This window comes from Hippocampus bargibanti, linkage group LG02 (assembly GCF_051943395.1).
Source record: "Hippocampus bargibanti isolate YZ-2025 linkage group LG02, ASM5194339v1, whole genome shotgun sequence".
Classification (NCBI taxonomy): domain Eukaryota; kingdom Metazoa; phylum Chordata; class Actinopteri; order Syngnathiformes; family Syngnathidae; genus Hippocampus; species Hippocampus bargibanti.
Genome location: NC_142735.1, coordinates 37,114,244 through 37,186,332, shown reverse-complemented (window position 1 = coordinate 37,186,332; position 72,089 = coordinate 37,114,244). Strand labels below are relative to the sequence as shown.

The 72,089-nt window shown below is 42.4% G+C and overlaps 3 protein-coding genes and 1 long non-coding RNA gene across 5 annotated transcripts; 3 read left to right on the top strand and 1 right to left on the bottom strand.

The window, feature by feature from the left end:
- Positions 1-19,825: 19,825 nt before the first annotated feature.
- On the top strand, positions 19,826-25,309 carry nanos1 (nanos homolog 1). The gene has a single exon (XM_088991242.1). The coding sequence runs from the start codon at positions 19,885-19,887 to the stop codon at positions 20,551-20,553; it is 669 nt and encodes a 222-aa protein (XP_088847368.1). The 5' UTR covers positions 19,826-19,884; the 3' UTR covers positions 20,554-25,309.
- A 5,908-nt stretch (positions 25,310-31,217) lies between these two features.
- On the bottom strand, positions 31,218-36,436 carry LOC148902595 (uncharacterized). The gene is made up of 3 exons (XM_089016409.1): positions 35,581-36,436; positions 31,644-35,515; positions 31,218-31,544 (listed from the first exon to the last, which is right to left on the bottom strand). Exons 1-3 carry the CDS (start codon positions 36,434-36,436, stop codon positions 31,218-31,220), a joined length of 5,055 nt encoding a protein of 1,684 aa, XP_088872535.1.
- Positions 36,437-36,604: 168 nt separating this feature from the next.
- On the top strand, positions 36,605-45,059 carry LOC148902594 (tubulin alpha chain-like). The gene is made up of 4 exons (XM_088991241.1): positions 36,605-36,817; positions 42,640-42,856; positions 42,921-43,069; positions 43,729-45,059. The coding sequence occupies exons 1-4, from the start codon at positions 36,692-36,694 to the stop codon at positions 44,704-44,706; spliced, it is 1,470 nt and encodes a 489-aa protein (XP_088847367.1). The 5' UTR covers positions 36,605-36,691; the 3' UTR covers positions 44,707-45,059.
- An 18,573-nt stretch (positions 45,060-63,632) lies between these two features.
- On the top strand, positions 63,633-66,709 carry LOC148902593 (uncharacterized). 2 transcript variants are annotated; one of them, XR_016118075.1, is made up of 3 exons: positions 63,633-63,914; positions 65,632-65,711; positions 65,813-66,116. It is a non-coding gene; the product is annotated as an uncharacterized LOC148902593 (long non-coding RNA). The 2 variants fall into 2 exon arrangements; XR_016118074.1 differs by lacking the exon at positions 63,633-63,914 and adding an exon at positions 66,636-66,709 and having other exon boundaries at positions 65,518-65,711; positions 65,813-65,944.
- The last annotated feature ends 5,380 nt before the right edge of the window (positions 66,710-72,089 follow it).

Below are 72,089 nucleotides of genomic sequence, written 5' to 3'. Positions count from 1 at the left end.
TCAAATAACTTTGTGATAATATTCACCATTAGTATGAATGGTTTCTGTTCCTCATGATTGGTAAAATCCAGCCAAACAATCGGAATGAAAGTCAACTTGCCGCGTCCATAGGCAAAGTTACTGCTAGCTAGCTACCTGCACACGGCTCATTAGCTTCCACACTTGCTTTCTGCCGTCTCTCGCAGAAGTATATTGATGCTAACGTTAGCAATCCCCGTGCTAACGTTAAAGTGCCACACTGACATTCGACTGTTTCATTGCAAATTAAAATAGGAACCTTTTTCTCTCAACAGGTGAATCCTTCGGTCCATTCAACTTGAAGTGTACGATACTCAGCTTTTTTTTCCTCGTCGGGCTTATTTAAAAGGGGCGTCTACCTGTTTCAACATCAACGGCCACCAAGGTCAGTATCATCCAATCAAAATTGCACTTTCCGCCAACTGCAGCCCAAACAGGAAATGAACAGCGAAAAAGTGAGAACATGTATTTAGTTTTAGTTGTATTAAGTTCATCCTGTCTGAAGTATACGCCGAAACATGCCAGGTATTTGAACACCTACAATACATCTGTTTTACCTACAATGAATCTGTTTGATATTAAAATTGCATTTAGTTTTATCGGCAAGCCAGATGGAAGCAGCTCATGTATTTCGTTTTTCTACTTTCATTCCTTTCATCACTTTGCTGCTGTGAAATGTAAATTTCTCCACTGTGAGACAAATAAAGGCATATCCAATCCAATCCAATCCAAAAGAGCCAGATATGGCTTGTGAGCCATAGGTTTCTGACCCCTTTCAAAACGCTCAGGGTCACTATACAGTCACAGGAAAAGTTGTTTCAGGAAAAGTCACTCACATTGTCCCCTGCTTGCTGCTTTTCGGTCATCCAAATCAATAGAAGTTTTTCAACCTCTTCTATTGCTTGAGACCATTGCTTAGACAACACAGAAACACACTTAGCCACACGTAGCAATGGTCGACTTAGCGTACTGGTACTGGGACGCTAAATCACACAAACCCATACCTCGGTATTTTTCGATGATCTCCTTTTTCTGCTTGAATGTCATTTTCTTTTGTGTCCTCTTCTGTTTAACACTACCCTGTGGCGGGTTCTTTTTCTGTCCCATAAAAGCTAAAGTACTCCACGTCTGTACTCAAAGAAAGGGGGTGACGAAAACTAGTCCGCCAGCCACCGTGGTGCTTTTCGACCATGTGGTTTGGTGTTCATCCTCCAAAGACAAGTCCGCCAGCCACCATGGCACCGTGTAGTTTGGTTTGTCCGCTGAAAACTAGTTCGTCAGCCGAGACTATATGCTTGCGATTCTAATGTTTGTGAGGCAAAACGTTTGTGAACTGAAGCGTTCGTAAGCTGAGGTATCACTGTACTTCACTTCCATGAACATTCAGATAACAAAGGCTTTGCATTCATCTAAAACCGGTCAATCTGTGAGTAAATTGTGACAAGATCATCATGAATCCATTATATATGTTGATTTTGGTGACAAAGTATTTGCTTGAGTCTTATGTGAGTTTTAAAATAAAAAAAACAAAACGCGGACTGGCTTTGTAATAAGAGTGCACTGGTGTGGTCATGACTGTGGTCATTTCTGGAAATAACTTCAGCATTCACTTGTCAAATATGGCACAGCCTGGAATGATCCAGGCTGAATCAGACCACGTCCACTCCGGGTAGCACGGAAAGTATTTGATCTCAACACACATCCGGATGCATAGGGCTACAATGGGTCACGGTCGGATTGGCCTTCTGTGAATACTCTCATGGTTAGTTGAACACAAAGTGAGCTTTTGGTTGGGTCCATGCGGGCTGTGAAATAAGGACAAGGGGGCGGGGGGGGGGGGGGGTAAAAAATGTGTCTTGCTCATAGCCTTCGGTGTGGGACAATATTAGGAAAGGTCGGCAGATTTACCGTTCAAGCCATTTTCAAGACGGACTTTTCAAGAAAAAAATCTGCAAGCCGAGTGATGAAATCTACAGCTCTCCACTGCTTGATACTAAAGACCATCAGAAATGTTCATTCAAATATTTACAATGCGTGATTTGGGTCATGCTCTCAAAGATGGTCTGGAGTTCACTTTATGATTTCAGTAGGGCTGAACTGAAATGCAGTCATACCTCAGCTTACCAAGGCTTTAGCTCACCAACCTTTCGCCTCACAAACATTAAATTCGCGAGAATATAGTCTCGGCTGACAAACTAGTTTTCGACGGACGAACCAAACCACAAGACTGGTGGCTGGCAGACTAGTTTTCGTCACCCCCGTTCTTTGAGTGCGGACGTGGTTTGTTATCAAGGATACTTTTGTTATGATGGGACAGAAAAAGACCCCACCACAGGCTAGTGTTAAACCAAAAAGGACACAAAAGAAAATGACGGTCGAGCTGAAGGAGGAGATCATCAAAAAACACCAACGAGGTGTGCGTTTGTGTGACTTAGCGTCCCAGTACCAGTACGCTAAGTCGACCATTGCTACGTGTGGCTAAGGGTGTTTCTGTGTTGTCTCAGGCAATAGAAGAGTTTGAAAATCTTCTGTTGATTTGGATGAATGAAAAGCAGCCAGCAGGGGACAGTGTGAGTGAGGGTATTATCACCGAGAAAGCACGGCAACTTCACTCGTATCGCATCAAGACACAACCTGGAAGTTCATCATCCATTGACATCTACCATCACAAAGGTAAATAAAACCACTTGATTACACAGTACAGTTTATTTCTTTAATTACAATACAATAGCACATGTATTAAACATAAAATAAGGTCTATTGTGTGTAGTTTTAAAGCTTATTTGGTAGAAAATGATGTTTTATGTGGACCTGGGAAAGGATTACTCTCATTGTTAATGGTTTCTTATGGGAAATACATGTTTGGAAGATGAACTTTTGGCCTGACGCACACTTTCTGGGAACATATTAAGTTGGTAAAGGGAGGTATCAGTGTTTTATTTTCCTGGTATGTTACATCACATCACACATTTCTCCTCTTGATAGATGATGAAGAGAAGTGACAATAACCATGTCACCCTCATCCAGTGGCCACACTACTAAAGCAAACAATGGCCGGCAGGAGTAGAGGCGCCATTATTGTGGTGCTCATACATTTCTCCTGTAAAGACCCTTGCCCCCGACCCTCCTCTTCCCCCTATCCCTGGTTTCATTCTTAAACTTGAATAAGGTCCAGACAAGAGGAGCTGTCAGTGGTCTGGGGAAGAAATGAAGACCTGTCGGAGAGCTTCAGCCAAATGGAATCCAGAAGGTGGCAGGCGGCCACGTTTCTTTCAACCAGGCCTTTTCATGACTTCTAATTAAATATCCGAGGAGTTGCCGAAGCATTAAATCAGCACTCAAAAAGAACACGGCAAGATGGAGATGAAATGAGAGATCTTTGGGTATTCATATCAAGTCTTAAAGGACAAACGACACCATTTTTTTTGTTTCCTAACTGACATCAGAAAAACGTTTTATAGCAGCTAGAATACCCACAACACGCAAGCTGATATTTTGAGTCAAATGCAGAACACCAATAAAAATGACTAAGTGTCCCAAAACTGCCACAAAATGAGGTCGGAACTGGGCAGATTCAGAAAGTCCCGCCTCCTTGTTCGTGATGTCACTGCTTTGCTCCAGAATCCAAACAATGGCTTCAGAGAGTTCAGATTGGGAGATGTTTTCTTGTTACTCATCCAGTTATAAATATGATTAAAATCGTTCTGAAGAGGAAAGCATACATGTTTGCAATATATTAAAGAAGTCCTTCCGTATATATTCGAGCCGTCTGGACTCCAATGTATCGCCCAGAAAATGCACCAGATGGCGCCCAACCTCCGTTGGAAATGGGCTGATTTGTCCGCTGGCAATTTGTGTCAACTCACATCGTCTTTATGCGCGTCTTTATGCGTAATTGACTGCGACACACGATTCCCCATCGCGTTATTTATGTAGATTTCCTGCTAATGTCACGATCAACACTGTATTTTCAGACGGAAAAAAGTACCCAGAATGTATTGTGTGTCGCATTGTCGGTCACGGGCGTTCCCTCCGTGACATCATCATCAACTCGAAAACCAGACTTCCTGAAAAATCAGCACGAGTCTTAAAAGGTCAAATATGCCGTGGAATCTTTGTCAAATGCGCTCAGTCAGTCATTTGAAGTGATTTGACAAATTCTGGACGCACACTTGTCCGGTGGTGTCGGTTGTCCTTTAAATGGAACGTATCAGAGAAAATGGCGCCACCATTTCGGGTTTGGACTGACTATAAAATTTGATTGAAAGGAATAACCATGGCTTGCCTTCATGACTTCATTTCCCATTGACCACAATCTAGTTGTTGCAGCCTTAATCACGTATGACTTCATGACTTTCATGTTAATTGGAACATGAGATATTACAACAGTGGTTCAATATGAAGCAAGCTGAACGTGGACTGATCGATACAAAAGACAAATGACCGCATGCGATGATATGATGCTAATCAAGACGTGATGTGACATGATTCAGTTGCTTTCATACAATACACCAGTGGTGGCCCATCAGGGCCTGCAAGGTCTTCGCTGCTGGCCTAAAAATATCTGAATCACAGACTAATGTGGGTTCTACTTTGTTCATGAATTCTTTTGAAATAATTCCAAATTGTCTTTCAGCTTCCTTTCATGACTTTTTCCCCTGTTGTGCTGCCTCCAGATGTGTTATTGTATTGAAGCATTGCAGGCAGTTATTAGTTATCTATTACTGATTAGCTGATTAGTTATCTATTAGCTAGCAAGCTGACTTGATCTTGCGCGTCGTCTCGGAAAAAAACGGGTCACTGTTGCTGGCTACCTAGCTCGCTATCTATTTGCTACACATATTAGCTGTCTATTAGTTATCTATTAGCTAGCTAACTTGATCTTATGTGTCGTCACTGGAAAAAAAGGGTCTCAGACCCAGAGCCTAATAACACAAGCAATAACATGTGTTATTGTATTGAAGCATTGAACCAAACTAGCTAGCAGGCCTGCTAGCGTGTTGCGATGCCAGGCGTAGAATTATTTTTTTTTTAAAATAGGGTGTGGAGGTCGTGGTCGTAAGTCGGGTGTTACCTGTACTTGATGATTGCTAGAAATATGTCGTCACTTTTTAAAAGTATTAATAGCTAATAGATGGCTAATAGCTATCTAGATAGGTAAACTTCCTGGACAAAATATAATTCACAATCGTCTGTGATTCTGATATGTTTAGGCCAGCAGAGAAGGCCTTGCAGGCCATGACGGGCCACCATTGACTTTATGGGAGGCAGACAGTATGTTGGTCACATGGCAGGGTCTGCTTGGCTTGTTGCTAATCCTCCAAATGGAATGCGGTGAAGGTCAGCCGAGTCTCGGGTGAGAGGGGACAGAGGAAGGCTTTCACTCCCTCCCTCACTTGCCCCATTTGAAATTCCTCGGGGGCATTGATATGTCGCCAGGTGATTTCCCAGCTCGCCTGTCCTCCCCGGGGAAGGCAAAGTGTTTATCTTGCCTGTTGGTTTGAACCGGATAAAGGGGGGGGGGGGGTTCAAAGGGGTGCTGTTGCCTGCTCACTCGCAAAGTGAAGGAAAAGGGGAAAGGGGGGCAAGCAAATCCGTATATGACGAAGATCCGGGAGACGGCCATCACGTTTCAACATTGGACAAGAGTGAAGGAATAGCTCATCATGTACGGGAGGCTCACTCAATGCACTGACATTAACTACTGGAAGAAAATAGTGACTGTATCTATCAGCTATATAGCTAGCTATTCGCTCACTATTAGCTATCTGTTCACTAGCTATCAGCTATCTATTCGCTAGCTAGCTAGCTTTCCATCTGAAGGAAAGCCGCCCCCACTTGCCCCTCATATTACTCCAGGCCCATATGGAAGGAAGTTCTTGTCATTTTCACTCAAATTGCAGAACCCACAGAATATTGAGTTTTGGGATCACATCAACATTCAATATAGCATTAGAAACCTTCGACTCTCTTCTTTCATCCAAAAAAAAGAGCTATTTCCTAAATGGTATTATGGACTGGAGTTAGATGAGCTTGAAGTGTGTCGCGGTTCGCAAAGTGGTGATGGTGGTTGTGGATCCCCAAAAAGCAGACAGGGGGGAACAGCAGGATGTATTTGACAAATTGTATTAAAATAAAGTCAGCCAGAACAAAATCAAAAACATCAAAGTCATCTGAACAGAAAAGTACAAAGTATTCAAGAAAACCATGAGTAAAAATCTGCCAAAATGAAACAAATATGACAGGATGAAGCCAACACATACAGTGCAATACAATACACTGCAGTACAATGCAATGACCCGACCCCGAATGGTCGTGCTGGGAGTCTTTTTAACTGCCACTGATGAGGATGACCAACACCTGTGCAATTGAGGGCGTGGCCGTCAGCACTATCCTTTGGTCGGCAACCAGATTTTGACAAAATGAGGGCGGATATTCAAAATACAAAGCGCTAACATGGGAAAAAGAGGGAAATGCTACCCTTTGTGGAAGTGAAAAAACATTGCCAGAGGCCATGGCCAGCGCTTTATCGGCACCCAAACATGAGAAAACAAAACCCCCAAAAAATGGGGAATGGCGCTCGACTTCATATTTTGTGTGAATGGCAGTGAATGAGTTGATATGTGCAGGCTTTGTCAATGAGGAACAAAAGCAACAAGCAGCATCTCGGCTTTGTGTGCGTCCTCGCGATGCCGAGTGAGGGAGCCCCTCCTTAACATATTGCCCCCCCCCCTTTCACACACCACCCATCACTTCCACCCCTTTGTTTGATTTGCTGCAGTTACCATGGCGACTGAGCACCGAGGCCCCCATAACGAAGACCCACAGAAATGACAAGAAGAAATTGCAGGTGGTTTTACGATGAGCTGGCTGGCTAAATGGCTAGCTATCTAGCTAGTTAACTATTAGCTGTCTGGCTGGCTATTTGGCTAGCTATCTAATGTTTATCCAATAGCTATCTATTAGCTGTCTAGCTATCTAGTTGGCTATCTATTAGCTATATAGCTAGCTAGCTGTTTATCTATTTGAGTTACTTCCGGGTTGAGTGAACGCTGACGCGTGTGGCTGCCACTGTTCCCCCACAGAAAAACTTATCCTGTGACTGTAAAGTGACCTTGAGAGTTTTGAAAGGCGCTTAGAAATGAAATGCATTATTATTATATTATTCTTATTATTATTATGATTATGATTATTATAAGAAAAGGTAATGGCCGGGTTCCAATTCGTCCGCCGTAAATCGAGCAACGGTGTCAAAACGTCCTTGGACATGGAACATCTGCCAAATTGTTCTTGATGTGCTGCTGGCATTTATATGTGTAATTTTTTTAAATGTTGTAGGGGACGGGCTGTGATTGGTTCTGAGCCTCATTAACTCATTCACTGCCAAACGTGTAAAAATGTGTCCACTCCAGTGCCAGGGTTTTTGTCATTGTCACTCGAATTGCAGGACCCACAGAATATTGACTTTTAGGACGACATAAATATTCAATAAAGCGTTAAAAACCTTAGAATCTCTTTTTTCATGAGGAAAAAAAGAGGTCACGTTATATTGGCTTGCGTGGCTCCAGGCCCATATCATTTGGGCATTAACAATAGCTGGCTATGTAGCGAGCTATCTCGTTGCTCTCTAGCTATCTATCCATTTGCTATCTATTAGCTAACTAGTGGGCTAGCTGGCTATCTATGTAGCTATTTATTAGCTGGCTGGCTATCTAGCTAGCTAGCTATTAGGTCTATATTAGCTATCTATTAGCTATCTAGCTAGCTTTCCACATATTTAAAAAAACTAGACTATTGTACTGTAAATATGTGTTGATGCAATACAGCTACATATATCAATATACATTTTCTTGATAATGGCACTATGTTGTTTTTTTATGAAACGGTTTTGCACATTTACGGTATATATCTCGATCTTCTGACATTTTTTACTGTGCTTATAATATCTTGTTTTTCTATCCTTTCAGCCCCCCCCCTTTAAATTGCTGCTGTGGACTGCAAATTTCTGATTTTGATGTGATTTATTCCGGGTTGAGTGAAAGCTGGCGCGTGTGGCTGCCGCTGCTGACCCACAGAAAAACTAATCCTGTGACTGTAAAGTGACCTTGTGAATTTTGAAAGGCTTTGGGTCTGAAGTTATGAGTTGGAAATTGGGGGAGCTGTCCAAAACACAATGCAATACATCCATATCGGTTTGTATAGAGAGCTTTAACAACAGCTGAAGCTGGAACAAAGCGCTAACATGGAATAAAGGGAAAGGCTGCCCCCTTGTGGAAGGGAAAAAAACATTACCAGAGGTCTGAAAAAAAAATAAAACCCGAAAAAAAACTCGGGAATGGCGCTCTACGTTATATTTTTAAGTCCTGAATAAATGCAGTGAATGAGTTAAGCAAGGTCTCTCTCTCTCTCTCTCTCTCTCTCTCTCTCTCTCTCTCTCTCTCTCTCTCTCTCTCTCTCTCTCTCTCTCTCTCTCTCTCTCTCTCTCTCTCTCTCTCTCTCTCTCTCTCTCTCTCTCTCTCTCTCTCTCTCTCTCTCTCTCTCTCTCTCTCTCTCAGTCCATTTGTAGCCACAATGCTAACATCAAACGAAGACCAAAAAAGGTGACAGTGTGCTCAATGGCCTAAAGTTCATTCATCCTCCAGGAAATCAGTGGGCTCCTACTTCTGCCTCCAAAAAGAGGCTCAGAGGTTTTTTTGGGGGGGCTGAAGAATTTCAAGTGGCTTTTGAGGAGGGCTGCTGCAGTAATAATACCAAAAAAAAGCCAGGATTAGCGGTTGTGGTGTGAAAGAGGCACACACACCACTTTCCTACCATGTCCCAACCGCCCACAAGCTAAAAGAACTCAAAACAAAACTCTTTCAAGCGCACAAACATGCCATTTTTTTTTTCAAAACAAACTGTCAAATGTGTAAATTTTAATCTGTGCACTAATATTAGAAAATCCTGATAAATGTGGTGGGCAGGGTGCAAAGGGTACAGTAGGATTTTCCTGTGTGATTTTTATTTGCTCACGAACATTGAACATTTCGGTTGGTCAAAGTGAAAAAAATCTGAAAACCAATTCAGGTAACATCCGAGTTACGACCGGGTTCCGTTCTGACAAAACGGTTGTAAATCAAATGGTCGTAAGGCGTAATCCATTCAAAATGGCTGACGTGACGTTTACACGACAGGATAGTACACGATGTACACGATATTTTCTATTGAATACTACCAAACGGTTTACAGTTCATTGATACGTTTTATAACTTTAAGTGTCATTTTTATCATTTTATATTTCGTATTATTCATTTTTATGACTGTATAACTGTACCTGTAATGTATACAAAACTGTTTAATATAGAGTTCATTTACATATGTTACACTTATCTTTTAGTGTTGTTTTTATATTTAATATTATCGGTTTTTATTAATGTATGTCACGGTTTGCAAGGTGGCCGTGCATGTGTGTGACAAGCTGGCTGGCCAAAATTGTAGTACGCTTTGCCGGCTGCTTGCGTTGTGGTGCCAAGCGTAGAATAAAAAAAGGGTCTAGTGGTTGTGGTTGTAAGTACGGGTAGTCGTAACTCGTGCCTGTCATAACTCGGATGTTACTTGTATTTATATATTATATTCAGATTTTTTTTTTTTCATTCATTGATCGCGCGTCTTATAGTCAGGTGTGCCTTGTATATGGAACAAGTTTGAAACTACACCATTCATTGGGGGTGCGCCTTATACTCCAGTGTGCCTTATACACCAGATAAGTAATTTTTCATTTTCCACTGTTTTTCTGCTTTAGCTGCTTTAGCTGTATTTGATTGAAAAAATAAAACTGCTTTTGAAATGAAAAAATGATCAATCACACCTGTTTAGGCAATGCCCTTTTTCTAGCTTTCCTTCATATGACAAAAATATTCATTTTTATGGATTTATGTATGGGGTTGCCGCTCTGAGGAAAGTGGGTCATTTTCATCTTCAAGCACAAAAGCCAACGGTCCACCGTCACCTCTGATTAATCCACTAATGTACGCATGCAAATGATCCAAACGGGCCTCCCCGGATAGTTGAGTCGAACTCGCCATGCATATGAATGAGGCCCCTATATTTACTTACTTCTCATCAGGGTGCAAAGAATGAGAGTTGTTGGGAGAGTTTGGCTTGATTGGCACCATTTCCACACTGAACACAAATAACAGATGGAACAACTGAGCCTCAACACTTCAACTCAAATGCTAAAGCCGTCAAATGTTTCATTATCGGAGGCTTTCACAGTTAAAGTAGAGGGCTTTTCAAACATTTTGGCTCAAAGGCTGACAGAGTAGACAGTTTTCCAGTGGTGGATGGACAAGGCCTGCAAAGCCTTCTCTGCTGGCCTAAAAATATCCGAGTTACGGACTGATGTTTATGATATTTTGTCTATGAATTTTAATTGAAATCATTCCAAATTGTGCTCCAGCTTCCTTTCGTTGCTTTTCACCCTGTTGTGCTGCTTCCAGATGTGTGGTTTTGTATTGAAGCATTGAACCAATCACCTTTCAGTCTACATTTGTGACCAGGGTCAGAAATCTGAAATACTGACGCCTTCACATTCAGTTCATCAAATGCGCCGATCAAACTGTTGCTCTAACCAAAGAGTGGGCACTCCTAGTCCTGGAGGGCTACCCTCCTGCATGTTTTCCAAGTCTCCTTGTTGCAACACACCTGATTCAAATGCTCAGATAATCACCAAGCTCTGCGGAAGCCTGACATTGAACCTGTTCATTTGAATCAGGTGTGTTGCAACAAGGAGACTTGGAAAACATGCAGGAGGGTGGCCCCCCAGGACTGTGATTACCCACCCCTGAACCAACCATTCAGATTTCAAGTTGGCAACCCAAGGCCTGCTGGAAGGCGCTGGAAACGTCAGAGTTTTCACACACTAACTGTGCCCTGCTAGCTGCTTTTCGTTAATCCAAATCAAAAGAAGTTTTTCAACCTCTTCTATTGCCTGAGACCGTGGCTAACACAGAAACATCCTTAGCCACACACGCACCCTTATTAGCTTCTTCGGATGGTAGCAACGGCCGACTTAGCGAATTGGTACTGGGACACTAAGTCTTACAAACGCATAGCTCGTTGGTGTCTTTCAATGATCTCCATCTTCTGCTCGACCGTCATTTTCTTTTGAAAACTAGTGCGCCAGCCACTATGGCGCTGTTCGACCGTGTGGTTTGATGTTCTTCCGCCGGAAACTATTCCGCCAGTCACCGTAGCGCTCTGTGCGGTTTGGTTCATCCGGCGAAAACTGTACTTGTGATAGCTTGCGAACGGTTTAGCTCACAAACCTTTTGCCATGGTTTGTGAGCTAAACCGTTCGCAAGCTATCACAAGTACAGTGATACCTTGGCTTACGAATTTAATTGGTTCCCAGACAGAGTTTGTAGAGTGAAAAGTGTGTATCCCAAATATTGATTTCCCGTAGGAAACCATTAAAATTTGAATAATCCTTATCCAGGTCCCCATAAAACAATTTTCTACTTTATAATTTTCTAAGCCTTTACAACTACACACAATAGACTTTAATTGTAGGTATAATAAATGTGCTATGGTACTGTAATTAAAGAAATTAATTTAACTGTATAATAAAGTCATGTTATTTGCCTTTTTGATAGTCGATGGCTTGATGGAATGGAGTGGCCATCTTGAGGAATGTTTCCTTGTAAGCTTTGGCAGCTTTATCGTCAGAACTGGCTACCTCACCATGACGAATGACACTATAAATCCCTGTACGACACTTAAAGTTCTTGAACCATCCGTGGCTAGCCTTGAAATCATCAATGGATGACGAACTTCCAGTTTGCCTCTTGACGATAGCCGAGTGAAGTTGCCGTAATAATTAATAATAATTAATAATAATAATAATTGACGTCTGCAATAATTTTAACGAGTTCCTCGTCAATTGTGTTCTATTTAGCTGGGTTGATGTCTTTTTGCATCAAGTGTACAGATGGCTTGTGCGGGTTATTTGTGAAGTTTGATTGATGGAATATTTTAACCTTGCAGTCTACACTCTGCCTTTGAAATATCAATAAAGTTGAAACGAGTTCAAATGTCACTGTGTTTTCTATCCATTTTATCACTCTCTCTCTGCCTATCTATTTTTATTTGCTTTATTTTGCTTATTTTGCCTTATTTGTATTTGTTTTATTTGCTCTGTTTCTGTAAACCCCCTCCTGCCCCCACTGCTGCGTTCTTGACCAATCACATGTGGCTTTAAGACTGGGGGCGGGGAATAGAGGACAAAAAATTGTTAACTGCCATTTCCTTGTTAGGAGAACAGCCTCGTTGGCGAACCACACATCACTCATTGTGGCGCTCTGTGTGTATCCCGAAAAATAGTTTGTGTGCCAAGACTAAATTATTGTGACTTTAAGGTTCATAAGCCAAAGAGTTCATTAGCCAAGGCGTTCGTAAGCCTAGGTATCACTGTATTTTGGAATAATTCAAGAATGCCAAATTGGACAGAATCAATAAACTTGTCAGAACACGAAGATGGACTTGTGCAATATTGTTAGGTGGTGATCAATTCCAATTCAAGACTTTTGAATGATCTGCTGACAACCTGCTTATGGCGCTCAGGCAGGAAAAAGCTCCAATTAGTCTCTGTGGAAGTTGAATAAGTAATGTCCAGAAGAAGAGCTTCTGCCGCATGGGGTCCGACTCTCGGTGGGTCACCTTTTACCTCTGGACAGGGAGGAGGGGAAGCCTTTTGTTGAGAACTCTGGCATTCCGTTTGTAACCGTTTTAATGGCGTCTCGTGGAGAGGTGCTCACTGAAGGCACTAATGGACGGGATTATTCCGCTGGGGCGCTCAAACAAACCTAACTTGACTGTGCAGAATAATCTGTGCATTGGCCAAGTATACAAGGACTCCATAGGAGAGCAAAGGCATACGGGATGAGGATGGTGGTGTAGAAGGGAAAGGGGGAAGTGAGGGCCTGTCCATCAACAGATTAGCGGGGATCAAGCATTCAGGCGTGCATTTAGACTTTGAAAGCTTCTCCAAACAACAGTCAGTCCTCAGAAGGGGCGATTGATAGCAGCCAAGGATGAAAAGGTATGGGAAGGAAAGCTTAGCAAAAGCATCATGTTGACCATGTTGGAAGAAAGTCCAACTGCGCTCCACAGATGACTGCGTATGGAACTCATATGTGTTTCAGGAATGCACTCATTCACTGCCAGACATGGGCAAGAATGTGTCCGCTCCAGTGCTAGGGTTTTTGTCATTGTCACAGGTGCCATAGAATATTGAGTGTTTGGACTACATAAACATTCAAGGCAGCATAATGCCTTTCTGATTTCGATTCTAATAAGAAACCTTAGACTATCTTCTTTCATCAGAAAAAAAAGTTAATTCCTAATTCATATGGGTCTGGGGTTATATGAGCTTGAAATGAGGGTGGCTGTCCAAAATACAATGCAAAACATATTGCTAACAGCTGAAGCTGGAACAAAGTGCTAACATGAAAAAAAAAAGGGAAATGCTGACCCTTGTGGAAAGGAATACACGTTGCCAGAGGTCTGGCCAGGCCTTCATCGGAACCCTAGCAAGAAAAACCAAAACCCAAATTCAGAAGGCGCTGTACGCCATATTTTCAATTCTTGGATAAATTTAAAAATGGCAGTCAAAGACTTAATGTTTTCGTTGTGTTACTTGATTCAAATGAAGTGGCTCAGGCATCTGATTGGCATGCCTCACCTACGCCTCCCCAGTCAAGTTTTCTGGTCATGTCTCAATGGGAGGCGGGCTTGGGAGTGACCCGAGGACTAAAGATCACCTTGGAAACGTAGGATGAAGTGACCAAGGAGAAAGTCAACTTGAGCGTGGATGATGCTTTTGACCTTCTGTTTGACCTTTGAATTATTGAATACAGACGCTTCCCTACTTACGAACATTCAATTTACGAACAATGGTAGATACAAACATTTTTGGAGTAACATATGTTAGTATTCTCTCCAGTTGTACATGTACATATCTTTATCGAGCATATACTTTATCACATATTTATTTTTCAGTACAAACCAATACAGGTTACTTATACAAGCCTTAACCATACTTATATAAACCTTGAACATACTTATATAAGCCTTAAACATAAATTCCATAGAAATGATAGCACTGCAGCAACTTATGAACAAATTCAACTTACAAACAACTTTCGGAACATGTCTCGTTCGTAATTTGGAGAGTGTCTGTCTATATTTTTTAAAGCCTACCTGAGTACCAAACTCGTATGATGGCTAATTTGTGTCGTCAGGCAAAGAAACCCCGCTGTGTTGAATACTCATTAACAAAGGAGGTTGGTAATTCCCTTGATAATCTATTATTCACAAGATGGAGGTGTGTGTTGAACCATTGCAGAAAATGAAACTCCATTGATTGAAAGGAATCGTATTTAATTTCTTATTGACCCCCCCCCCCCCACTGCTGCTTTACACACATGACTTCTCCGATCGGATGCAAGAGGGTGTAAATACCAACAGACCAATCGATAAACAAGGTCAGATCCCTGGTGGTGTTGCATTTCAAAACAAAATGGCGGATGATGAAGAGCATTAGCAGCATGAAAGGACAGCCGATACTTGTGGCAATATGTGTGCATTGCCAATTACAAAAGACCAAATGCGCTCACGTCCTTGCAGGATTAAACACTCATTAGCATGAAAGATGTCTTCTTTACTGTGGAGGCATCTCGTTTAAAACACAAGATGCGACTCCACATCAAATTTATCTGGGTGACTGTTTATGTACAGTGATACCTCGGCTTCAAACGCTTTAGCTCACCAACTTTTTGCCTCGCAAACATTAAATTGGCGAGCATATAGTCTTGGCTAACAAACTAGTTTTCGGCGGTCGAACCAAACCACTGGCGGACTAATTATCGGCGGATGAACACCAAACCCAAACCCCCCCAGGTGTCGCCAGAGCGAATCAGTGTCCTCCATCTAACCCGGCCGGCTCGCCAATGTAATGTTTGTGAGGCGAAAGGTTGGTGAGCTAAAGTGTTCGTAAACTGAGGTATCACTGTACAGTGAAAATGCTAATGGTTGATCCGGGAACTAGGATCAAGAAATACCCGCACATACGTGCACATTGCGCATTTCAGCCAGTTGAGCATGACTGTAAACTTTTGAATCCAAAGCAATAAACAGGGCCAAGTAAGGGCCTCCACTCTCCCAGGAAGATGTGTGCTTGTGCCCACTGGGATTTGCTTGGCCTGCGATGTCTGCTAAAGCTCCAGCTGTCCCACCGCCGCTCTTCCAGCTCATTGCATGTGCCGCAAGATGAGGTCCAAGATCGCTACGGGCCACTTAGCTTCTTCACAATCAAAGAGCAAGCAAACAAAACACCCCAAGAAGCCCGACTTGCGTTCAATCTCAGGAAGTGATTGAACATGTGATATATTTGTTTCATCTCTTTTTTTCTGCTACTACCAAGCCAAACATGAAAGACGTCAAGCGCCCTGGAAGCAATGAACCCAAACATACAGAATGTATTGAAATGAAATGTCAGCCAGGGGCGGGTAAACAGTATGGCTTGTGGTTACCATGGTGAAACTAACTGCCTTTATACCAGATAGCAAGTTTTAGGCGATAAACAAACACGTTTCATGATTCAAATCAATCAAATTCATGATTCAAATCAATCAAAACACGACTTCAAAACATGATTTCCATTGACAACAAACTGCCATAGACACAAAAGACATTTTGTCTGCCAACAAAGCTTGGCCTGAAAAAAACTGATTGGTAAAAATCAAATAACATTCTTACCTGAAAATGGTCCCTTGCGATTGCAGATGTTGGCCAGCCACGTCCTTTTCAGTTTTGAATAGTCCGGCAAGAATCCTGTGACGGCAATCAAAAAGGTTAGAGACCGACATTCAAATAATAAATAAGAATAAGAATAAGACATTTAATTTATAAGCACCTTTCAAAACCCTTAAGGTCACTCTACAGTCACTGTGTTTGGTCAATTTAGGTTTCCACGTTTTCCCAGCGAAAGAGATCGCAGAGTGCGCACACTCATACGACTCAACTCACTCTCGTTATTTATTGTTGATTGAGTTTTGAATACATTGGTTCTTTTTTGTTTGGTAGACGAGTAGTGAAGTAGGTCAGAAAGCTACAAATGGAAACACAGAATATGAATGCAACTCATTCACAATCATTTCTTATCACTACTTCGGCATGATTTTAGTTGTAATCAACAGAAAGGTAGAAGTTGGAAATGCAACATGTGGGCTCACCAGCGGGGGGTGTGCGCGCGTGCTCTACTTCAGCTAACGAGAGCCACCTGGTTCAACCACAGCCACACCCACTCACCGGCTGAGCCGATTAACCCTTTCAAGTCTGTACTGCATCATAAGCCAAGTTTTACATGTGATTGCCTATTCGCACAACACCAACAACAACAACAACAATAATAATAATAATCAGAATCAGAATCAGAATCAGAATCAGAATACCTTTATTCGTCCCGCAATGGGGAAATTTGCAGTCCACAGCAGCAATTGAAGAGGGATGGGGTTGGGGTGGGAGTGAAAGGATAGAAAACAAGATATTCTAAGCATAACAAAATAAAAAATATTAATAATAATAATAATAATAATAATAATAATAATACATTTCATTTATAAGCACCTTTCAAAACTCTCAAGGTCACTTTACAGTCAAAGGAGAAGCTTTTCTGTGGGTGAGTAGGGGCAGCCACACGTGCCAGTGTTCACTCAAACCCAGAAGTAACTCAAATAGATAGAAAGCTAGCGAGCTATCTGATACAATAATAATACTAATAATAATACATTTCATTTATAAGCACCTTTCAAAACCCTCAGGTCACTCTACAGTCACAGGATACAGTAGGTAATAGATAGCTACCTAGCCAGCTTGATAGCTAGACAGCTAAATGATAGCTAGCTAGAGAGCTAAACGATAGCTAGCTAGATAGCTAGCAAGCCAGTTAGACGGCTAAAAGATAGCTAATAGAAAGTTAAGTAGCTAGCTTTCTAGCTAGCTATACTAACATGAGTCTTCTCTCATAAGGAATTCTGTCAAACGGAAATTCCTTAATCCGGAAAAAAATTGTAAGTATAAACGTTTTTACTTTTTTGAGATTGAGGACTACATAAACATTAACTGCTGTAAGAAACCTTAAATTCTCTTGTTACATCAGGCAAAAAGGGTTAATTCCTCAATGATATGGGTCCAGAGTTATATGAGCTTGAAATGAGGGTGGATGTCTAAAATACAATGCAATGCATACATATTGTTTGATATAGTGCTTCAACAACAGCTGATGCCGGAAAAAAACGTTATCATGGAAAAATGGGAAAAAAGGGAAATGCTGCTGACATCAGACTTACGACCGGGTTCCATTCCGACAAAACGGTCGGAAGTCGAAATCCATTCAAAATGGCCGATGTGACGTTCACACGACATGATAGTATACGATGTCAATCTGTTGTTTTTAAGCAATGAATACTATTGAATACTATTATAGACAACAATTCATTTATCAATTTTATAAATAATAAAAACCTAACCTACCTAAAATCTAACCTTTAGTGTCATCTTGGACATTTCATATTATCGATTTTTATGACTGAATAACTGGACCTGTAATGTATATAAAACTGTTTAGTGTACAGTTCATTTATAAATGTTACACTTACCTTTTTGTCATTTTATATTTAGATTCTATATAGTGGGTTAAAAAAAAAATTATATATATATATATATATATATAGGGCGGCCCGGTAGCCGAGTGGTTAGCACACCGGCTTCACAGTGCAGAGGTCGCCGGTCCGCGTCCCGGTCCGGCCTCCCTGTGTGGAGTTTGCATGTTCTTTTTCCTTTATTTTCCTTTATCTTATTCCTTTATTTTTCCCTTATTCAGGGTGTCCCCGCCTTGTGCCCGAAGACAGCTGAGATAGGCCCAGCAACCCCCGCGACCCTAATGAGGAAGAAGCGGTACAGAAAATTATATATATATATATATATATATATATATATATATATATATATATATATATATATATATATATATATATGTATATATATATATATATATATATATATATATATATATATATATATACACACAATTGGATTAATGGAATATTCCTCAGATGAATTTGCAACCTAACATCCTAAAAAAAAAACAAGATCCACCTGAGTTGGGCTCCATATTGTGGCATGAGAAGGAGTTACAGACGGCACAAAAGAAAAGGAAATTGTGAGATTAGCTGTGGATGTGTTCTTCACAAATAAAATGCAAAAAGGTGGAATTTATGAATAGTAAATCCTGGGGCATTATTGTGCTATATAGCATTCCGCGCTATTATGCTGCTTCTTCATTCCAATATAGTTCCAGGGACTCCAGGGTACAGCCCACAGAATTATTCTACCACTTTTATTAATCCTTCGTAGTCTCAACAATTACAGGAATAATAAGGACCTTGAATATTTCAGACAAAGCCCAATCGACTTGCACGCTTACACACACACATGAGAGGAAAAGCAATCCATGCAATTTTAATGTTTCATCATCAAGTTTGTGCCCATATGAGCAGGAGTGAAAAGAAGTCAATACTTCACAGGGAGAAAATCCAATGAAGCGTGCTTGCGTGTCTTATTCGATCACAGATGAGAAGTCAGTGAGTTCCTTCCTGGGAGTTTTAATTACAACACCAGTCACTCCACTTGATCTTTGTTTAAGGGGAAAAGGGGGTTGGGGTTGGTCTTTCAGCATTCCTTAGCAAGAAGAGAGCAGCCTGATTCCACCTGCCATGACCACTGGATTCTCCTGCAAGAGACATCCATGCTGATCAAAAATGGAAGGCCTGTGAACAAACCTAACAAGATTGACTTGAAAGGATCAACCTGAACACACACGTGCAATGAGATGATGGGGTCCTTTGAAAAAAATGGCTTTTTCTTGAGACTGGAAAGAAGTGTGCCGAGGAAGCTCACTTTCACTTTTGACGCCATTCGGAACAGTCTCGCGCTCCCTTTGTTTACATTCACTGGGGATTCCGCACTCTGCTGCCCCCTGTTGAAAGCCGCCTCAACTCAATTGTTTTCAGTATGGATGTGAAGCTTATTTCAGGTAACATCCGACATACAACCGCCCATACTTACGACCACGACCTCCATTTTTAAAATGTTAATTCTACACCTGGCATCGCAACGCGCTAGCGGGTCGGCAACGTATTCGACAATTTTGGCCAGCCAGCCGGCATCGCACTCTCGCACAGCAATCGACCGTGTGATGGCACCGGAGGGGGAAGTTTGCCAGTCATTTAGCCTCTGAGTCTCTATTCAACATTTTCAATGGATTTCGACTTACGACCGTTTGGTCGGAATGCAACTCGTTCGTAAGTTGGATGTTCAGAATCAGAATCAGAAAACCTTTATTCGTCCCACAATGGGGAAATTCGCAGTCGACAGCAGCAATTTGAAAGGGGACGGGGTGGGGGGTGAAAGGTTGCAGTCTTGTCATGCTCTGGTTTTCCTTTCTTGAAAATTGGAATTCACCACATACAACCAAGTATTGTATCCCATTTCAGAGTCAAATGACATTGCCAACGCGACTACAGTATTTCACTTTCATTTCATTTGAAGATTCCTCCTAAAAATATCGAGCGTAGGTCTGTGAGTGTCTGGGGAATGAAATGATTATGAAGCAGTCGTGAAGCGAGCACGCCCCGCCCACCTAACTTCCTCCGCCCCCTCCTTATAAAGCCCGGAGCGAGCGTTTGAAGCTCAGAAGAGACCACCAAATTGGAGATAGCGATCGTTCCGAGAGGATTTTTTTTCAATTCTTTTCGTTTCTCTGCCAGCATGGATTTTCTCAATCACAACTACTTGAGCGCCAGGGGGCCCTGCGACTACACATTTAATTTCTGGAACGACTACCTGGGCCTCAGCACGCTGGTCACCAAGAACCCGAAGCTGGGCCTGCCCCACATCAGCCCCAACTCGATCACCGAGTCCCTGAAGGCAACGCTGGGGCTGGAGGACGCGCCCGAGTGCGCCTGCGCTTCCGAGGGCGGCGGCGGCGGCGGCTGCTGCTGCTGGCTCGGCTGCCCGCCCGGCACGCCCCCGCCGCCGGCATGCGCCGCGGACCTGAAGGAGCGCTTCCGCATCCTCGGCCCTTTCCGGAGCCACTCGGCGGAGCGGGAGCGGGAGACTCGCGCCTGCATCCCCGCCTTCGAACGCCTGACGACCCGCAGTAAGCCGGCGTCCGCGCGGGCCAAGCCGGAGCCCAAAATCTGCGTGTTCTGCCGGAACAACGGCGCCCCGGAGGAAGTGTACGGCTCGCACGTCCTCAAGACGCCCGACGGCCGGGTGCTGTGCCCCATTTTGCGGGCGTACACCTGCCCGCTGTGCAGCGCCAGCGGGGACAAGGCGCACACCATCAAGTATTGCCCGTTGTCCAAGGAGCTGCCCCCGCACAGGCCGCTCAAAGGCGGCCGGCCTGTGGGGGGGAAGAGGATGAAAATATTCTAAACAGACAAGAGAAATCAGAGGGGGGCAGGAAAAAATTGCACTCAACAATTTGCAGATGACTGTTCATTTGAATTCCACTTTGATTCCAAAAAGTTGACTATCCAACAACAAAATACGCACATGAAATATTGTCTTTTGGCCAAGCCAATAGGTCGAAATATTTTTAGCAGTTCAACATATATTTTTTTAAATAGAATGTATATTTTGTGTTCTAAACAAGCAGCTTTTTAAAAATAACATTTTTAGTTGTCATTTTTATGCTTAAACCATGAAATACGCTATTTGTTTTTCCTTTAACTATTAGTGTGTATGTTTGTGTGTGTGTGTATGTAGCTAATGTTTATTTTTCAAATTTTAGCATGGCCCTAAATCTAATTTGCAGTTTTTCATTTGATTCCTTAGAAATTAATACATTTGTAATTTTGTAATCATATTATATATTTTGTTCTCCTTTAAAAACGTTTTTTCATCTTAACTCTCATGCGTTATGTTCATTTTTATTATTCCATTCCACATTTTAATTTTCTTCCTATTAAGGCTTACAGTGCAAATTTGAATTATTCAGACTTTTTTTCCTCCTTTTTTTTGTATTTGGGAATATTTTTTCTTTTAGTTTTTGGTTTGGCAGTAGGCTTCCTTTGTAAAGCAGTTTTTTCTGATGACATAATGTTATGTTTTTCATTGTTATATTCTTTTATTTTCTTTCATCGGGCCCATCAATAACTATTCGACCTCGTGCTGCACTTTGGACACCTCTGATGTATCCAGATCTATTTTTCTAGTCTAGACACCTTCTACATTGGATTTTCATTTTGTTCTTTTTGAATGTGTAGTAATCAGCGAGCAAATATGTGTGTATATAAACACACCGATGTACAGTAATCACACAGAGAAATACATCTGTGTAAGCTCTCAGTCGTACAGGAGCGTTCCATCGATGAAAAGGACACACAGAGAAATGAACAAAAGGGGGCAGTGGGAATTGAAATGTTCTGATTGTATAACGTGTATTTTTGTACACATGGCAGCAAAGATGACCACTTTGATTATGGTCATTTTAGAAAACCAAAGTTTTGTTGGCTTTTAAAAACCTTCGTGTTATGTTGCCGGTCGCTCATCTTGAAACTTGAATTTATTTATTTGTTTTAATCATTTCAATGAAGTGGTTAGGGGACGAGTTGATAATGACACTTCAACAATGCTTAGCTTTGATTCAAAGGAAAGCTTTTTAATAAGAGTTATGAATAACATTTAAATAATGATTGTCCAGAAATGTCCTCTCATTTGAACAGTTTTAGATCATTTAAACAAAGCTCAAGTCAAATCAACGCGTAAGAACATTCATTCTTTCATTTGGATTGGATGTACCTTTATTCGTCTCGCAATGGAGAATTTGACATTTCACAGCAGCAAAGTTATGAAAGGAAGAGGAAAGGAAAGAAAGAAGGAGAAAACAAAATACAGGAGCTGCTGGAAATTTCAGATATCTTCAATGAAATGGTTAGTTGCCAAGTTAACTCATTCACTGCCATTCACAAATGTATTCGAGAATTGAAAATTTGACGTCGAGCGCCATTCCTGAATTTTCTCAGGTTTCATTTTTTTCATGCTTGGGTGCCGATAAAGCACTGGTCATGGCCTCTGTTGATAGTTTTTTTTGTTTTCCACAAGGGGGCAGCATTTCCCTTTTTTCCATGTTAGCGCTCTGCTCCTCCAGTTTAAGCTGTTGTTAAAGCGCTATATCAACCAATGTGTATGTACTGCATTGTATTTTGGACATCTGCCCTCATTTCAAGCTCATATAACTCCAGAACCATATCATTTAGGAATTAACCCCTTTTTTCTGATCAAAGAAGAGAGTTTAAGGTTTCTAACAGTGTAGTGAATGTTTATGTAGTCGAAAAAGTCAATATTGTGTGGGTCCTGGAATTGGAGTGACAATGACAAAAACCCTGGCACTGGAGTGGACACATTTTTGCACACGGTCTGGCAGTCAATGAGTTAAGGGAGCCTTCTTTTCCTTCAAGGAAAGTCATTCACTCCAAGCCCCTTCCGCCTCAAGTTTTTTTGTGTTTTTTTTTTTTCCCCCCCAAGCCAAAGGCCTTGGTTTTCGTTGACGTTGCCAAATAAGGGCATCCACACACTGGATTTTGAGCTCCTTCCCACTAGGAGACAAGCAAATGAATGTCAACCATACGCCTGTTTTACAGCATTCTCAAATCATCAACAAAGCCAAACTGTCGCGAATGTATGCAGGAGTGCGCTTGTCATGACAGTTTACCAAAGGAATCAACGGTGAAGGCTAGCACGCTAGAATGCGTGCGTGCGAGCGTGTGTGTGCCGTGTGATGTCGGTACAGTACCTCAGCTTACGAACACTTTAGCTCACAAACTTTTCGCCTCACGAACATTACATTTGCGAGCCTTGCGAGTCTTGGCTGACGACCTCGTTTTCGGCGGACGAGTTTTTCACACCCCCTTTCTGTGAGTCCAGACGTAGTTTGTTATCGAGTGGAGTAATTTTGCTATTATGGGACTGAAAAAGACCCCGCCACAGGCTAGTGTTAAGCCAAAGAGGACACAAAAGAAAATCATTTTCTTTTGCGTTTTCTTCGGTTTAACACATCACAAAGGTCAATAAAACCACTTTATTATATAGTACACTTTATTTATTTCATCACAATTCAATAGCACATTTTTTATACATAAAATAAGGTACGTATTGTGATGTTTTAAGGCTTATTTAGTCAAAAATTATGTTTTATGGGGACCTGGGTACGGATTATTCTCATTTGAATGGTTTCTTATGGGAAATAAATGTTCGGCAGACAAACTTGTCGCCTTACACTTTCTGGGAACCAATTAAGTTCGTAAACTAAGGTATCATATATTTGAACAGAGAATGACCACAAGAGGGCGCTACCTCAACCAGATTTTTGTATTTTGAAGAAGAAAATCAACATGCACGTCTAAGGCAGTTTATTGATAGAGTGCCATTTATAATCATGGGTTTCATAGGATTTTGGATCTTTGTATAACAATTGTATTTCTGTTGCATTGAACACAAGAGAGTGTTACACAAAGCCTTCTTGTGTAAATACTAATGAATATACATTTTAGGAAATATACGTTGTTGTTGTCATTGTTGATGTTTGGATTAAATGAAGAAGTGATGATGATGATGATCAAAACACTGTTGTTATTAATATTGGACCACGTTTCTTTTGGGGGTTGACGCTGCTGCTCAGAAGAACCAATATATCAATTCACAAACTCGAAATAATCAACGGGTGAACTCTTAATGTGAGACAATAGAATGATGACCGGATTTTGTGGTGTATAAGGCGCACCCGCAATGAATGGTGTATTTTCAAACTTTCCATTACAGGTAACATCCGAGTTACGACCGGGTTCCGTTACGACAAAACGGTCCGAAGTCAAACGGCCGTAAGTCGAAATCCATTCAAAATGGCCGACGTGGCCAATCTGTTGTTTTTTTATTAAATACTATTATATACACCAAACTGTTTACACTTCATTGATAAATTTGATTACTTTTAGTGTGATTTTTATCATTTTATATTATCGATTTTTATGACTGTAATTTTGTTTTTCATAAGATTTGTATGACCTGTAATGTATACAAAACAGTTTACTGTACAGTTAATTTACAAATGTTATACTTACCGTTTAGTGTCGTTTTTATCATTTTATATTTCGTATGATCGATTTATATGTTATATTTAGATTTTATATAATGGGTTAAAGAAAACATGTATAATAATAACAATACTGTACATTACATTTTAAGCGCCTATCAAAGCTCTCAAGGACACTTTACAGTCACAGACAAGCATAGGTACTATGATAAAGAAAATATACCGCACCGCTGACGTGTGTATGCCTTTGAAGTGCGCCTTTCAACCCTTTGAGGTCTTTCATGTCAGCCTGATGCATTCCCACGCAGGCAAAGGGTATATAAGGACAGAGAGATGGGGAGAATCACATGGACTCGGACTCACACGCACGCACAGACACGAAGACCCGCACAGCGTCGGACGGAGTTCACAGCACGACCTGCTGGACTCCACGCCACCATCAAGCTCTGGGACACATTACACAGCGTGTCACTTGCCTGGGAGATCTGACAACCAACCTACTTACGCTCTCCTTGCTGACGGCCCCACACACACGCTCGGACTCAGGCGGACATCGAAGGAAAAAGGCAGTGGAGTACTACAGGAGATTTTGCGGTATGTGCACTGTATAACTACTGTATTGAGTGTAGTCACGCAGTAGAGTGTGTGACATGCTGACTGGCCAAAATTGTAGCACGCTTGCGCGTTGCGGTGCCAAGCGTAGAATAAAAAAAAAGGTCTGGTGGTCGTAACTCGCACCGGTCGTAACTCGGATGTTACCTTGTATTTGAAATGATTTAAAAAAAATAAAAAAACAAAACATAAAATACGGGGAAAACGCAAGTCCTAGTTTGTGAATATAATCAAAAGCAAGGAGCATTTGCTGGAACTTTAACCCCACCATGAAATATGCATGAGGAGTAAGCGCGACTAGATTGGCTTGGCTGATGTTGCAGGCTCGCCGTGATATTCCCTCCAGGCCACCTCTTCCATTAGTGCAGCGCATGCCGGACTCCGGAAAGTGTCAATCAGTCTGCTTTGAGGATCTATCGAAAACTGGTCTTGTGCACCCGTGGTTTAGACAAAATTAATCTCCATATCTCGTGTCACCAAATTTGTAAAACAGTACTCCACCTAACAAAGTGATTGATCCCAGTGCCTAGTTAGGTCACGTCTCTTATTTGTCAGGTCATATTTAGCCATCTGACCCACAAGACTCATGGTGACGCTGGTAATGAGTAACAGATCGGTAGTTACGGTGTATGGGACCCATCCCGCGGGCAATAAGGACATCTCTGTCGCCTAGCAACAACTCCCAGAGATAAAATTGGACTGCACCAAGCATGAAAGTCATTCCACAGACCAGGCACGAGAGCAAGGTGAAAAGGGATAGCAGGGATAGCGTCTTGTAGAGCCGGGGATGGATGAGGCGGGGCGGACCTCGGGAGTCCTTTGGCAATGCTGGATGTTATGCAACAGGTCATTTAAAGGACAACAGACACCATTTTTTTTTGTTTCCTAACTGACATCAGAACAACGTTCTATAGCATCTAAAATAGCCAAAACATCCAGGCTGATATTTTTAGTCAAATGCAAAACAACAATAAAAATGACTTCACGTGTGCCAAGACTGCCACAAATGAGCTCGAAACTGGGGAGATTCAGAAAGTCCCGCCCCCTAGTTCGTGACATCACTTTGGGTCACAAACTGCCTTGCTCCAGAATCAAAACAATGGCTTCATCAATTTCAGATTCGAAGAAGATGCATGTTCGTGTTACTCATCCAGTTATGAATATGATTCAAATAGTTTTAAAGAGGAAAGCATAAATGTTTGCAATCGTTTAAAGAAGTTCTTCCGTATCAATTCGAGCCATAGGAAAGCGACGAAACCGGTGAAGGACACGACATATGAAGCATATATGAAGCTCCGTGAATACCGCATCAACTTGTGGGATATGTGGCATGTAAGGACACAAGTCAAAGTCAGCTTTATTGTCAAATATGCTAATATGTATGACATACAGCACAGATGAAATTACTGTCCTCTCGGACCCAGCATGCAAGGCACTTATTACTAATTACTTTAACAAACATAATAAACATGAAAACGCCAATTTGCCGGGAGAGGGGAGCCGCTGCGTGTTCACGCATCTTTCCCATCTTGGGAAAAACAAAAAAAACAAAAATAACAAATATGACAACACAAAGACACAGAGTCATTCATTCTTCAGGACTTGCTGTACCCTCTTTGTGATGACATGAAGCAGTTCTAGTTGAAAGCGGAGAGGATCAAAGCATCCATGTCAGCAGTGGATCAGGGACGTCATGGTGGAATTTGCACGTCGACTACAAGCTAAATGTTGAAAGCAAACACGAAGCTGTAGCATCCATTGACGAAAAGAGATTGTCTCACATCTCCTGTCCCACATAAATCCGCTTCAATTCCAAGCCGCGACAGTTCCACATACGCATCGGCGCTCTGCGCTGACGCTGCTTTCTTCTTATCGCGGGCTCCTCAAGCCATGCATCCATCCAACCTTCCCACGCAGGCAAAGGGTATATAAGGACAGAGAGATGGGGAGAATCACATGGACTCGGACTCACACGCACGCACAGACACGAAGACCCGCACAGCGTCGGACGGAGTTCACAGCACGACCTGCTGGACTCCACGCCACCATCAAGCTCTGGGACACATTACACAGCGTGTCACTTGCCTGGGAGATCTGACAACCAACCTACTTACGCTCTCCTTGCTGACGGCCCCACACACACGCTCGGACTCAGGCGGACATCGAAGGAAAAAGGCAGTGGAGTACTACAGGAGATTTTGCGGTATGTGCACTGTATAACTACTGTATTGAGTGTAGTCACGCAGTAGAGTGTGTGACATGCTGACTGGCCAAAATTGTAGCACGCTTGCGCGTTGCGGTGCCAAGCGTAGAATAAAAAAAAAGGTCTGGTGGTCGTAACTCGCACCGGTCGTAACTCGGATGTTACCTTGTATTTGAAATGATTTAAAAAAAATAAAAAAACAAAACATAAAATACGGGGAAAACGCAAGTCCTAGTTTGTGAATATAATCAAAAGCAAGGAGCATTTGCTGGAACTTTAACCCCACCATGAAATATGCATGAGGAGTAAGCGCGACTAGATTGGCTTGGCTGATGTTGCAGGCTCGCCGTGATATTCCCTCCAGGCCACCTCTTCCATTAGTGCAGCGCATGCCGGACTCCGGAAAGTGTCAATCAGTCTGCTTTGAGGATCTATCGAAAACTGGTCTTGTGCACCCGTGGTTTAGACAAAATTAATCTCCATATCTCGTGTCACCAAATTTGTAAAACAGTACTCCACCTAACAAAGTGATTGATCCCAGTGCCTAGTTAGGTCACATCTCTTATTTGTCAGGTCATATTTAGCCATCTGACCCACAAGACTCATGGTGACGCTGGTAATGAGTAACAGATCGGTAGTTACGGTGTATGGGACCCATCCCGCGGGCAATAAGGACATCTCTGTCGCCTAGCAACAACTCCCAGAGATAAAATTGGACTGCACCAAGCATGAAAGTCATTCCACAGACCAGGCACGAGAGCAAGGTGAAAAGGGATAGCAGGGATAGCGTCTTGTAGAGCCGGGGATGGATGAGGCGGGGCGGACCTCGGGAGTCCTTTGGCAATGCTGGATGTTATGCAACAGGTCATTTAAAAGGACAACAGACACTATTTTTTTTGTTTCCTAACTGACATCAGAAAAACGTTCTATAGCATCTAAAATAGCCAAAACATCCAGGCTGATATTTTTAGTCAAATGCAAAACAACAATAAAAATGACTTCACGTGTGCCAAGACTGCCACAAATGAGCTCGAAACTGGGGAGATTCAGAAAGTCCCGCCCCCTAGTTCGTGACATCACTTTGGGTCACAAACTGCCTTGCTCCAGAATCAAAACAATGGCTTCATCAATTTCAGATTCGAAGAAGATGCATGTTCGTGTTACTCATCCAGTTATGAATATGATTCAAATAGTTTTAAAGAGGAAAGCATAAATGTTTGCAATCGATTAAGGAAGTTCTTCCGTATCAATTCGAGCCATAGGAAAGCGACGAAACCGGTGAAGGACACGACATATGAAGCATATATGAAGCTCCGTGAATACCGCATCAACTTGTGGGATATGTGGCATGTAAGGACACAAGTCAAAGTCAGCTTTATTGTCAAATATGCTAATATGTATGACATACAGCACAGATGAAATTACTGTCCTCTCGGACCCAGCATGCAAGGCACTTATTACTAATTACTTTAACAAACATAATAAACATGAAAAGGCCAATTTGCCGGGAGAGGGGAGCCGCTGCGTGTTCACGCATCTTTCCCATCTTGGGAAAAACAAAAAAAACAAAAATAACAAATATGACAACACAAAGACACAGAGTCATTCATTCTTCAGGACTTGCTGTACCCTCTTTGTGATGACATGAAGCAGTTCTAGTTGAAAGCGGAGAGGATCAAAGCATCCATGTCAGCAGTGGATCAGGGACGTCATGGTGGAATTTGCACGTCGACTACAAGCTAAATGTTGAAAGCAAACACGAAGCTGTAGCATCCATTGACGAAAAGAGATTGTCTCACATCTCCTGTCCCACATAAATCCGCTTCAATTCCAAGCCGCGACAGTTCCACATACGCATCGGCGCTCTGCGCTGACGCTGCTTTCTTCTTATCGCGGGCTCCTCAAGCCATGCATCCATCCAACCGCAGACTGACCAACAGCACCGACCTTTCCGCTGAACAAAGCGGGGCTGTGAAGATGCTGCCCATTACAGGCGCAAAAAAGCACAATGGCCCCTTTGGTGTCCAGCGATGGCAGTCAAATGGCTCCGACATTCCTCCCATTCAAAAACAGTACTGGCATATTCATGCTGCCGAAAGGCGCGACCGCTCAGCAGTCTCCTCCTTGATTGTCGTGGCCGAAAATGCTGAAAAACAATCCGTATCCGTTCCACGTGACGCACAACAACATAAAGTGACAAAAGAAAACACAATAACAAGACAAAAACAACAAAAAAGCAAGGCTCGTGAGAGCACTTGCTGATGGCTGCCTACTCAGGCGCCATCTTGGAAAAAAAAACCAAATAACAAATAAGCTACAAGATGTCAACATCAATGTCGATTGTTTAACGGTTGTGCATGCAAAAAGTTGTTTCACCTTTCAAGATGAAAAGTGACAAACTTAGTTATGAATGGCATTCTATACAATGGAGTTCATCAGAAGAAAATGGGAAATGTCAAATCGAGAATGTAATCATGGTCCTGGAATCGCGATTTTATTGAATAGGACATGAATCTAGCAGTGCCACTTTTCAACAAAATGTCAGAATGTGTTATTTAAAATAACCGTGATAATACTCAACATGAACATGAATGGTTTTCCTTTTTCGTCGTGATTGGTAAAAAAACAGCCAAACGATCGGAATGAAAGTCAACTTGCCGGGTCCATACGCGAAGTTACTGCTAGCTAGCCTGCACACGACTTAGCTTGCAGGTTTGCTTTCTGTTGTCTCTCACGGAAGTATATTAATATTAATAATGAAATGTAAATTTCTCCACTGTGAGACTAATAAAGGCATATCCAATCCAATCCAATCCAATAATAACATTTAATTTCTAAGCGCCTTTCAAAACTCTCAAGGACACTTTACAGTCATGGGATTTTTTTTATGCTAACGTTAGCATGGGGCATGCTAAAGTGCCACTGACATTCGACTGTTTCATCAATGGTATTGTTTCATTGCCCAAATGGCTGGTTTGTCCGCTGGGAATTTGTGTAACTTTACACTTCTTTTATGCGTGTTTGTTGCTCTAGTCATTCTGGCAGCAGTCCTAGCTTTTTAACAGTAACCAAAATGGTAGCTTTTCGTGGCGATTGCAAATACTCACGAGAGAATAATGATGCACAGCCGTGTCAATCAGTGGTCTGGGAACTCGACAAACATTTTATTCTGCGCATGCTCGGAAAAAGGCTTTACAATTTCCGGGTATCACATGATCAGCTCGTTTCGCAGGTGACATCGATCAGTGAAATTTCCCCAATCAGGTCTTTGCCTCACAGGCACACCCAACAGTGTTACCGCAATTGGGTGCCACACCGCCGATTCACCATCGTTATTGATGTAGTTTTTCTTCTAGTTTCACGCTCAACAAAGTACCAAAAATGTGTATCGCTTTCTCGCTCAATTCACAATGTCAACAACTCAGGGGGTTCCGAAGTGTACGTCACTTCCGGAAGCGTCATCCACTCGAAAACAAGACATCATGAATATTCAGCACGAATTTTAAAAAGTAAAATATAGCTATATACGCCGTGGAATCTTTGTGTGATGCGCTCAGTAGAAGTCATTTGAAGTCATTTGAAATTATGGACGCAACTATGTCAGGGGGCGTCTGTTGTCCTTTAAACTGGCGCCATCTTTTGACAAATGACGGGAGTTCAGTTTTCATTCAAGCAACAATGCTTTTATTCACAATCTGCCATTTCAACTTTTGACAAATGACGGGAGTTCAGTTTTCATTCAAGCAACAATGCGTTTATTCACAATCAGCCATTTCATTTATGACACTTTTCATTGTGAAAAGCTTACAAACTATATCATTTTGTGACTGCTACTGGGACTTACTTTGGTTGCTGTGCTGATGACCATTTTGTGTTTGGGAGCCTTTTACTGAGCGAGTTGCTTGTTCTGTAGCCACAAAGGGACACAAGTCTTCTTGTGCCGGTCCCAAGCTCGGATAAATAGAGGGTTGTGTGAGGAAGGGCATCCGACGTAAAAGCTAGGCCAAAACAAACATGCGTATCATACCTCTGAAGATGGAGGTTACTGATTCGCTGTGGCGACCCCCTGAAGGGAAAAGCCGAAAGGAAAAGAAGAAGAAGACTGGGGCTTACTTTGGTTTATTCTCTACTCTTGCATATGAACTTCTCTTTGATTAAATTAAAGTGCCCATATACAAGACTTAACAAAATCTACCAATGTGTTATCAGGTAGTCAGATGATGTCATGTCGAGTTGATTAAGACAAATTAGATGGTGGAATTTTGCTCTCGTTCCAAAGCCAGAATCCCCACAACGTTGTCTGTTCTGGTGTAGCATGAGATGAATCATGGGTGACTTGGAGCAACTACTCATTAAAAACAATGATTTATGATCTGGATCACTAGGTAGGATCTGGTTCCAGACTCTTCCATCTTGACAACCATCTTTTGATGAAGTTTTCAGATTTGGAAAGATATTTCTGAAACTTTTAAGATCAGGATAATTGTCTGGATAAACTGTATTGTCCAGTTCAGTCCCCTAAAGATCTGTGCTATGTAGTTCCTCAGAATCTATCATAAGCAAAGGAAGTTCATTCTCTCAGAATTTCCCGTGACCCACATGTTGGGCATTTTCTACCAAATCCCCAGAAATCTCATGTTTAATTTCAACCTCCATTTCTTCAATGAGATATTTTGCTTTGGACCCCTCAACACACGGCATTCTTTGACTTGGGGAATAAACCTCAGAGATCTCCGGCGTGTACTTCAAAAGGTTGTGGAAGTTCTCAGAAGGTTGTTCCGCATCTTCAAGAAAAATGTCATCAATGCAAAGCGCAGCAGAATCCTCTGATTCAGGCCCAAGTGTACACGGAGGTTGTGGTTCTTTAACAAAATCTGCAATTACTGAAAGAAGCTGGTGTTCCCAGTGCACAGAATTCACAATCGGTGTGGCTTGTCTTCCCACTTCATCAAAGAGAACCTGTTCCACTTTTCTGTCAGTTTTCTGAGCTTCTCCTTCAAACAGCTCTTCTCTTATGCCCTCCAAACATTCATGGATGTGCTTTGCTTCAAAGTCTTGATTGTTTTCTTCGTTTTCAACAGACTGAGATGTTGTTTCTGTTTGTGGTAGTAACTCCTCCTGGGCCTCCACGAATGTGTCCTTCACAAAATCTTGAATGGTTTCACCCGATGTTCGCATGTCCCCAAACAGAATCTCATTAATGGACAAAGGCTCTGCATCCTGCCACCCGTCAGAAGATTCTATCCACACAGTAGAAATCCGGTTATCTTCGTGCTCGGGTTGCTCAATGCGTCTTTCTACTTCATTAAAAAGATCTCCTTCACTCACCAACAACTGGACCTCAGTTTCATCTTTCTCTAAAATGTCATCATTGTTCTTGGCCTCCCAACCTTCATTCCGTCTTTCCTGGTTTTCAGCAGATGTCTGTACTGTTTGACTTTGAAGAAACTCCTCATGGGTATGGGTGTTCTCAGAAAGGGGCGATCGATTCTCAAACTTCAGACGATCATAGATGTGCAATGAGACTGCTTTCTTCACTCGGGTCCAGAGGGGTGCATCAAGAAGTTGTACCTTCGGTGGAAGCTGCTGGTCCTGATGGGTAAACATTGGAAAAGGCTCTACTGTTGCTGCTTCATGAAAAATACTATTGCTCTCTGCATGAGCTTCACGAGCTTGTTCTTCCCATTCAGTTCTGATCTCTAATCCTTCATCAGGCTTTATGGACTTTGTCGCAAGACACGTGTACACATTTTCATTGGATTCATGTGTCATTTCACTTTGTCCAAACTCATCATGAGTCTCCACTGGGTCTTGCACAAGTCTTTCGATGTTTTCAGCAACTGTTTCAACATCCTCAAGGTCAGGATGATCATCAATGTGCAACGGCACGGCACTTGGTTTCACAGTCCCCTGTTGACAAGAATCTTGTGGCGTTTCAAGGAATTCTTCCACAAGTGAAGAAAGTGCTATGTTCTTATGCTCATTGTTGACAAAAGTAGGCACTATTAATACTTGATCACCAAGAACATCATCTTTTGCTTCATCGGTTTGTTGAACCTCGTCTTTCTGTTCTTCAGACAAATTCTCTCCAGCCTTTGATCCCTTTTTAAGCTGATCTGATTTGGCGTCTTCAGCTCTGTCCGAATGTTTATTAGTTGGTTCAGTTTGACCTAGGAGACATTCTTTTTGATCCTCGATTTCATCCTGCGCATCATTTTGAATGTACTCTGTAGATGTTTTGACATCCTCAAGAACATAAAGATCAAAATGCAGTTCTCCATCCTGAAGTCCTTGGAGAGAATCTGCCCTCGCCCCAGGATGTTGATTCCCGCTGTGGGGGTTTACAATTTTTATAAGTTTACTTCCTGCTTCATCAGCAATAACCTGAACTTCATCAACACCCTGCCGAGCTTGTTCATCTTCTTCAGATTTCTCCACACCTTCCTCAAGAACATCAAGATAAACATGCAGCAGTTCTCCATCCTGAAGTCCTTGGGGAGAATCTGCCCTCGCCCCAAGATTTGGATACCCGTTGTAGGGGTTCACAATTTTTATAAGTTTACTTTCTGCTTCATCAGCAATAACCTGAACTTCATCAACACCCTGTTGAGCTTGTTCATCTTCTTCAGATCTCTCCACGCCTTCCTCAAGAACATAAGGATCAACTTGCAGCAGTTCTCCATCCTGAAGTCGTTGGAGAGAATCTGCACTCGCCTCTGGATTTAGATACCCGGTGTGAGGGTTTACAATTTTTATACATTGTCTTCCTTCTTCCACAGCATTAACCTGAACCTCATTAAGACCTTGTTCATCTTCTTCAGATCTCTCCACGTGTTCATCAAAGTGCTCCAATTTGGAGTATTTGCATTCATTCTGGTTTTCAACAGATGGTTGTGTTGTTTTACTTGGGTCCTCATTGTCCTCCAGGGTGTCCTGCACACGTCTATGAATGTTGTCATCAGTTGTTTCCAGATCCTCAAGAAGGTAACGGTCATCAGTGTGCAAGACTGCATCCTGCAGACCAGTCCTTTGTAGACTGGAATCTTGTGGCTCTGGAAGGGAATCTATTATCAAAGGATGCTGGCTGTCCTGGGGCTCTGGGTTGAGAGATTCTCTTCCTGTTTCATTTGCAAGCAACTGATCCTCTTCTCCACTCACCCGGTGGGCTCTTTGACATTCTTCAAGAATGTCCCCTTCAATTTTGCTCGCCAAATCACAAAGTTCAATCGATTTGGAGGCTTCATCTTTTTCCTCGATTTCAACAGGTGGTATTTCAATTTGGTGAAATTCTTTGTTGGTCTCAAACGTGTCCTGGACAGACGTATGGATGTTCTCAGTATGTGGTCTGATGTTCTCACTAAAAATAGCATCACTATGTTGAAATACAAAATCTTGCAGCTCTGTGCAGAATGAACTTGGAACTTGGTCTTCAGGAGCATCTACCAAAGAAGGAATCTGAATCTTCAGGGGCTCTGGATTTCTTATAGTTTGAGGCCCTCTTCGTGTTTCATTGTCAAGAACCTGCTCATCATCTCTCCCCTCCTGCGAAAGATGTCCATCACGTTGGACTTCTTCCGACATGTCCTTTTCCCCCGGAAGTCCTAGATCAAGCTGCTGTGATTTAATTTCTTCACTATTTTCCTGGTTTTCATCAGCTTGCGCTACTTTTTGACTTAGGAGACGCTTCTCATCTGCCTTCAGAGTGTTTTGGCTAAAAATCTTCACAGGTTTCAAATCATCCAAAATACCATCAACATGCAGGGACATTCCATCCTTCACAACACACGGACTTTGTGGCTCATCGGGGGAATTTGACATCCTGCAAGAAAACTGTTGCTCGGGGGTGAAAATTGTTTGACATTCTTTTCCCTCTTCAACAAAAACCTGATCCTGCTCATCATCAAGTCCCAGAGTATATTCTTTATCTGTCTCAGACAGCTCCTGTTTCATGCAAGTCTCAAACACTTCACCGATCTGCCCTGACTTGGAGTCTTCACATTGTTTCGCTTTTTTATCATCTCGCAGGATTGTTTGACCTTGGAGGAACTCCTCATTGGCTCCCACTGTGCTCTGAAGAAAGCACTGGATGTTCTCAGCGGGTGTTTCTACATCCTCATTAATAGGAAGGTCATCGAATTGCAGTACATTTGCATCCACCAGTCTGGCCCCCAGCTGGTTCTCCTGGTCAGTATGGTTTACAATTGTTGTGGGTTCTCTTCTCGGTTTACCATGACAAAGCAGATCCTTGTCGACATCTAATACATGTTCATCATCCTGCTCAAATTTCTTATCTACAACCTTGGTCTCCAGCCCTTCATCAAGCTGCTCTAAATCCGAATCCAACACATCATTCTGGTTGTCATTGCACCGCATTGATTGACTTTGAAGAAATTCATCGTGAGCATTCAGTGTTTCCTGCACAAAGCTTTGGATGTTGTCACCAGCCGATTCCTCAGGGGTTTCGGGAGAGATGGTAGCCTCAGTATCACCTGGGAAAAAACAAGTAGACGGTAATCCAGAGACTGGTAAGAAATTGGACATAAAAACTGCTCACCTCTCTCCGCTTTCTCTTTGAGGCGTAGTTTTCGCTGTGCTTTCTTTTTGATCAAAGCCAAAGCATCCAGGCTATCTTGGATTTTCTTGCGGTCCTGGGTGTCCCATTGTTCTCGCTCCTTGCGTTCCAATTCTAGACCACCAAGGGCCCATGCCTCTGCACAGGCCCTGTCCCTGGGATAGACAGGCCGGTCATCCAGGAAGGTGAGATGCCTTAGGCGGACAATAAGGGTCTTCCTATAGTTGGGAATGTTGGTCACCACCTTGTTGCCCATCAAGTTCAGGACCCGCAGTTCCGGCATGGCCTCCAAGATGGGGAGAATCGCCGGCTCATGGAGCATGTTGTGTGACATGTCGAGCACCGTGAGGGCCACACATTCGCTCAGGTGCTGGATGTCATGGGCAACCTCCAGCTTGTTGTAGGCAATCTGCAGGGTACTGAGCTGAGGGAGACAAGAAATGTTCTCGATGGTGTTGATGTAATTGTTGGAGACATTCAAGGAGCACAGTTTCTGCATGGGGGCGAGATTTTCCAGCTTGTGGATCAGGTTCTGCTGCAGGAATAGGCACCGCAGGTTGATCTGCGCATCCAGGTTCTCAATGCGTTGCAGCCCATTGCTCTCCAGCCACAGACACTTGAGTCCGGTGTACTCCTCCAAGTTCTCGATGGTGGAGAATCCCTTAAAGTGGAGGTAGAGCGTATCATTTAAATGCGGCGTGGAGTAGAGTCTGTTTTGCTTGCAGTGATTCTTCAGAAACTCCTTGGTCATCTGTGGTCCGGAATATTTTTTCAACAGCCTATGTTCGTTGCTTTTCAAAGTGCGTGGCTTCATTGGAGACGAAAGTGCATTTTCCATAGTGTCCCTGAACTCAGCACGGCCAACCTTCTGCTTCATACGCTCGTCATGGAGCGTTTACTCGTTTCTTTTTCGGTTGAATTGCGTTTTTGAGACCAAAACCTCTGGAATTAAAGCTGCGGGGCGCTGATATCTGTTGGGTGGCGTCACGCGGCAGTAACTTTGAATCAAAACGGGATAACAAGCGAGACGGAGTGACGTCAGGAAACGTTGGCGTTTGAAATGACGTCACAAACGTTGTGACACCGGGAGCCAATGGCGAATCAAACCCGCTCTGGTTTAAAGAACATTCACATCCATTATTTCGCATCCTTCTTGATTTTGCAATGTTTTTTTGGCAGAGGTTCACCTGCCAGCGAAAGCAAGAGTCCACGTTCACCGGTAGGTTTTCTTTCCATTAACTAAGAAAAATGGCGACACTCCTTATGATTTACTATGGAGGTACACTTAGCTTATTAAACAAAAGTAATCACTAAAGAGCAAGAATCTCCAACACTGAGAAAATAGCATCGTTGTTTTTTTTGTACAATGACAACGACAAATCCCCCATTGTTTGCTGAAGCACCTTTGCTATTAGAACAGCATAAGAGGAACGAACCTACAACATATGGCGGGTGATGGCTGAAATGTGATTGGTTAAATGCTTAAATTAGCGAGCTATCTGGCTAGCTATCTATTTGCTATCTATTAGCCTGACTGGCTATATAGCTAGCTATCTATTATCTAGCTGGCTAGCTACCTAGCTATCTATTATCTAGTTAGCTTTCTATTTCAGTTACTTCCGGGTTGAGTGAACACTGGCGTGTGTGGCTGCCGCTGCTCACCCACAGAAAAACGTATCCTGTGACTGTAAGGTGACCTTGAGAGTTTTGAAAGGCACCTACAAATGAAATGTATCATTATTAAGAATAATAATCACTTCCTCTTGACTTGATGGGAGGGAGAAATGGTCAAATTGTCAATAGTGAGAAACTGCTAGCTTTGCTCAAGGTGGATTTGGTACCGAGGAGAATCTCAGTTTTTTCCCTGTTAAGTTTGAGGAAATTATGGGTAAACCAGGATTATTATGATATGAAGGTGATCACAAATGATTCACTTGATTTGCGTTCAAGGTAAAAACAAGATTGGAATACATGAAATATAACTCTAAAATATTTTGGTGGTTTGCTCCAAATCCAAATTTTTGAGGACACGCCAACGTCAAGCAAACGTTTGCATTTTTTTGCTGGGTCATTAATGATTTTTCATTGGACTTCTGAAGCGCTTATTCCTCAGTAGGGTTGCGGATGGGGCAGTCCTGTAGCCCATTTGGACACCCTGAATGGATTGCCAACCCATTCATTCATTCGTTTTGGATTGATTGGCTATGCCTAATAACAGGTTGTTGAAGCGCAGAACATACACCTCCAATGAACAGCACAAGTTAACAAACTAAGCAAAGCTAGCAGTTTCTCACTATATATATATATATATATATATATATATATATATATATATATATATATATATATGTGTGTGTGTGTGTGTGTGTGTGTGTGTGTGTGTGTGTGTGTGTGTGTGTGTGTGTGTGTGTGTGTGTGTGGCTCTCATTGAATGACATTTCTCAATATTTTGTTTTTATGGCTCTTTTTGTGAAGGTTCACAAATACATTTTCAATACACAAAAATACATTTTCAATGTATTTCGGCTTAGTTTGTTAACTTGTGCTTTTCATTGGAGGTGTATGTTCTGCGCTTCAACAACCTGTTATTAGGCATAGCCAATCAATCCAAAACGAATGAATGAATGGGTTGGCAATCATTCATCCAGACAGCACAAGTTAACAAACTAAGCAAAGCTAGCAGTTTCTCACTATATATATATATATATATATATATATATGTGTGTGTGTGTGTGTGTGTGTGTGTGTGTGTGTGTGTGTGTGTGTGTGTGTGTGTGTGTATGTGTGTGTGTGGCTCTCATTGAATGACATTTCTCAATATTTTGTTTTTATGGCTCTTTTTGTGAAGGTTCACAAATACATTTTCAATACACAAAAATACATTTTCAATGTATTTCGGCTTAGTTTGTTAACTTGTGCTTTTCATTGGAGGTGTATGTTCTGCGCTTCAACAACCTGTTATTAGGCATAGCCAATCAATCCAAAACGAATGAATGAATGGGTTGGCAATCCATTCAGGGTGTCCAAATGGGCTACAGGACTGCCCCATCCGCAACCCTACTGAGGAATAAGCGCTTCAGAAGTCCAATGAAAAATCATTAATGACCCAGCAAAAAAATGCAAACGTTTGCTTGACGTTGGCGTGTCCTCAAAAATTTGGATTTGGAGCAAACCACCAAAATATTTTAGAGTTATATTTCATGTATTCCAATCTTGTTTTTACCTTGAACGCAAATCAAGTGAATCATTTGTGATCACCTTCATATCATAATAATCCTGGTTTACCCATAATTTCCTCAAACTTAACAGGGAAAAAACTGAGATTCTCCTCGGTACCAAATCCACCTTGAGCAAAGCTAGCAGTTTCTCACTATTGACAATTTGACCATTTCTCCCTCCCATCAAGTCAAGAGGAAGTGATTATTATTCTTAATAATGATACATTTCATTTGTAGGTGCCTTTCAAAACTCTCAAGGTCACCTTACAGTCACAGGATACGTTTTTCTGTGGGTGAGCAGCGGCAGCCACACACGCCAGTGTTCACTCAACCCGGAAGTAACTCAAATAGAAAGCTAACTAGATAATAGATAGCTAGGTAGCTAGCCAGCTAGATAATAGATAGCTAGCTATATCTCCAATGAAAAGCACAAGTTAACAAACTAAGCCGAAATACATTGAAAATGTATTTTTGTGTATTGAAAATGTATTTGTGAACCTTCACAAAAAGAGCCATAAAAACAAAATATTGAGAAATGTTTTTCAATGAGAGCCACACACACACATACACACACACACACACACACACACACACACACACACACACACACACACACACACACACACACACACACACACACACACACACACATATATATATATATATATATATATATATATATATATATATATATATATATATATATACACAGTAAAGTCTCGTTATATCGATATTCAAGGGAGCCTGTTTGCATGTAATTTTCTCCGTGCGTGCATAGAAATAGTATCGATATAACCATATAACCGGGACTATCCAATATCGATATAACGAGACTTTACTGTATATATTTGTGAACCTTCACAAAAAGGTATATATATATGTGTGTGTGATTTCAACAAAATGCAAGAATGTATTACTTCAAATAACTGATAATATTCACCATTAATATAAATTGTTTCCACCCCCCCCCCCCCCCCCCCCCCACCGCTGAACCAAGCAAACGTTCATTATGTGTAAAACATGAACATACCCCCAAAAAAAGTAGCCAGAACACCGACAAAAGAACATCTGACATATTTTATGGTTGTTTATTAGCAACATTTGGAGATACGTACAAGCTTTGCAACGGGCAGCGACAAATCGTGTGCAAATAATGCAATCATGTGCAAAAAATGTTTTGACTTATTCATGCCCTGCGATTGGCTGGCAACCAATTTAGGGTGTCCCCTGCCGAGTGCCGAAGACCGCTGGGATAGGCTCCAGCACCCCCCGCCACCCTACTCAGAATGAAAGCGCTATGCAGGGATTCCAGACGTCGGCTATTTTGTGGAATTGCGACATTTTTTTCCCCGCCAAAGTGATATTTTGTATTTTCATCTCAAAGTTTTTTTTATTTCCCAATACAACGGCTAAAACACTTGTTTTGAAGCGATCGGATGATCAGAACGCGTAGTACCTGAGTCTGCGTGCTCTGGTATGTTTTGGTCCGTGTCAGGATCGCTAGGGAGTAAAATTTGGCACGATGAAACAACATGAAAACAAATATGGCAGCTCCATTCGTGCGCTTTTCGGCAGTGAACATCGTCACATTTTTCACATTGTAAAGATGTCGTAGAAGAGACAAACGATGAGCTTCGTTACTCTTCATGCAGTATCATAGACATGAAAAAGGAGTAGCTTTCAGTTGATAGCATCTAAAATGGTCAAATCTCTTCAGCTACCCCAAAAAGGGGCTCCTTGACCCCTGGCTGATTTCTTTCATTTTCCTCTATATTATTATTCCATGGCTGGGATCCCTGTACAGGTAGCATCCGACTTACGACCGGCTCGACTTACGACCACCACCTCCCGATCCTTGAGTCTCTATTCAACATTTTCCATGTATTTTGACTTACAACCAGTTTGACTTACGACCGGCCCGACTTACGACCACAGGTACTTACAACCACGACCTCCAGACCCTATTTTTCCAATTTTAATTCTACGCCTGGTACCACAACGCGCTAGCAGGCTGTCAACGCGCATGACAATTTTGGCCACTCTCGCACAGCAATTGACTGTGTGATGGCACCAGAGGGAGGAGTTTGCCAGTCATTTAGCCTACGAGTCTCTATTCAACATTTTCAATGTATTTCAACATACGACCATTTTGACTTACGGCCGTTTGGTCGGAACGGAAGCTTCGTCGTAAGTCTGATGTTACCTGTATATGGAAAATGGATGGCTCGATGGATCTTTTCACCACTTTTGTCATCAATATGGATTATGAATGTCCATATTTTTTAAAAATGGTCAATCGTAACAACAGTTAAATTAAAAGCAAATCTGAAGATGTTTGGCATAGTAAGTAGTGTTAAAATTCCAAATAGTAGAATGTTTTATTCCCATGCTCTTATAATGTGACACTGTAATAAATGTGTGAATTAAATTTCAGCAAGAAAAAGTGGAGGCTTTCAGTGAGAGGACGCCAGTGAGCATGCTCCTGACGAAAAGACCTCTTTGATTGGCCTTCCTCTCAAGAGCTTCTCAACTAATTGGAATTAGCACCTAGTTTAGCTTCAGGAAAAAAGAAAAGAGAATATCTTGCTGCTTAATAAAGGCAAGACTCCAAACCTCCGTGACAGTTAAGACTTTTCATTTGCAAGCCTCACATACCTTCTGCTTCAGGAGACATGGTGAGTGTGATCAAGGCTTTTTTTTTTTGAGGGGGCGGGGGACATTTTAGCATCGACTTCTGATCCCAAGCATTTGCTTGACTTGCCATTTGTATTTGATTTCTTATTTATTTTGGAATGACGAAAAAGCTGGGAGGTCCTCTTTGATTTGGATCCTTTCAGGCTCATTTGCTCTCACAGTGGACAGAGATTAAAATTCATGTGGAATTGTGGAGCGTGATCCTGGTTTTGTGGAAAACATCGGCCGTGCTAACAATGTCGTGGTCGGCGTTTATTAACTCATTCACTGCCATTCACCAATGTATTCAGGAATTGAAAATATGACGTGGAGCGCCATTCTCCAATTTGTTCGGCTTTTGTTTTTTTCGTGCTTGGGTGCCGATAAAGAGCTGGCCGTGGCCTCTGGCAATGTTTTTTCTTTCCACAATCCCTTATGAGAGAAGACTTATGACAGTCTAGCTTGATAGCTAGAAAGCTAGCTACCGATCTATTAGCTGTCTAGCTAGCGATTGTTTCGCTATCTAGCTGGCTAGGTAGCTATCTATTAGCGACTGTATCCTGTGACTAATGTGACCCTGAGAGTTTTGAAAGGTGCTTATGAATGAAATGTGTTATTATTACTGTATCTATTAGCTAGCTAGGTAGCTTTCTATCTATTTGAGTTACTGCCAGGTTGATTGAACGCTGGCGCGTGTGGCTGCTGCTCCTCACCCACAGAAAAGCTTTTTCTGTGACTGTAAACTGACCTTGAGAGTTTTGAAAGGCACTTAGAAACGAAATGTATTATGATGCTGATTATTATTATGATGATGATGATGATGATGATTATCATCATCATCATCATCATGTATTTTGTTTTTCTACCTTCATTCCTTTCACAACTTTACTGCTGTGAAATGTAAATTTCTCCACTGCGAGACTAATAAAGGGAAATCCAATCCAATGATTATTATCATCATTATCATCATCATCTGGGTCCTGGAATTTGTGTGGCAATGACAAAAACCCTGGCCCTGGAGTGGACACATTTTTGCACAAGTCTGGCAGTGAATGAGTTAAAATGTCAAAAAGAAATGACCCGTAAGAACTTTTTCAAAGTTCCCTGCCACTTTTCAAGACTTGGACCAAGACTTGTTTTCCTTCCATAGCGCGAATGTATCTCGATCCACGTGGGCCAGGCTGGCGTCCAGATCGGCAACGCCTGCTGGGAGCTGTACTGCCTGGAGCACGGCATCCTCCCGGACGGTCAGATGCCGGCGGAAATGGTCTGCGGGAGCGAGGGTTCCTCCACCTTCTTCAGCGAGACCGGATCGGGGAAGCACGTCCCCAGGGCGGTCTTTGTGGACCTGGAGCCGACGGTCATCGGTAAAATCCACCCTTGATCCGCGTAGTCAAAAGTTCCAAGGACTCATCAAGATCTTCTGTATAGACGAAGTGCGCACTGGAACCTATCGTAAGCTCTTCCACCCGAATCAGCTGATAACAGGTAAGGAGGATGCGGCCAACAACTACGCCCGCGGACACTACACCATCGGCAGAGGGATCATCGACCATGTCGCTGACAGGATACGCAAATTGGTGAGCAGATTTCGCGCAGCTACCGAAGGCACTTAGTCAGCTACCAGGGGGAAGCAAAACTCATTGCAATGTGCTCGGGTCTTCATGCTTAGCATATCCGTGAAGGGGAAAAAAATGTTAGCTAACGATCGAGGAAAAGATTTCTTCATCTGTACTTCTTTGAAGGCCTCGGACATATTTGTTCCTTTTGACGACAATGAGGTTAAACAATGAGGTTAATACCAGAGCGAATGGGGCAATCAGCCATTCATAGAACATAATCAGGGTTTTTGAAAAACAGAAAAACCCTTCACGAAATCGCCATGATGGTTTAAGGTTTAATTTAGGGCGTGCTTAAAACAGACTTCTTGGGTCTTTAGCACATAGGCTTAGTCATGCTAATGAGGTGATACCAGAGCGAATGGGGCAATCAGCCATTCATACAACATAATCAGACAGTCAAAAGAAGTATTCAGTTTAGCTTCAGGGAGTAGTCTACGCCTCCCCCATATGAGCCTGAAATGAAGGCGGCTGTCCAAAATACAACGCAAGACATACGTATTGGTTGGCTAACACGGACAAAAAGCAAATGTTGCAGTTTTTAACCACGATCTGTTTTCAGCATGGTATCAAAAGTGTCTATTTTGGTGTGGTCAGAACACTCTTTTGTGCATTGCCAGGCCGACATGTGTTCCGGCCTTCAAGGTTTCCTGGTGTTCCACAGCTTTGGCGGTGGCACCGGTTCAGGTTTCACCTCCCTGCTGATGGAACGCCTCTCCGTGGACTACGGCAAGAAATCCAAGCTGGAGTTCTCCGTCTACCCGGCCCCCCGAGTATCCACCGCTGTCGTGGAGCCCTACAACTCCATTTTGACCACACACACTACCCTGGAGCACTCTGACTGCGCCTTCATGGTGGACAACGAAGCCATCTACGACATCTGCCACCGCAACCTGGACATTGAGCGTCCCACGTATACCAACTTGAACCGACTGATTAGCCAGATCGTGTCCTCCATCACAGCCTCTCTGCGTTTCGACGGCGCCTTGAACGTGGACCTGACGGAGTTCCAAACCAACTTGGTACCCTACCCGCGCATCCATTTCCCGCTGGCCACCTACGCCCCGGTGATCTCGGCGGAGAAGGCCTACCACGAGCAGCTCTCCGTGGCCGAGATCACCAACTCGTGCTTCGACCCGGCCAACCAGATGGTGAAGTGCGACCCCCGCCACGGTAAGTACATGGCCTGCTGCCTGCTGTACCGCGGCGACGTGGTGCCCAAAGACGTCAACGCCGCCATCAACGCCATCAAGAACAAGCGCACCGTCCATTTCGTGGACTGGTGCCCCACCGGCTTCAAGGTGGGCATTAATTACCAGCCGCCGACCGCCGTGCCCGGAGGCGACCTGGCCAAGGTGCAGCGGGCCGTGTGCATGCTGAGCAATACCACCGCCATCGCCGAGGCCTGGGCCCGACTGGACCACAAGTTTGATTTGATGTACGCCAAGCGGGCTTTTGTCCATTGGTACGTCGGGGAGGGCATGGAGGAAGGCGAGTTTACCGAAGCCCGTGAGGACATGGCCGCACTGGAGAAGGACTACGAGGAGGTTGGCGCCGACTCCGTCAACGACCCCTACGCAGAAGCTGAATATTATTAATTGTTCACAAGTCTTGGTCACTCGGAAAAATGCTCAAAGTGGATCAGGACTAAAGGAGTCCCTCATCCATTCATGTTGACATTTAGGGATCGCTTCAGAGAGCAATTGATGTTTTTGTATATGCTGATCCGAATAATGATGCCCAGTTTGGAAGGCTGATTCCATTTTTTTTGTTCATGTGCTCAGAAGTCAACTCACTCGGTCTACAAATTCTAAATGTAATGTGCAGAAAGTACCGTATTTTTCGATGTATAAATAATACATTTCATTTCTAAGCGCCTTTCAAAACTCTCAAGGTCGCTTTACAGTCACAGGATAAGTTTTTAATCGATAGCCAGCTAGTTATCTAATAGACAGCCTCTGAAGCTCACTTTACAGTCACGGGATATGTTTTTCTGTGGGTGAGCAGCGGCAGCCACACTCGCCAGCGTTCACTCAACCCGGAATAACTCAAATAGAAAGAAAGCTAGCTTGTAGACAGCTAATGGATAGCTAGATAAAGCGCACCCAAAAGCCTTCATTTTCTTGAACAGATGACCCTGCGTGGTCGGTGCGCCTTATATGTGAAGTCATATTGAGCCAAAACGGGTTTGGCAATAACTTAGCAGCCACTGACTCCATTTCCCCGTGTCGAAGTCGTGCTTAATGTCAGTCAGCCTCTACTGTAGCACCTTATCATGAGGTATATTTATAATATTTGGTAACAGATGCACCTTATATATGGAAAAAAGTTTGATAATACACCATTTATTGGGGGTGCGCCTTATACACGGAAATATACGCATATTACAGGATAGTTTTGAAAGTACAGTAGTCTCGTTATATCGATATTCTCGGGAGTCTGAAAAAATATCAATATAACCGGACTATCGATATATCCGATCCTGCGGCATGTAAATTTTCTCCTTGCGTTCATAGAAATAGTATCGTAATAAGCAGTACCATCGATATAACGAGACTTTACTGTATAAGGTGGTCATATTTGGAAACCTTTAAAATATTAGAGTGTAAACCTTTTCTGCATTATAAGGCGCACCTAAAAGATGCATTTCAAAAGCTGACCATGCGCCTCATAATGCAGTGCGCCTTATGTACGGAAAACATTTTAAAATGTCATTGATGGTGCAAGTTATAGTCCGGTGCGCCTTCTGCTCAGGAAAATACGCTACTCTTGAATTGACAAAAAGAGCTTAAAAAATGACCTAGTTTTACACTCTAATTCACCAATGTTGTCCAATCAAATGTGTATTTAGGTGGCTGAATGAGTTTCATTTCATCTGGATGGATGGATATTGAAATCATGATTGTTTTAAAATGGTATTGAATATTTACCTACCAATCAAACATTGTCTCATTCAAAGGATATTGTTTTAAAATGTTTAGAATATTTACCAATTAAATATTGTCTGGTGTACATTTTCAGATGTTGATATGCAGCTCATGTGACACCACTTTTTTCACAGACATTTTTTATTTTGGGTTGGCTGTAATTGTGATCATCTACTGTCTCAATCATTCCTATGAGTGGACTGTAGGAAGCTTGAATTTATCGCTGTTGAACTGCTAAAGTGGATCAGGACAAAAGGGACAGGTGTTACCACAAATCTTACTTTATAAAATGCATAATACATTTCTGATATACCGTAATTTCCGGACTACAGAAAACCGATTTTGTACATACACAAGCCGCACCTGTATATAAGCCGCATGTGCTCCCATTAAACTATGTTAACATTTACAAAGAAAGACAGTACACAGAGTTTTAATAATAATAATAATACAACTTTCTTTCCAAACGGTGCCTGTGACACAACAGTAAAACGTTAGCAACACGGTATAACAAAAAATCACGGTAAACCGTCTTCGTCTTCCTCCTTTGAACCGAAGCCATCGAAGTCATTGTCCTCAGTGTCGGAATGAAGAAGTGTCATAAAGACGTCGTCACCCTCCCCGCTGGCACTCACATCCTGAGACAAATCGTCTTTTTACATTGTTCTTCCCGTTGCCGTTTCCAGCATCTCACCATCGATTCGTTGATGCCAAGTTTACGTGCAGCAGCTCGGTTTCCTCCTCTATCTGACAGCTCGGTTGCTTTTAGCTTGAAAGCTGCGTCATGTGCACTCTTCCTCGATGCATATATTCCAGCGGTCTAATTCTTACCTCTTCTAATCAAGCGCCCCCTGGTGGCCGTTAGAAAAATTACATAAATTGGCCGCATCACTGAATAAACTGCAGGGTTGAAAGTTTGGGGAAAAAGTAGCGGCTTATAGTCCGGAATTTACGGTAAGCGCTTTTCAAAACTCAAGGGCGCTTTACAGTCACATGATAACAGCGGAAGTAACTCAAATAGAACAGTAAGTCTTAGCAAGCCAATAGATAGCTAATAGCTAGCCAGCCAGCCAGCATTACTGTTTTTCCTACTAATGTCTACATAAACAATAGTCAAAAAAATTATAATACATTTAATTTCTAAGCGCCTTTCAAAACTCAAGGGCACTTTACAGTCACAGGATCAGTTTTTCTGCGGATGAGCAGCGGCTGCCCCACGCGCCAGCGTTTACTCAACCCCAAATAACTCAAATAGATAGAAAGCTAGCTCGCTAATAGATCTTGCTAGCTCGGGGGTCGGCAACCTTTACGACTCAAAGAGCCATTTGGACCCATTTCCCACAGAAAAGAAAACACTGGGAGCCACAAAATCATTTTGACATTTAAAATGAAGACAACACTGCATCTACCTCATCGTTTTTTACCTTTATATATGCATAAATAAACTAGCGTGTTGCATTTTTGAATTGATGTCTTTAATTTGCTGTCTGGTGATGTCTTCTGCCATTTTTATGGTTCTGTCTTTGACAGTCTTCGCAGAGAGGGGCATGTCCCTGATTTTCTGCACAATTTCGCTCTTGTTTTTAAAGTCTGTGAATAGATGTTCTGACATCTTAATGAATGATTCTTTGATATATTCTCCGTCTGTGAACGGCTTCCCGTGCCCGACTATTTCCTGAGCGGCCACAAAACTAGCATATGTAGCTGAATTTGTAGATTTCATCCACTTCATCAAATGATTTTTGCTCTGATCAGCCTTCCGCATCAGTTCCGAAACGGATATTTCACGGATCATCTCCATCCGGATATTTTTGAGCAAAGGCTGTGTGTTTGTTCTGGAAATGTCTTGCGACATTTGACTTTTTGTTGTTTGCTAACTTCTCATGGCATATTAAGCATAGCGGTAAACCCGTCTCGTCAGCAGTGAAGGCGAACGAATCTGCCCACGTCTCATTAAACCTTCTGTTTTCTTCAGACACTTTTCTTTTCTTTTCTTAGATGTATCCATAGTTGGCCTACCTGGGGGTCGAAAAATTCAAGAAATCGTGTGCAATTTGGCGGTTGTGACCGGATATACGTCCACTGTCGATGGTTGTGACGTATATTATGAGCGACAAAAAAAAATGAATACGTTTTATTTTGTATTATTTATAATCATAAAATCATCTTTTTTTTTCTTATCCCGCTTTCAGGTGGCAAAGGAGCAGCGATGCAACAGCGACACTTTGTGGACGAGTCTAACATCGACTGCTTGTGAGTTAGCATCCATTTCACCCAATGCTATATGTACAAGGAAGATGCTTTTTCATTTCAAATTAATTGTTCCAAGTTGAATTTGTTGAGGTGTTTTTTGAGTAAATATTTCATCGAGGCTATTGCTATTAAAATGATTGTGCTTTGTGCTTTAAAATTATATTTGGTAATTTAACCCCAAGTATAATGTTTTTATTTTCAATATCCAAGCACCTTTTAGCGAGATTTTTTTTTTGTCATTTGCCACTACTTAAAAAAATAATTGCACTTTACCAAAGAGAAACAGTTTGACATCAGTATTTGACATTGCAAGGCTTGAAGACATTTTCACGCTTGAAAACTTAATTAGATGGAATATTTCACATTTTAAAGTGCAGACTTGATTCGAGACGACTTAAAAAAGCACACCATTTGCAGGAATATAAATTTAAAAGAATAAATATATTGAAAAATAAATCTAAATTAAATAGGGGCAAAATGTAAATAAACTGATTTCTTAAATACAATTTTGGAAAGTGACCTTGAGAATTTTGAAAGGCGTTTATAAGTGAAATGTTTTACGTATTATTATTGCGTAAATTTCCACTAGCTTGTAGATGTGTAAATGACCACTTGGGGTCAGTGTTACATAACTACAGCACAGACGCGCTAACAAACAGGCGTTAAATTGTTCGCTTTGCGAATTGTTTCATCAAGTGTTCTTGAACTTGCAACCTATGCTCCTCAAGTCCGTTTTATCGATGAACACATTTCATACACGAGGCAACTCGTTTCACACAAGCAAAGAATACCTACAAGCATTGATAAACAACAGTTTAGAACAGGCCTGCATGGGCAAACCTTTTGATTCAGAGTCCACATCCATTTAAAAAAAAAAATTGACAGCACGACATACGGGACAAAAATATAAAAAAATATGTCATACGTCAACATACGTTGACAATCTGTGAAAAAAACTAGAACAAGACCATTAAAGTATTACCATACTTTTATATGACAACAGTTACACAACTATGCTACAGTTTATGTCTTATATGAACGTCCAAGCATGTTTGAACACAGTCGAAACCATCCCAGGAAACCAAGAATCGCTAGTTTTGAGTCTTTCTGACTCTTAAGGTCTCCTTCATGTTTTGGTACTTTAGAAGCCAATTTGTTTACTCAGATACACGTGACTTTGTCTTCCGCGATCATGACTATTCGTCTTCATTTGGATGCCAGGATGGACAGTTTTCCAATCTTTTTTCAACCATGCGAGGCATATTTCTTTCATTGGAAAAATCCCACAGCACACCACAACCTAAACAAGTTTAAAAAGGCTTATTTTAACAATTAAGTCTTGTATTGTTACTACAGCGTAATCGTTTTTTTTTAACATTGAAACATGACACTATATTATAACATAAATAGGATTCAAAATACTGAATTTTCCAGTGCATAAGAAACATAAATAATAAATAATGTAAGAATATTTCAAATACAGGTGGCATGTATTTGTGAGAGGAAACAAGTACTGTATATTCCGGTGTATAAGGCACACCCAAAAGCCTTGATTTTCTTCCAAAGATGACCCCGCGCCTTGTACGCCGGCGCGCCTTATAGAAGAAGTCATATTAAGCCGCAACAGATCTGACAACTACTGTCAGCAGCCACCGACACCATTTCCCCCTTTAGAAGAAGTTGTGCGTCACCCCAGCCTCTACCGTACGTACCTTATGATCTGGTATGCCTTATATTTGGAAAACTTTTGGATATTTATAGCAAATATATTTGGAAACGTTTTTTTTTTCATTCATTCATTGAAGGTGCGCCTTATATATGGAAAAAGTATGAAATGACACTAACCCCTTGTGCCCTCAAGGGGCACAACCCCTTGATTGGGGTTGTGCCTTATACTCCGGTGGGTGCACTTATACGGCGGAAATTACAGTCAAAGCAATCCAATATTTGGTGCATTCATTTGAATGGAAAAGAGTGGCACAGTAGTTGAATGCACTTTATTTGTATGGGTGTATTTTGGTAGCGGGTTTGAGAAGTCCCGCTTGACCGACGTCAGCATGTGGTCGTGACGATTTCTTCCTCTGTCCCTCCCTCCTTCCTCTCTGTGCACCGCAACTTCAAGTAACTGCGCCAACTGGCATTTAAAATACAAGTCCAAATAAAATCATTTCTGTGGAAGCTCAATTTTATTGCAACCTTCAGCGAGCCAAACGAAAACCAGCAAATGTGGCCGGAAGGCCCGAGTTTGCCCACCTCTGCTTGATGACATTCACAAGCAAAGCATCGGGAAAATTAACAAACAAGCAAAGAATATATCTTGATCTTTAAATTCGCTTACAGAAAACAAATAAGGACATGTTTCTAATACAACTACAAAAAAAAAAATGTTCAGATCTTAATCAGAGGTATATTTTAGCATTAAAAGAACATAAAAGAAACATTTCACATGTAAAAATGTATATTTATATTCTACAGCATTAAAATATATCTCCATTCATATGAAAAGGAGAGTAACTGACATATTTTTTACCACGTGAAATAGTTTGTACATTCAAACAATTCTTATATTAAATTTTATGGAGGTTAATATGAAAAATAGAATCACTACCATATTTTTAAAAATATGTCTTTTTTTACAATGACCTGAAGAAATGGTAACAAATGTTCATTGGAAATATTTGAAATAGGGCAGTTAAAAATGATCCAAGTAAAATAGTCTGTACACTGAAACAATTCCTATATTCATTTTATGGAGGTTAATATGAAAAGGAGAATAACTACCATATTTATCAATGTGTATTTTTTTTACAATGACCTGAAAAAATGGTAAGAAAAATGTTCATTGGAAATATTCAAAATCTGACAGTTAAAAATGATCCAAGTAAAATTGTTTGGAAAATAGTGTGTACATTGGAATAATTCCTGTATGACGTTTGATGGAGGTCATCTGTAATTGTTCAATTGATTTGAGATAAAAATCTGGACGATAAAAACAAGATTGATGATGTAAATCAGCGGCAGTTTTCCAATTCATCTGTAAATCAGTGATTTGTTTCTGTCTCGAACAAACAAGGCAAGTGTCAGCCATTGTTTGAACGGAAGCATCTGCCGAGGCGTTGAATGGCTCACTTAAGTGGGCCAACTTGAGTCAGGACCTTCCCCAAACGGGCGGGAGTGCGGGCCAAAGGAATTTGCAAATATTACACCCCCTTTTCATCGCACTTTGTCTTTTTTTAATCACTCCCCTCCCTGCCCCCCAAAGCCCCCTGGGGGTCCGCTCCCGACTGCAATGAATGTCAAGGCAATATGGCTGCCGCCTTGCCTCCAGAGGCGCATTGACTTGTTCCCAAACACTTCATTCAATTTGTCATGGCTGCTGCTGAGATGCGGGTGGGGGGATGTGGGCCCTCAAATGCTCTAATTTGTGTTAATGAGGGCTAATAAAGTCATAGCCCCCACCTCCCTTACTGCTGACGGGGGTGGCGGCGGCGCTTGTGGATGTCATCGAAGGCCGCCTCTCCTTTGCCCTTTTTTCATAACTTTGATCATCTAGCTAGCTTGTTAGCTGTCCTTCTATCACTTTCTCTAACCCCCCCCCCCTCCCACATAGGTAGATAGATAGATAGATAGATAGATAGATAGATAGATAGATAGATAGATAGATAGATAGATAGATAGATAGATAGATAGATAGATGGGTGGGTGGGTGGGGAGGTTGGTTGGTTGGTTGGTTGGTTGGTTGGTAGGTAGCTTGCTCGCGAGCTAGGTAGATAGCTGCCTCCACGGCAGCTCTTTCACTTTTATCCTTTCACCCCCCCCCACCCCATCCCCCTTTCAAATTGCTGCTGTGGACTGCAAATTTCAAAGTTTTTCTGATTTTTCTGATTCTGATAGCTAGCTAGCTCGATAGCTGGCTAGCCAGACAGACAGACAGATCATGCTACACCGTGTGCTGTCATCCACAGTATTGATCAACAGAGGAATTCCATCCAAATAAACAAAGTGTAATGAGGAACGGTATCCCCAAAAAGTACGTGAACTAAAAGCACCACGCAAGCTGCCAGAGGGGATTGAATATTTTCCTGAATATCCTTCCTTCTTTCCTTCCTTCCATTCGTCCAAGATCCAGATTCCAAAATTCACGGCAGTTAAAATTCATGAGGAAAAAAAACCAGTTGAGTGATTTGAACAGGCCTTTTTTTCCCCTGCAATAATCTGGCGAATAAAGTCATTTGCGTCGTCCCGTTGGAAGTGGTTTCGGGGTGGGCGGGTCTTCCTTCCATGTCGTCCGAGGCGGACACTTTCTCCGCATTGTCGGCCTAATTAGACGCCCTTTGTGGAGATAATGGCGCCGCCATCTGGCCCGGGCCTTTTCGGGGGTCGTCCAGGGTGTCCCCACAATAGCGCCTTGCCCCGCCCTTTGCTCAATAGCAGCGGCGGGAACCATCTTATCGCTTCGGCTGACACCGCCGAGACCCTTTCACACACTTCAATGACTTTGGGAAAGATTGATGTCCTCCCAACGCGTCGCATCAAATCCATGACAAGAGGCCGCCATGTTGGCGGCAAAGGTCAAGCATGCAGATACAAAATGACGCCGACGCTTCTGGGAAATGAGTCATTTGGCCAAGAATAATCGTCATTCCGCTGTTGACAAAATGTCAATGAATATAACGGCACGCAGTGCAGAGGTCGTGAGTTTGAATCCCGCACTCCAAATTGTCCCGCGATGTGAGTGAATGTGAATGGAAGGCCAGGCTCTACCGTGGCGCCTTGTATTCTATTCTATTGCCTGATGTTTGGAAAACTTTTAGATGCAGTGATACCTCAGTTTACGAACACTTCAGCTCACCAACTTTTCGCTTTACGAACATTAATTTCGCCAGAATATAATCTTGGCATACCAACTAGTGTTCCGGGGACGAACCAGCGGTCCAACGGTTGAACAGCACACGCTGGCTGGAGGACTGGTTTTCGTCACCTCCTTTCTTTGAGTGCAGACATGGTTTATTTTCAAGTGGAGTACTCTGTGCTGTATGTCATGCATATTAGCATATTTGACAATAAAGCTGACTTTGACTTTTGACTTTGACTTTTTTTGCTTTTGCTCATGGCTAGTGTTCAGCCAAAGAGGACACCAAAGAAAATGACGGTCGAGCAGAAGTCGGAGATCATCAAAACACACCAATGAGGTGTGCGTTTGTGTTACTTAGCATCCCAGTAGCAGTACGCTAAGTCCACCATTGCTGCCATCCTTAAGAACAAGGAAGCTATTAAAGGCGTTTTTGTGTTGTCTAAGCGACGGTCTCAGGCAATATAAGAGGTTGAAAAACTTGATTTGGATTAGCGAAAAGCAGCTAACAAGGGACAGTATGAGTGAGGGTATTATCTCCCAGAAAGCACGCCAACTTCACTCTGATATCATCAAGAGGCAACGACATCAACGACCATCACAAAGGTCAATTAAACCACTTTATTATACATTAGAATTTCTTTCTTTCATGACAATCCAATAGCACATTTATTATACATAAAATAGTGTCTATTTTGTGTCGTTTTAAGGCGTGTTTAGTAGAAAATTATATTTTATGGGGACCTGGGAAGGGATGATTCTCATTTTAATGGTTTCTTATGGGAAATAAATGTTTGGCAGACTAACTTTTGGCCTTACACACACTTTGTGGGAACCAATGAAGTTGGTGAGCTGAGGTCTGACTCCTTTAAATAAGGATTGTTTGAAATCCTAAATATCCTACATGACTTTAATGTGGATGTTTTTTTTTTTTTTCAAAGACGCAAACGTCAACCATGACGTTTCTTGAGTTAATGAGGTTTGTGGGTACGTGTGTCACATGGCCCCTCCTCCTTCCTCCGCCGTCATCGTGGTCGTCTTCCAAGCGGCGGGCGAGTGCAACCCTTGGTGAACCTCCTTCACGCCTCTTTTCATCCTGCCTGGCAACAACAACAGCCTCCATCTGCCCCCTAACACCTCCCCCCCACCCCCAACTCGTACCCGCCCAACATGCCGACGCTGACAACCTGCACGAGAATGGCCATGTGCCTCTTACAAACACACACACACACACACACACACACACACACACACACACACACACACACACACACACACACACACACACACACACACACACACACACACACACACACTATTGATGTTGCTGCTGTTCACAATAGCTTTAACGTAGCGCTACCAGTGGTTCGCTATCTCTTTAAACAACTGCAGTGGACACTCCCTTAAACTCATTCACTGCCATTCACCAATTTATTGGGGAATTGAAAATATGACGTAGGGCGCCATTCCCCAATTGGTTCGGCTTTTGTGTTTTCATGCTTGGGTGCAGATAAAGCGCTGACCGCGGCCTCTGGCAATGTTTTTGACTTCCACAAGGGGGCAACATTTCTTTTTTTCACGTTAGCGCTTTGTTCCAGTTTCAGCTGTTGCTAAAGCACTATATAACTATGTGTCTAAAAGGTGTCTAACGCTTTTTGGATAGTGAAGAAGAAATGTCCGCAGTGCCATGAAATGAAAGCCGATTAACTCATTCACTGCCATTCCCAAATGTATTATAAAGCGCTGGTCATACCTCCGGCAATGTTTTTTTCACCTCCATAAGAGGGCAATATTTCAGCTTCAGATGTTGCTAAAGGGCTATATAAGCCAATATGGATGTATCGTATTGTATTTTGGACAGCCGCCCTCATTTCAAGCGTGTATACCTCCGGGCCAATACCATTTAGGAATTAACTCTTGATTTGTGATGAAAAAGCAGAATTGAAGGTCACTCACACTGTATTGAATGGTTATGTAGTCCTAAAACTCAATATTATGTGGGTTCTGGAATTGGAGTACCAATGACAAAAACCCTGGCACTGGAGTGGACCATTTTTGCACGTCTGCCAGTGAATGAGTAGCGTATTTTCCGGTGTATAAGGCGCGCCCAAAAGCCTTGATTTTCTTCCAAAGATGACCCTGCGCCTTATTCGCCGGTCGCTGTGCCTTACATGTGAAGTCAACTCATTTCTGCGTGTGCAACCCCAGCCTCTACTTTAGATCTGTAGCTAGCTATAGATAGATAGATAGATACATATGCGGCTAGCAGCTAGCTATAGAATTCAGGGGTGGGCACTCCTGGTCCTGGAGAGCCACCCTCCTGCGTGTTTTCCAAGTCTCCTTGTTGCAACACACCTGATTCAAAGGAGCAGGTTCAACGTGAGGCTTGCGCAGAGCTTGGTGATTATCTGATGATTTGAATCAGGTGACTTGGAAAACACGCAGGAGGATAGCTCTCCAGGACCAGGAGTGGCCACCCCTGATATAGATGGATCTATTTAAGAAAGAAAGAAAAATGATGTTGAATCCTGGAATGCACCATCTTCCTCCACCTTTCTCATCCACCAAACCTAAGTCAATCTCCTCTGAATTGAATTGCACGCTTTCAAACGCCATCTTAATGCCTTACATGTTTTCCACATACATGAAAGTGAAATACCCCCAGCGTCCCCCCCACCCCTCCGCCTTTCAAAGGTGTTATTGTAGCTGTGAACGTTGCTCTTGCAATCGTCAAGTGCGCGTACTCCACAGGCGCTTGGCATCCTCTCGGTTTGTCATCTTTTCCTTTTTCGATGATTAATTTTCCTCCCCTCGCCGTCTTGCTGCAACGCCTCTAATTAGGAATCCAAGTGGAGCGCGGCTGCGATGGCGCAATGGAACCTGAATGGAATCACACACAATTAGGGAACGTATTAGTTCTTGTCATGTTGGCGGGACTGTAATACGATCAACATGGCTCCGGAATAATCACAAGCAGAAGGGGGGCTGCGGGTGGGGGGCAGCAATCATGCTAACAATGGCGGTTGCCTGAACTTGCCTGTCCGGTCTTAATGTACGGCAATAACGTGCATCCTGTCAAAGGTGCTTAGCCACACTTAAATTGCACCATGACCGTGTTTAAAATGCAAAATTCCACTCTATAGTATTGTACTTTATTAGTTCGTATCATTTGATACAATCTAAAGCAGGGGTTGCTAACACTTTTTCAGCATGGGAGCGACCATTAATACTTTTATACAGTACAGGTAACATCCGAGTTACGACTGGGTTCCGTTGCGACAAAACGGTCCAAAGTCAAACGGTCGTAAGTCGAAATACATTCAAAATGGCTGACGTGACGTTGACATGACATGATGGTATACCGTGTCAATCTGTTGTTTTTAAGCAACGTTTTCTATTGAATACTATTATATATTTACAGTTCATCGATGAAAAGGTTTCTTCAGCCGTCATCTGTACTTCTTTGAAGGTGTCGGACGTTTCGCTTCTTATCCAAGAGGCTTCGTCAGCAAACTAACATTTGCTGGATAAAAAGCGAAACGTCCGACACCTTCAAAGAAGTACAGATGAAGGCTGAAGAAACCTTTTCATCGATGGACCGCTGCTGTACGACTGAGAGCTTACACAGACGTGTTTACGGTTCATTTATAAATTTGACAACTTTTACTGTCATTTTTATCATTTTATAATAATAATAATACATTTAATTTATAAGCGCCTTTCAAAACTCCCAAGGTCACTTTATATATTTTGTATTATCAATATTTATTACTGTATAACTACCTGTAATGTATCCAAAACGGTTTAGTGTACAGTTGATTTTATAAATGTTATACTTCTATTGCTGCTGTGGACTGCAAATTTCCCCATTGCGGGACGAATAAAGGTATTCTGATTCTGATTCTGATTCTTCCCTTTTTAACCAAACCACACAGCACCACGGTGACTGGCGTACTAGTTTTGGGCGGATGAACATCAAACCACACGTTCGTACAGCGCCACGGTCGCTGGCGGTCTAGTTTTCATTACTCCTTTCCTTGAGTGCATACGTGGTTTGTTATCGAGTGGAGTACTTTTGCTATTATGCGACCGAAAACAATCCCCACCACAGGCTAGTGTTCAGCCTAAGAAGACATTAAAGAAAATGACGGTCGAGCACCATTGCTACGTGTGGCTAAGGGTGTTTCTGTGTCGTTTAAGCAACGGTCTCAGGCAATAGAAGAGGTTGGAAAACTTCTATTGGAATAACGAAAAGCAGCAAGCAGGGGACCGTGTGAGTGAGGGAATTATCGGCGAGAAAGCACGGCAACTTCACTCGGATATCATCAAGAGGCAACTACATCAATGAGTATCACAAAGGTCAGTAAAACGACTTTAATATACAGTACAGTTTATTTCTTTGAACATATACTCTTTGAACAGTAGCCCAAATTGAACTGTATAGTGCCGCTTTGCAATTTTTTGATGATGATACTAGTGCAGCGTGTTCGACCGGAAACAAATTCCTTGTGTGTTCTAGATACTTGGCAATAAAGATGTTTCTGATTTCTTTAATTACAATGCAATAGCATATATTATACATGAAATAAGGTATATTTGTGTTTAGTTTTAAGGCTTATTTAGTAGAAAATGGTGTTTTATGGGGACCTGGGTACGGATTATTCTCATTTTAATGGTTTCCGATGGGAAATTAATGTTTGGAAGACACAGTTTTCATCTTACACTTTCTGGGAACCAATTAAGTATCACTGTATGTTTTTCCGTAAATCACTCTCATGTGAACGTCCCACCAAATTAGTGACATTTTACCTCCCTCTGAAAATAAAAGCAACAAAGGTCGCAAAGAGCGAGCCTCCTGCTGCTTCTTAACCCTTGATGGTGGCGTGAACACCCAGATAAGCATGGCTCCTTTCCACTCCAACACACACACACACACACACACACACACACACACACCCCCACTAAACTAAACGTCAGCGGCCAAGCATATTGCACACCCGCTCCGTCTCCACATCCTTTCTTCACAGGCGCGTCATTGGCAGTCAATTGGAGCTCCCCCTTGGCCCATTGTGGGCACATTTTGCTCTTGACAGAGTGCGGAAGATTAATGGCTACCAGCAGCCGAGGGAGCTTCGCCTCAGCGAGCACGGCCGACCTAAATTCATTACGCCAATTTCCCCCTGTCTTATGCCCAAGACCCCATCCTTCCCGGGGACAAAACCTATATATCGATATATGTGGACGACACTTTTGTCATCATTTAAAAACAAAAAAAATTCAATTCTTCACAGATCACCTCAACTCGGTAGGCATCAACATTAAATTTACTCGCGAGGACACGACAGAGAAGCAACTAGCCTTTTTGGATTGTAAAGTCATTATGAAAGAGGACAGAGCGCTAAAAACAGAAGTCTTTAGGAAGGCCACACACACTGACCAATACTTACCTTTCGATTCTTACAGGTAATTCGCTGACAAAGTTTCTTGGATAAGAAGCGAAACACCTTCAAAGATGTACAGACGACGGCTGAAGAAACCTTTTCGTCGATGGACCACTCCTGTACGACTGAAAGCTTACGCAGACGTAGGGTACCCACAGTTTGTGAGTGCTCTCAACCCTTCACTCAATCGCCTTGGAGGGGTGACGTTCAATTTGGATCGTTCCTTAGGCAGCATAGGCTTAGTTATGCTGATGAGGTGATACCAGAGCAAATGGGGCAATCAGGCCAGTCGTAGACCCCATACTCAGGCAGGACAATAGAAGTAATCAGTCAGGACAATAAAAGTAATCAGGGAATAGTCCTCTGCTCCCCCCAACCTGAGAGCAGGGACCTATCGTAGCAGAGTCTGGCACCGCCACGTCTTGACAGTAGGGTATACAGTATATATATATATATATATATATATATATATATATATATATATATATATATATATATATATATATATATATATATATATATATATCTCGAAACATCCGACACCTTGAAGGAAGTCCAGATGACAGCTGAAGAAACCTTCTCATCGATGGACCACTCCTGTACTACTGAGAGCTTACACAGACGAACCCCACATGATGAAAAATATGCAATCAAATAAGAAAGGGTCATAGTCCGATTGTGTAGGTGGAAGATGAGGAAAGGCACTTACAAAAGGCCTCCACTGGTAATGTCCATTTTATCACCAATAAAGAAAAATTGTGAGAGGCTAAATGGTAGCATAGCAACATCTCTAGAGCCTTTTCATCGGCAATAAAGACATCACACACACAAACTTTTATCTATTTATATATTTAGGGGCCGTATCGCAGTCTGGGAATCCCTGAAGTCAGGAAGAGTTTAAGGGTGGTGGGTGTACGGGGGGCCTGCCGGGGTACGAGAGCGCGAGTGCCTTTCAGGCATTTCCAGGCCAGCTCATAAATCAGCTCTGGACCCATAGATTCTTCCAGTGGTGGACAGGATCAATTCCCATTTTCACAGCTCCTTTAAGGAAAACCACGCAAATGTTTTGCATCAAGGCCCCAGGTTGGTACGGAGCGGGGTGTGGTTAGGTGAAGGCCCGGTTGAGACAGGGTGAAAAAACGGGCTCCAACTCTAATTAAGCCTCATTTCTACGTGTTTTGTCCAAATGTAATGAAACTTTGGTCATAACTACTTTATTATACAGTGATACCTCAGAGTACCAACTGAATTGGTTCCCAGAAAGTGTATGTAAGGCAAAAAGTGTGTATTCCAAATATTAATTTCCCATAGGAAACCACTAAAAGGCAAATAATCAGTTCCCAGGTCCCCATAAAACATCATTTTCGACTAAATAAGCATTAAAACTAAACAAAAGTATACCTTATTTTACGTATAATAAATCTACTATTGTATTGTAATTAAAGAAATAAACTGTCCTATATAATAAAGTGGTTTTATTGACCTTTGTGATGGTCGTTAATGTCGTTGCCTCTTGATGATATCCGAGTGAAGTTCCGTGCTTTCTCGGTGATAATACCCTCACTTACACTGTCCCCTGCTAGGTGCTTTTAGTTAATCCAAATCAAGTTTTTCAACCTCTTCTATTGCCTGAGACCGTTGCTTAGACGACACTGAAACACCCTTAGTCACACATAGCAATGGTCGACGTAGCGTCCTGGTACTGGGAGAGTTGCGGCCGATTTTTTTTGGGGGGGGTCACTGTGTCCAAGTGAATAACAGCAAGCCTTCATAAAGATGTCACAAGAAAACCCAAAGTCTCAATTTGAGAACCGAAGCGCTGCCAGCCAGATGTGAAGCCACAGAGCAGCGAAGGGATCATAACGCGGCCCCAAAGCTAACGCGCAAAACCACCGCCGCCGCCAAGCTAACGCGCAGAAGCGCCCCTCCCCCTGTTTGAAGCGTTCGCCAGGAGGTGTCCAGCTGTCCTTAACGACTGGCGATTTACGACAGGCGAGGAGCCAGAGGTCAACATAAGCGCCACTCGGACGTCTTTGTCAGAGCTCGCTCGCTGTGTCGCTGCGCCTCCTCCCATCGCTCAGGGTTTTATTCATCTTCTTTCCCCCCCTGCACCTGTTTGACACCTTGACTGTTTACGACTTTTTGTCAAGTTGCCGTTAAATATTCCTGATGACGGGCGGCGGAACGTGCTGCGAGGCTCTACTAGTCGCTATCTATTAGATATCAGCAATCTAGTTGGCTTGCTAGCTCTCTGGCTATCTAGCTGGCTAGGTAGCTATCTATTAGCGACTGTATCCTGTGAATGTAAAGTGACCTTGAGAGTTTTGAGAGGTGCTTATAAATTAAATGTATTGTTATTACTGTATCTATTAGCTAGCTAGCTAGCTTTCTATCTGTTTGAGTTACTTGCAGGTTGAGCGAACACTGGCGCGTGTTGCTGCTGCCGCTACTCACCCACAGAAAATAGAATAGTTGAATAAAGAATAAATGTAGAATAAAGTCTTTGATGATCTCCTTTTGTGTCGTCTTGGGCTTAACACTAGCCTGTGGTGGGGTGGTCTTTTTCCGTCCCATAATAGCAAAAGTACTCCACTTGCTAGCAAACCACGTCTGCACTCAAAAAGAGTGGGTGTGGGAAAACTAGTCGGCCAGCCGCCGTGGCGCTGTGGTTTGGTTCGTCCGCCCAAAACTGGTTTGTCCGCCAAGATGATATTCTGGCAAATGTAATGTTTGTAAAGTGAAACGTTTGTGAGCTAAAGCGTCGCTAAGCTCAGGTATGACTGGATTGGTTGGATTTGTCGCCATTTTTCTTCACAGGGACGACTTGCTTGATGGAATTCTGGCTTCCATTGCATTGCAATGTATTTATTTGTTGCGAGTGCAGGAAAAATGCTCCCTGATTTGATGTTGAGTGGAAGTGTTGTTTGACCCGCCGCTGACTGGTTGCAGCACCAGATGGCCCACTCAATTCATATTCATCATAAAACAAAACGTTGAAATATAAGCCCAAAAAGAGCATATGGACTCTGAAGGTGTGCTTTCCAATTAGACGAGCGTGTATGTTCCAAATCTTAAAATCTGACTTTTTGGGAGGAGTTGCAAGTATTTATTGCGGCAAAGGAAATTGCTCATTAAGTGAGATGGATGTGGGCCACCCTCTTACGGACTACAAACGTGGATTAATTTTTTCCTCCGTGTGGTCATTTCAATAATAATGGCGCATTCAGACTTAATACGCTGGTTCCTATAAGCGCGCCCGCACGCCGCTACATCTGTGTCCACTTTGTATAGGGCGCAGAAAAAGATGGCCCTTTGTGTTTTCTTTGCTAATGAATAGTAGCGGTGGAGTGAAATTACACACACATTGGAAATTAGGAGCCATTTTTGATGCGCTGCTCGGAGAAATATGCATTTGCGGCTCTTCATATTTTGCCAAGAATGTGTGCAAACACAAAGGAGAGATTTATCTTCATATGATTAACTCATTCGCTGCCAGATGACGTGCAAAAATGTCTGCACTCCGTTGCCAGGGTTTTTGTCATTGTCACACAATAGTGAGTTTGAGGATTACTTAAAGGACAACCGACGTCTCCGCACAAGTTGTGTCCATAATTTGTAAAATGGCTTCAAATGACTTCTACTGGGCGTATTTTAATAAAATTCCACCGCATATAGCTATAGTTTACCTTTTAAGACTCGCGCTGAACATTCAGGAAGTCTTGTTTTTGAGTTGGTGACGAGTCCGTACGTGACGTCAGAAAAGGACCGCCTTCTCACCGTAAAAAAGACGCATTGTAGCGTCTTTCCATCACGTCAATGTATTTTGCTGATTCATTCCTCACCGAAGCTGGTCGCCATTTTTCTGCCTCTTCTTGAGTGAGACATTCCCCCCCGCCCGTTTGCCTCAAAAATAAAGCTGAAGCTGTTGTGAAAAGCGCTTGAGCAAAGAGTTGCAGTTGAGAGTTGCAGTTGTACTATGCGTTAGGAGCAGCATTCCATGCCAATGTTGAAAAGGACATTTCCTTTGTAGTGCTGCTGATCACGTGAGAACATGTCCAGCGGGGCATCAAGTCCCTCCCTGAACATGCGGACATGGCGCATGTTGTGATGCTCAAGCAACATGCGACATGCGACATGCGACATGCGACATGACTGGGGTTGGCTTGTCATTCTGAAAGCTTGAGCAGCGGGGCTTCCTGGATGCCACGCTGGCCCATCTGGCCTGTCACTCAAATTCTACTTCATGTAACACCCCCCTTTTTTTTCTTTTCTTTTTTTTCAAGCAGCAACTTGACGCAGGACCGTCTCCACGGGGTGTCTGCGGCTGTCTGGCGCTCCCAAGCAACACCCAACGCCCCCTCAACCCCCCCCCCCCCACCCCGACTCGTAAGTCTTTCCATCTTTAGCGTAGCATTTCCGTTAACAGGCTGAAGGTCACGACCTTGAGAAACATCCGCGTCGCCAAGTTGACTAATTAGCTTATCCTTGACACCTGCTATTGCTTGAGTTATGATTTTCTTCTTCTGCCACCCACAAAGAAATATATCAATGGCAATACAGACGCTCCATTACTTACGAACATTTTCATGACCAACAACGATACATTTTTTGTAGTAACATATGTTGTAATCTCTCCAGTTGTTGCATCTATTTGGGATTTGACAATATTAGCTTACTAGATAGCCATTTTAGCTAGCTGTCGAGCTAAACAACTTTTTTTTATGAATACATGCATTGGCTAACTAGATAGACAGATGCATGATGTTCACTACTGACAGCTTGACAAGAATTAGCTTACTAGATATCCGCTTTAGCTAGCTGTTGAGCTAAACAACTTTTTTCCATATCTATGCATAGGCTAACTAGATCGACAGAGGCATGATGTTAACCACTGCTAGCTTGACAAGAAGACAAATGCTAAAAGCGGCTGTGTGTATTTCTCAAGCCGTGATGTCAACATTCCTTTTCTGTCTTCTTTCTTTCAGCTGTGCTCATTTGGTGCCGGATCATCAATCACGGAAAGTGATTGTGAATGACTTCCACTCGGGCCAGCGACCGCTCGCTAAAACGGACACCTTGCTACGCCCTCAACCTAGCTTGCGCCGAGACGAGCGCCGCTCGTATCACTCGGAAGGAATGAAGAGACGCTCCCGTTGAAGATGACAAACGTCTGTTCGGCTCGTGTCATTTGTCTTCAATGCGGGTTGATACTTGGAAGCTTCCTTCCAAGACGGCGGATTCCCGGAGGAGGCGCCGCCGCGTCATCGGCTGACTGGCCAGCGTTTGGCGTCTCGGGTGACGTTGGCACGTCCAGGAAAGTACGCCGATGACAGGTAAAAATATCCTGCTCGTTTCAAAATGCGACGGATCCGAGTGGCCCAAATGAGTTTTGGCCACTTCGAGACGTACAGGCAGGGGGGGGGGGGGGCTCGGGATCGCGACTCCTGAGCCAGATGAAGTGGTTTGGGGAAATGATTTGAAACCTCTCCCTCCAGTGAGGTATTTAGGGCACGTCCCACCGGGTGGACAGATTCCGCTGGATTATTATTATCTATTCGCTAGCTATTAGCTATATCCACTCGGCTTTAGCTATCTATTTGCTAGCTAGCTTTCTATCTATTTGAGTTACTTCCGGGTTGAGTGAACGCTGGCGCGTGTGGCCGCCGCTGCTCACCCACAGGAAAAAAAAAAACTTATCCTGTGACTGTGAAGTGACCTTGAGACTTTTGAAAGGCGTTTATCAATAAAATGGATTATTATTATTATTATTCAAAGAGGCGCGATGCACTTCTATTTGGGTTACTGTTTAGAGTTCATGGCGACGAGGGAAGAAGCTGTTTAAACTGGTTTTGGTGCACGTGGCTCGGTAGCGCCTGCCTGGCTTGCCTGGGGGGAGTCTGGAAAAGGTGGTGGGCAGGGTGCGCTAGGATTTTCTGCGCCCTCGTTTGGATTCTTGCAGTGTGAGTAGGGCGGGGCCAATGACACAGTACAGTATATAAATTAATGGATTATGTGTTTGTATTGTTGGATTGGATTACATTAGATTAGCCTTTATTAGTCTCGCGGTGAAGTAATTGATATGTTACTGCAGCAAAGTTATGGAAGGGAGAGGAAAGGAAGAAGTAGAAAAAGAAAAACTCTTAGGGATATACAGTAAAGTCTCGTTATATCGATATTCAAGGGAGTCCGAAAAAATATCGCTATAACCGGGACTATCGATATATCCGACCCTGTTTGCATGTAATTTTCTCCGTGCGTGCATAGAAATAGTATCGATATAACCGGGACTATCGATATATCCCATATCGATATAACGAGACTTTACTGTATATATATATATATATATATATAGATAAGGCCCAAACTACCAGTAAGACTTGAGTATGCTGACGAAGCTTTTTGGATAAGAAGCGAAACGTCCGACACCTTCAAAGAAGTACCGATGACAGCTGTAGAAAGCTTTTCATCGACTTACTGCAGTTATTTTCTTCGTAGCCTATGAAAATTCCTCAATAACAAACGTAGATCATGGCGACCCTTATGGATTTCTTGGTCATGTGACCACATGTATTCAAGACGATAAAAAGTCAACAGCAGTCCATCAAGTTGCGCGCTTTTACGATGTTTGTTTTTGGTGACACTTGGAAGTTTGTTGTCATGTTTCCGCGGAGCACCTTTCGGAGCGTCCGGCTCAACGTCCCCTTTAATGATTCCTCCAGATTGTCCGTCTCTTCTTTTATTGTGACGATAAATCTGATGTAACAAGCTGAAAACAGCCATAAATCTGCACCGGGGGCTCAGATTGCAACGCACCAATCCTCTTGGGGGGGTGAGGGGGATTAGGGGGAGGGGGGGGCGCCGTAAAAGCGTAGAGTGTTTGTGTGACAGTGTTAGAGTTGTTATTTTGTTTTATTTTGAAGCCGACGACTAACGTCACGCAGATGATTGCCGTGTCGTCAAAATTGCTCTTGTTATTTGTTGTATTTCCTCCTTTCAACCTTTTCTTGTTGGCCTTTGTTTCATCTTGTTTGAACTGTCTTTTGTGGACAGAAAACAACTTTTGAGCTTGACATTTTCCTCCTGCCCTTCGTCTCCTCTCGGGTCGAAAGAAGTCATCCAAGTTCCTCGAAGTAAATACCTTTGCAGTCATTAGCCTTTGCGCCCGAGATGAATCCAACGTTGCTTCCGGGGAATGAGCGTTTTATCTTGGTTGTCCTCCCTTTTTGACCAGGCTGCCATTGGTCTTTGGATCCAATGTGTCATCGCAAGCTGATATCTTCCTAAACGAGGAATGCTTGCAACGGAGCAAATTTCACCTTTTTCTTCATCCACTGATGTATGCAGACAGTTTTGGGATAATAAGGTAACATCCGACTTGCGGCCAGCTCGACTGACGACCACCCGTACTTACGACCACGACCTCCACACCCTTTTTTTAAAATTGTCATTCTACGCCTGGCACCGCGATGCGCTAGCAGGTTGGCAACGCGTCCGGCAATTTGGGGCCAGCCAGCCAGCATCTCGCTCTCACGCAGCAATTGACCGTGTGATGGCACCGGGTGGAGGGGGGGGGGGGGGGGGGGTGTTGTAGTCATTTAGCCTACGAGTCTCTATTCAGCATTTTTAATGGAGTTCGACTTACGACCATTTCAACTTACGACCACTTGGTCGGAACAGAACTCGGTCTTGTGAATGTGCCACATTTCTTTGAAACTTGAACCCAAACCCAAAGTTTATTTTGTTTACAATTGTCATTTGTAAACATTTGCCGCATCCTGATCTATTCCTATTTTTGATGAAAGTCTGATTTATGTCATGCATTTGTTTTCATATGAGTATCCCCAAAGAAATTAAGCGGATTGAGGCCACCGAGTCCGTCGGAAATAAGAGACTATAATTGTGCCGGCGCTAAAGAAAACAAAGTAAAATAATAAATGGCTGAGGCATGAGCAAAGAATAATCTTCAATCAAAAATGGGCCCAATACAGACTGTACATATTTGGACTTGATTAGCGCTTCGGCGTGCCAAAGTTTTTTTTTTGGGGGGGGGGCAGGCCGCAGATGTCTTTTGGTGGTGATTTTCAATGAGATGAATTAGAGACAAAAGACGGAGTGGACATGGCGTCTGCACATCAAACACACGTGGCCGTTGTGGTCTTCTTCCTCCCGGTCCTCCTCTTCGTCCTCCTCCGACAAGAAGGTGTCCCGGCGAAGAACCAGAGTGAGCGCTGATAGACGCACCTCACGCTCCCCCTTTGCCCTCTTGGCTAATTCATCTTCTGCGAAAGCGTCCTAATGAGCTCCAGTTGCTCCGGAGCAGACCCTGCCCACCCGGCAGGAAGTGGATGTTTTTGGCCCGGGATCACTGCTTCCAAATGGGGGACAGCGAGGGGCTGCTTCCCTCCCGAGCCCCCAACCTTCTCCCCCTCCACTTGTCATTATTGTCATATGGAGGTTTCTGCGTCTGCTTCTTTTTACACATAGTATTTCCAAAAAAAAGGGAGGAATATAGTCATCTTACCTTTCATGTTCACATATTAAAATACCTAGCAAAAATAAATTTGACACAGCAAAAAAAAAAGCCAATTCCACTACTGTAATTAAATAAATAGTTCGATAAATACATAGATAAATGCATAGATACAGATATCTAGCTAGCTAGTGCTACAAAAGCTAGCTCAACAGATCTTTAGCTAGCTATATTGTCTAGCTGGCTAGCTATCTTAGCTCTCTAGCTATCTGGCTAGCTATATAGCTATCTCGCTTGCTGGCTATTGGCTATCTATTAGCTAGCTGGCTAGCTTTCTATCTATTTGAGTTACTTCCAGGTTGAGTAAACACTGGCATGTGTGGCTACCGCTGCTCACTCACAGACGAAAAAATAGAAAGACCTTGAGAGTTTTGAAAGGATGTATTGTTATGACTGTATTTTGCAGTGTATAAGATGCACCCAAAATGCTTGTTTTTCTTCCAAACATGAGCCTTACACGCCGGTCGGTGTGCCTTATATGTGAAGTCATATTGAGCCACACTGTAGAAGTAGTAGTGCGTAACCATCCACAGCCTCTACTGTAGCGCCTTATAATGTGGTGTGCCTTTCATTTGGAAAAATATAGAAACATATTTCTATATTATATTTGGTAACCCTTTTTCATTCATTGAAGGTGCGCCTTATAATCTGGTGCACTGTATTAAAAAGACAAAGTTTGAAAATACACCATTCATTGGGAGTGCGCCTTATACGCCGGAAAATATGCTCTTTATTTTGAAGGCCAATGGACAGCATCATGCCGGGTCAATAATCTTTTTTGACATCCCATTATCATAATTGTAGTTATATCCGTTTTTTCCTTCAAATGAAAGTATTTTCTGGTGCATAAGGCACCCCCAAAAACTTTGGTTTTCTTCAAAAGATAGCCCTGCACCTTATACTTTGGTGCACTTTATAACACCGGAAAGTACGGACATGACATCATTTCTTTTGTGAAATAATTTGGAATAATGAGGCACTTTTTTCCATTCCTCCACGAAAAACATGTTCTCATTAAATATAGGGGGGAATGTTGTCAACATCGGATGTAAACAAATACTGTACCTATAAAAAATACTATACATATTGAAAAATATACACTTAATAATGATGATATATATGAAATGTGTGTCAAAATCAGATTTGTGATGAAAAAAAATACATTAATAAGCAACAAAATATAGATGAAAACATACCATTGGGGAAAAAAGGTAAACAAATAGGGCTGCACGCAGGCCGCGCCCTTGCTCCATTGACGCATTTTGACAGCCTCTGGCGCAACTTCGTCACTCCACTGCGCCAGCACAGGCCACCGCAAGTCGATTATCACGAGCGCACATCGCGACGTGATCTGCGCCACGCATGACATACTTTTGTTAAAAGAGCTCAAGAAACAAATGGAGTTAAAGAGCGGTCGAAAACGGTTTGTTTTCCTTCAGAAGTCATCCGACGGAAACTGCCGAAAGGTCGAATCGCTGTATACGAGTGGACAGGTATTCAATTACCCATGGTGCATTGCATTATTTACATCCAACCTTGCTAACGCTAGCAATATGGAGCGTGAGAATACGAGTAAAAACACATTAAAAACAAGCAGCAAACAAACACATGATCATTTTTTAAAGAAACAATCGAATAACCCTGCGGTGCAAAGTGATCATTTGTTGTAGCAAAGTGCTGTTCGTGATTGGAATTTAGTGGCCGATTGACTCATTTCGGAGCTTTTGCAGCCCGTTGGAAAGAAATCTTCCGAGCAAAGAAAGACGACACAAGTGAGAAAGATTGCGGTAGGTCTCTTCTCTCTCTTCACTCAAGTCACCAAAGAAAACGGAAAATCTGTCTTGATTTTATGTATGAATACATGATTTGACTTGAATTTAAATTGTTGATTGATATACGTATAATAGATTTTACTCAAATCATGTTTTTTTTTTCATTTGCAATTTAGAAATATCATGTTTCAATCAATGTATTTTGGTTTATTTCAGAGTTTTGCACTCTTGGGCAATCTAGTTAAATAGAGCTCCATCTATTCCAATTGAATAATCTTTGTTTCCTTTCGGCTTTTCCCTTCAAGGGGTCGCCACGGCAAATCAGTGTCCTCCATCTTGAGAGGTTTGATAATAATAATAATTTCTAAGCGCCTTTCAAAACTAAGGGTTTTTGGTTAAGCAACGGTCTCGGGCAATAGAAGAGGTTGAAAAACTTCTGTTGATTCGGATTAACGAAAAGCAGCCCGCATGGGACAGTGTGAGTGAGGGTATTATTGCCCTGAAAGCGCGGCAACTTCACTCGGAGGCAACTACATCAATCACCATCACAAAGGTCAATAAAACGCCTTACAGTTTATTTCTTTAAGTACAATACCATATCACATTTATAATCCATAAAAGAAGGTCTATTTTGTGTAGTGTTCAGGCTCATTTAGTAGAAAATGTTGTTTTATGGGCATTCTTCTCATTTTTAATGGTTTCTTATGTTTGGAAGAGGCACTTTTGGCCTTCCGCTCCCTTTCTGGGAAGCAATGAAGTCTGTAAGCTGAGGTCTCTGGATGTGTCCATTTGTCATGGCGGTGGGAAATGTTTGCAATATTCTGCGGGGTTCATGTCACGAGGCAAATATTGGAAACAGTTGTCCTCCCCACTCCAAACCAAACCCAAATAAATGTTTGTGCGCCGTTGAGGTGGTGAGAGGAAACCTGCCTGCGCCAAAGGTGCTTATCTCTCCAATCAAGTTGTCATCCATTTCCGCCATCAAACGGCAGCGTTCTGAGCGCTCTGAAGGCTAATCACAAGCAGACAGAAGATATCCCAATAGGCAAGAAACGCCCACCAGACCGCACTTATTGATTTAGTCGACAATAGTTTTGTCAAACACACTTTGGACGGTGAAATGATATCCTTGTCATTTTGGTGCAATCCATCCAGTCATATTTTCGTTTTTGTTTATTTTATTGCGCGTTTGCCGGGAAGACGATGAGCGCTTTCCGCCAACTTGTCGTTTTGATGAGCTGTCCGACGATGATCCTTTCTTTCCCTTCATTCAAATGTCACAAATCACTTTTTCTGTCAAGCTTGAATACCAAACGTGAACAATAGATACTGGCCAGCTATCTAGCTAGCTAGCTTTTAGCTATATAATAATAATACATTGCATTTCTAAACGCCTTTCAAAACTCTCAAGGTTACTTTACAGTCACAGGATCAGTTTTTCAGTGGGTGAGCAGTGGCAACTAGGCGCGTCAGCGTTCACTCAACCCGGAAGTAACTGAAATAGCTAGCTAGGTAGCTAATAGATAGCTAACATATAACTATTAGATAGATAGCCAGCTAGACAACTAGTAGGTAGCTATTATATAGCCATTAGATAGCTATCCAAAAAGCTAGCTGGGTAGCTAATATAGAGATAGCCAGCTATCTAGCTCGCTAGTTATTAGCTATTTGTTGGCTAGCTAGCGCGCTTTCTATCTATTTTAGTTATTTCCGGGTTGAGTGAAGCCTGGCGTGTGTGGCTACAGCTCAGCTCACGCACAGAAAAACTTCTCCTGTGACTGTAAAGTGACCTTGAGAGTTTTGAAAGGCGCTTAGAAATCAAATTAATTATTATTATTAGGATTTGCATCTCTCGCAGCGACCTTGTGGCTTTGACCTTTGCAAATTGTTCTCTACTCGTTCGCCTCCCTCGCAAACCCAATCGTTTCAGTAGAAATTGTATTTTGCTTTTGGTGTTTCTTAACTCATTCAGTGCCATTCACGAATGTATTCGGGAATTAAAAATAGGATGTAGAGCGATATTGCCGAATTTGTTCGGATTTTGTTTTTCCGTGCTTGAGTGACGATAAAGTGCTGACCATGGCCTCTGACAATGTTTTTCTTGTCCATAAGGGTCAGCATTTCCCTTTTTTCCACGTTAGCGCTCTGTTAAAGCTTCAGCTGTTGACTCGTGGTTATGTTTGATACTTTGGACATTTCTGTTTTGTTAACTTTGTTGTGATTTTCTTCCTGCTGTCTTTATTTAACTCATTCACTACCATTCAGGAATGTATTTGGGAATTGAAAATGTGACGTAGAGCGCCAGTAATGTGTAGTATTGTGTGTTTCCTGTCGTGACTGATTCTATTTGTTCGCTTTCTGGCAAAATTCTTTCCTCGCGCTCCCTCGAAGAACGCACTGCTTTGCTGCCATTAGTGCTTGTAATTTAATAGCAATCGTCCGTTTTGCATTTTGTGAGCAGGCGTTACAAAGTGTCCTCACGGTGAACTCTTTGTACGGTTTACTGTCACTCGTGTCGGCCATTGGCAGAGCTGAAGATGTTGTTTTTTATTTGCTTTAAAAAAAACCGCAGTTGATGACGTCAGCCATGTTGGATTTTTTTATTTTATTTTGGGGGTGGGGGGTTCATGAATTCACACCTCGCTATCTGGACGCCAATGATGCGCTTCAGGAGGCATGCCGGAATGCCGTATCTCGCCACGGCTGATGACAAACACGTGACGTCATTTAAGGTTATCCCGGGATGTGGAGAGGCCATTGCTCTGATAATCAATCGCCTCTTTGATGTGATAACGATGTACACTGATACCTCAGCTCACAAACTTAATTGGTTCCCAGAAAGAGTGTGTGTAAGATGAAATGTTTGTCTTCCAAACATTTATTTCCCATAAGAAACCATTCAAATGAGAATAATCCGTTCCCAGGTCCCCATAAAACTTAATTTTCTCCTAAATAAGCCTTAAAAGTACACAAAATATACCTCATTTTATGTGTAATAAATGTGCTATTGTATTGTAATGAAAGAAATGAACTGTACTGTACAATAAAGTCGTTTTATTGACCTTAGTGATGGTCGTTGATGTCGTTGCCTCTTGATGATATCCGAGTGAAGTCGGCGTGCTTTTTCGGTGATAATACCCTCACTCTCACTGTCCCCTGCTAGCTGCTTTTCGTTCATCCAAATCAACCAAAATTTTTCAACCGCT

What these genes read in the sequence shown, in the direction of transcription:
- LOC148902594 (XM_088991241.1), top strand. Translation starts at nt 36,692, where the DNA reads ATGGCGAATCAAACCCGCTCTGGTTTAAAGAACATTCACATCCATTAT. An exon ending in CCTGGAGCCGACGGTCATCG is followed by an intron (nt 42,857 to 42,920) that starts GTAAAATCCACC and finishes TCTTCTGTATAG; the next exon opens with ACGAAGTGCGCACTGGAACC. An exon ending in CTGACAGGATACGCAAATTG is followed by an intron (nt 43,070 to 43,728) that starts GTGAGCAGATTT and finishes GTGCATTGCCAG; the next exon opens with GCCGACATGTGTTCCGGCCT.
- nanos1 (XM_088991242.1), top strand. Translation starts at nt 19,885, where the DNA reads ATGGATTTTCTCAATCACAACTACTTGAGCGCCAGGGGGCCCTGCGAC.
- LOC148902595 (XM_089016409.1), bottom strand. Translation starts at nt 36,436, where the DNA reads ATGGAAAATGCACTTTCGTCTCCAATGAAGCCACGCACTTTGAAAAGC. An exon ending in CAAAGAGAAAGCGGAGAGAG is followed by an intron (nt 35,516 to 35,580) that starts GTGAGCAGTTTT and finishes GTTTTTTCCCAG; the next exon opens with GTGATACTGAGGCTACCATC. An exon ending in ATGAGATTTCTGGGGATTTG is followed by an intron (nt 31,545 to 31,643) that starts GTAGAAAATGCC and finishes ACAGATCTTTAG; the next exon opens with GGGACTGAACTGGACAATAC.